The sequence below is a fragment of the Tympanuchus pallidicinctus genome, unplaced genomic scaffold, assembly GCF_026119805.1.
Source record: "Tympanuchus pallidicinctus isolate F22 unplaced genomic scaffold, pur_lepc_1.0 scaffold8, whole genome shotgun sequence".
NCBI classification, from domain to species: Eukaryota; Metazoa; Chordata; class Aves; order Galliformes; family Phasianidae; genus Tympanuchus; species Tympanuchus pallidicinctus.
In genome coordinates, this window is record NW_026294802.1 from 13,551,947 (window position 1) to 13,613,442 (window position 61,496).

Genomic DNA, 61,496 nt, shown 5'->3' on the forward strand with positions numbered 1-61,496 from the left:
AAGGCAGGCCGGGAGGAGGTAGGGTGACACAGGGAGACAGCAAGAGATCTGCAGATTCTGCAAGAGAAGAGCATAGCAGGCAAACATTTACTACAAGGTCTCCCTCCATGTCCTCCGTATACAGCCCTCATGTTCCTTTCCCTGCTACAAGAGACCACACTTGGAAAATGGGTGAAGGTTGAGAGCATGGCAAACCTGTGGCAGTGGTTATTTGCGTGCCAGAGAGATTAGGGCTCCATACCTATCCGGAGGGGCCACAACAAAGTCAAAGGGGGGAGAAGGAGGGAATTAGAGGATATGTCTTGTGAGTTGCTCTCAGGACTCCTAAGCTGCACAGGAATTTTGCTCCAGTTGGCTGCTGTAAGAATGTATTTCCCATTTCTCCCCTAGGTACTGAGTTTCTGCCATACCCCTTCCAACACCAAGCACTACCTCAGTTTCTTCAGCATCAAAGCTTATTTTCACACCTGCATGCACAGTTATCGCTGATCTTTGATTTGCTACTCCCCAGTAGTATCAGAAGGTGTCAGCACACAAAATGACACCAAATGGTCTTGGCTGATGGCTTTAATCAGGCATCTGACCAAGGCTAACCTGCAGAAGTTAAGGTGGATTAAGAGTCATCAGCCACCCCAGTGGTCTCCCTCCTTCCTCCTCCTGGGGTTTATTTATGCCAGCACCCAGTGTCTGCTACAGCCACAGTACACTGCAGCACAGCAGTCCCAACCTTCAGGACCCCATCAGCCACAAAAAAGGGGAGGACTGAGGCAGCTCTTACGGGTGGCAATACCCTAATAACTCTCAGGGACTGTGTCAATGGGCAGAGGCATGAATTGAGACCAGCCTGCAAAAAAAGGAAAAGACTCATTGCTAGCATGAAAAGGTTAATTATGCACTCTACAAACACACATACCTTCTCCTCACCCCTTTCTGGTGGTATTCTGACCACTGGAACCAGCACAATCAGACTTAACACAGCCTCATAGAATCATCAAATCCTCATGGTTGGAAAAGACCTCCAAGATTATCTAGTTCAACTATCCACCCACCATCAGTATTGCCCAGTAAACTCAGCTTCAGCCCTTACCTGTCCTTGCCCCTCTCCCAACCCAACCTGGTTACAACCAAGCAAAAGTTGACCCATTGCAAAAGTGCACTAATGGCTCATCAGTGCTGCCCTCAACCACCACTACATCCACTGCACCTCAAATAAGAGCAGCTGCCACCAAGCATATCCCAACCCTTTTTGCCTGAGCCCCTCTTGCAGCCTCACTCTTCTTGCTCCTGTCCTCTGCCGCAAATCAAGTCAATCAATTAGACCCTTTGCATTTCATCTTCCCAGCAAGAAAACATTTGTCCATCTGTGGGATCATTTCAGAGATTTCCACAGCATCACCTGTTAGTGATGAATCAACAGCATCTGAGCACGTTAGACAAATACCCACGGGTACTGCTCGAGTCTGGGCTGGATGGGTCCTGCAGCAGCCCCTTCCATGGCACAACACACCTATACAACAAGGTATGAAAGAGCATTTACCTGGCTGCAGCTCTATGCTGACCGACAAAGATGAGGTGCAGCTGAGCAGCTCACACGTGGAGCTCCCTCCAAGCCAACGTGCTGCAGCACAGCTCTGCTGGAGCTTTATCCCAGCTCTGAGCAGGCGGTTCAGAGCTGCCTCAATCATAACGCCCCGGTGCGCACGCAGGCTCCTCTGCTCACCGCTGCACATGGTGCTCACACCATGTACCCTGTACCTGCCTCTGCATACGCTACAGCTTGCTATTATTTTCTCCACACTTAAGGAGCTTTATTCATGGGTAAAAATACCCTATGCTAAAGCTCATCAGCACAGGCAGCAGCACTTGCCCTGGGCATCGCATGCAAGTAGGCCCATAGTGAGCACTGCTATGGGTCTAGCTGCAGCTGGAGAGGTCTAGCTCCAGGTCAGGAGACTTGCACCAGCACCAGAAGTTACCAGCCCCGACCAGGTGAAGGCCACTGCAGAAAAACCCCATTGTACCAGGAAAGTTGCACCACTACCAGCATCCAGGAGCGTGCACACAAATACGAGGATGTCTCTTGGATAGGCTGGGAAGGGTTTAATAAATGCAAAAGGCCACAATTTTTGCCAGTAGCCTACAAAAACCACCATGGGAAAGCTTTCACTAAAGAGTGAAATGAGTACAGGCCTTCAGAAGCTGTAATGTGTGCTCAGATGCGAGCACCCCTCTGTATCACTGACCTGTGCAATGAAGCGAGGAGTGCCAAAGACCCCAGAGACCGAGCAGGTCAGTCCAGCTGGTACTCCCTGGCTCTGGACGAGTGTGCCCAGTCAGATGGCCCCGCAGGTTCTTTGTTCCATGGTGGGCACGCCGTCAGCAGGGCACAGGGTGACAGCTGCAGGAGTCTCTTGTGCCCTGCTACTTTCTTCAGGGGCAGCCACGTCCTCACTGCAGAGCTAATCCCCCTTTCAGCGTGCTTTCCTCCAGCTCCAATGCCACCCTCTGCAGAAGGGATGCCCCACGCAAGGGACCCCCTTGCCTCCTCTGGGTGGATGCAGGCAGTGTGGATGTGGGTCAGTGGCTGATTATGGCTTCAGGTTGATGAAGACCAGCAGGTGCTGAGCGTGCAGAACGCACTTCTCCACTTTTAAGAGGCTTTTCCAGCCAATGGGGAGGAGGCTGCCTGTCGCAGCCCGAATCCCACAGTAATCCCATAGCCTGCCAAGGGGCTCCTCACTGATCTCCCAGCAGAACTGGGCAGGTTGGGAGGGGACAAAGGAGGAAGAGGAGTGCTGTGATGGGCTGAGCAGGAGACTGGGTGCAGGGGGAGAACATAGCAGAGATCCACGTTTCAGTGAGGAGCAAAACAGGAGATGGGTGCCTCCAGGTGCCCACTACCTCTTCCATGCTCTGGACTGGGGCAAAGCCAAGGGGCACATGCCCAGCAGAGAGTGAAGATCAGGTGGAGCAGCTGAGTGATTGCCATCGTCCATGGCTGGAAGAGCTGCTGGGACATCCATCCCACCCTCAGCATCCTCCCCAAAACAAAACCCCTACATGGCTACCATTCGATTGCCACCATGATTCCCAGCCACACACGGGGGAGCCCATTCCCCTGCAGGCTCGAGGGCAGGGTTTCGGGGCCCACATGTTAATCCTCCCAAGCCTCTTAGTCCCTGTGCCCCATCAGTAGGGAAGGAGGCACATGCGGGGCCCCCGCAGGTCTTGGCAGCACTCGCAGCCAGGGTTTAATTTCTATTAATAAGGCTAATCGGCTCAGGCCTGGGCTGCTGCTTGCGCTCCCTTCCTGGGAGGGAGGGCAGCCCAGTTACAGGGCCGGGATGGCAGGGACTGAGAAGATGGCCGCTAGGCCTTATCCTCCAGCCTGAGGCCTACCAGGCGCTGAGGGGACCAGGAAGCAGGGTTGTGCTGCCCTCCAGTGACAGCAGAGCCAGGGCTGGCTGGTGAGGCCTGGCAGAGGGTCAAGCAGCCCCCATCCCCTGGCTGTTAGGGGAGCCACGTCCTCCTCTCCATGCCCTCTGAGCACAGCAAAGGCCTGGCTGCTGGAACAGCTATGGAAGCAGCATGGTCTGTTTTATTTCAAAATGCTTTCTCCACAGGACAACTGGTGGAAGGGTAGGACCGTGACACTGGGCTCCATCACCTCCTTCCCTGTGCCCAGGAGCTGACTGGCCAGGGAAGGGGTCTGCTAGTGGTGAAGAGGGGCTGAAGCCAACATGGCTGACAAAGGGGCCAAGAGCCCTTCAGCCAAGTCACATCACTGGCAGCTTTGTGGCAGCCACCTCCCTCTGGGATTCATTTTTCCAGCAGCAAAATCTGCCAAGTGTCCTTTTCCCAGACCATCAGAATTTCCCCACCACCACCCCTCAGGCCACCATCACCAGGCTTCTCCCACTTAAGCACAACAACATCACACAGGGGTGGAGGGCAATCCAAAGAGGGCCTGCTGTTGGCTACAGCATGCCAGACAGCCATGAGACAGGTCCTCATGTCCCAGAGGGAAGGGAGGGATAGAGAGAGGTCATTCTGTGAGCGGTAGCATGAGGTCACTGCCCAATAGGGGTTGCAGCCCGTCACTCCTATGCCTTCCTCTTCCCTGCACGACCACTTCATCGGATAATGGGTGCAGAGCGATCGTTGGTGATCGTGGGACGTAGCTTGACTGTGGCAAAGGGGTTGGTACCTCTGAAAGGGAAAAGGAGACAGATCACATCAAGCAAAATGGTCTGGAAAGACCGTGCTGGAGAGCTGATGACCAAGCAAGAGCTGTTAAGTCTTCTATAGTAATAGCACTGTAATAATGCCATTCTTTCTGGTGGTTCCAGAGTGCAGCCCTATGTTTCACTCTTACCTTGGGAAGAGTTCAGGTGGCTGGTCAAATACTCCTGGTTTCTGCAGTGAAAAGAAAGGCAACTGTGAGTTATCTGGACTGGGGGAGGGAATGGAGAGACAAAAGTGGATCAGGGGACACTGCACACTTGAAAGAAGATTTTGCAAAAAGCTTGAGTGAATTAAGAGCCCAAGCCCTACTAACAGGGCTCTGACTCCTTATTCATTCAAATTTTGCATATTACCTGTGGTGGTTGGCGGTCTCTACACCACAGGTTCCCTGTTCCCCTAGGACACGTCCCTTTGTTTTGAGGAAGAAGGGAGATGCCTCAGATCCCCTAAGTGTCATGTCTGAAGAGCACAGCAAACAGGGCCAGTCTGGTCTACATTCCACCCTGCCAGCACAGCCAGAGATGCCCCCTCATGTTGCCCACCCACTCTAGCAAAGAGCTCGTTGTCAGAGTCCTCACATGCTCCCTGCACCTGCAGGGGAATGCAAGAGTGCTGGTACCCTGCCCTACATATGTATTGTTTAAATGTGAACCAACCTGAAGGAGAAAGAGAGCTGGGTCCTGTGACCCTTATCCTTGGCCAGTAGATGATGAAGGATCAGTGACAACTGTGATGGCCTGCTAATGCACAGCACTTTCTGTAGCTGGTGGCAGACAAGAAAGCTCTGTATTCCAACTGGGAATAGCAACAAACATTTATTTGCTGCTGGAGGATATTTGGGGCAGAAGTTTAGAGCAAGGCTGAGTCTTTCCAAACTTCTAATGAGATTCAGTTGTTTTGCCACCAAAATTTAAATGCTCCACATACATCATTGTTCAATCTCAGGTCTACCCCTATATTCTAGCCTTGGAGATGGATGGAAATCAGTAACCCAGAGGCCATAGAATTTAGAGCCCATTCCCCTCTGTGCTGTGCAGCCTGAGGCTTCCTGAAACCATGGAACAGATCATGAAAGGGAAGATGAAAGCCTGATTAAATGTGTTCCAGTCTTTCGAGCCATCCAGTTTCCTACAACTTCACACTGCCTAGAACCAGTGACTAGAAATGAGGTTTCCTAGCCTTCCTAGCAGGCAGCACCATTCTTCCCTCTCCAACCAGAGGTCCTCATTTTCAACTGTCCTCCACTTTAACTTTGACTGTTTTCACCAGTCAATTCCTCACAACTGGAAGCAATGTTACATGGAGAGTTTAATTCCCAACTTGCCATCTGTGAGCTATGAGTTGAAAATTCCTTGTTCTAAGACTCTCCAAAATAGCTGTGCTCTCAGCCTTTACCCTCAGTTCTCTGCCTATTCCAGCTGTGATTTTAATCCAAGCCTTGCTCAAATTTGGAAGAGGACCAATGAAACTATTCTCCATTCACTGAAGGGAGAAGAAGGATGGCATCTCTGTCAGCTGGTAAGCCACCCCCAGCCCAGCCTGATCACTCCATGGTCCTACTATTAGCAGAAAGAGGTGCTGCCTCGGAGCCACCAGAAATCAGGCTGGGAAGTCATGGAGAAAAGGACTGAACTGAAGGGGCCCTGGTGAGCAAAAAACAGAGAAAAATGAGAAGGGCAGGAGCACAAAGACAGTCCCTGGAAGAGGAAATCCAAGCACTGAGGATCTGCACAGACAAAATTGACTGTAGGGACACCAGGACATGGTTGCATGAGAGCAGACTGGATGAGAAAGGCCAATGCTAACAAGCCATCTAATCTCGACAAGGGAAGAGGGCACATGTCAACATCTCATAAGCATTTTTCCTTCTCACTGCAGAAAAGGATGGAAGCCAGTACCATTGGAAGGATGTACCTCCCTCCACTGATATCAGTCAGCCCTCCTGCACTCACCTTCATACCACCTGATGTCACCAGCCCACTCTGGTGACTGCCGGCACCCACCGGTGCAGGAGGTGGGTTTGGCACAGCAGCTTGGGCAGCAGCAGACCAGCTAGAGGAAGAAACGCTGGGATGGTCCAAGATGTCATCCATACTGTGACTGCTCCGGAGTGGGAAAGACCTGAGCAAGAAGGGAAAACAGTGAGAGGAGAGCCAAAGAGCAAGGAATGGGGAGCAGCACAGGTGCCAGCCACAGAGACATCTTTGGAGAAATTATGCAGCCTGCACCTGAAACAGGCATCCTGCTAGTATGAAAGACTTACTAGGTGGCAGGCACTTTGTTTTCTTGCTGGCCAACTGCCCTCCTCTTACCTGACAGGTGGCTCCTCCATGTCCCTCGCATCCTCCAGAGGCTTGACGTAAGCTTCAGGGAACCAGCCACATCTGAGACACAGAAAGAGAGATGAATGACTTCCAGGCAAACCAGTTTGTGGGTCTGTCTACACCCATCCCACACATCAGCTGAGCCTCCACTGCTGCAGCTATCATGTGTGATAGCATTCAGCACAACTTTCACCCCTAGGTGGGGCAAGACAGTCCTTGGGAAGCCACGGAGCAACGGTATTTTCACCTTTTGCTTTGCACAGGACTCGCCTGTCTCAGAAGCTATGCTCTATTCCCCAGGGCAAAGCAGCTGCACCTCAGAACTCTATCAGAAGAAAGGCACTACTCTTGCTCATCTTGCATCTGAGTGACCCAGAGCATGGGGCGTTGGCTTCACCAACAAGTGTCAGCTGGTAATGCCATAGGGAGTAATTCAGTAAGCGCTGGGTGCAGCAGTTTCCATGCCCTGTCTGTCCTGGAGCTGAGAAATGCCAGGCCTCTCAGGTAACTCCAGCAGTTCACAGCTGGCTCCCATGGCAGGAGCCACTCAGCCATGCGAGTCGGGAGGTATCACCAGGGCCCTGGCTTTTGTCACCCATCCTCACCCTGCCTCACTGCTTCTCCTGCTCAAGCAGGCTGGGGGCACGGCACAGGAGAGACAAAAAGACAAAGCCCATTTACTGCACCGAGGTCTCACGTACACAGATGAGCCCTCCAGCTTGCCGTACAGCCAGCCGTTCTGCGCCTCTGGCATCAGCACTGTGATGACATCCCCAGGATCGAAGCGCAGCAGGGTCCGGTTGGCCCCCGTCGTGTGGGGCGCGATAGCCTGCACTCTCACTGTGCCGCTCCTCCGCCTGCCTTCACTGCTGCTGCTGGCCTCACCAAAGGAACCAGAGCGGGAGACACGGCCAGCAGGGATCAAACCTGCAGAGAGGCATTAGAGGGGTCTGGATAGAACTCAGCATCCTCCTGCAAGAACCCATGCTGCCTCAAGAACACCAGCGCTACGTGGTCGTTGGCCAGATATTTAGGCCACAGGCACTGCCTGCTGCAAAAGGCTGCTGACCCTCTTCCTGACCCTGCTGTAGAATATGGGACATTTTTGTTTCTCTCGCTCTTATTTATTTATTACTGAAATTTGTGATGAACGAGAGGCAGTTGAGTCCTGGATGGACTCCACTCTGAAGGCCGAGCTCCTCCCCGTCTCATGCATCACTGTCCTCCCCAGCTCCCCATGTACTGACCTCTCACTATGCCCGGGGATGTGGCTGAGGACCCACTGTTTAATAGACGTGGTCCCTCCCTGAACCCAACCCTGTTCCCAGAGAGGCCCAAGCACCGTCTCCCAGCTCTTGGACATGAGACATACTGGCTGATGGTGTCCTCTGCAGCGGTCGCCTGGGGACCTCTGGTTGAGGAGACAGTCTCATTTCTGGTGGTTCCTGAGAGAAGATGCTGGACCTACTCCCAGCCATAGAAGAAGCAAAGTCTCCAAGGGGTCTCTGCTGGAAGGAAAAGAATCTGAGTGCACAGCCACTGAGGAAGTGTCAAAGAAGAGACACCCCAAAAATCAACATATTCCTCCATCACAACCCATACGTATGCTTTCCTTCATCTTGTCCAGAGGATGGAGAGGCAGGGAGGCTGCCACAGCCTGGCCTTGCCCTGCAAGCTCAGAAAGGCAGAGCAGCCTTGCCACCACCATGGTGAAGGCTGTCCATGTGCTCCTCACCGTCTCCAGGTGGGTAGGCGTGAGCCGGCCCGACGGATAGCCCTGGCCATGAGTGCTGGTGAGCAGGCCCTGCACATGGCTGTTGGTGGGGTTGCGGCTGGCCTCCAGCTGCTCCTTCCACTGTGGTGCCTTAGTCTGGATCATGCCTCGGGCCTGGAAAAAGAGAGGAAATAGGCAGCAATGGACATGGCATTCAGCTCCTCACCAGCCATACTCCTCCAGCTGAGGACAGTCAGCCTGAACCCCAAATCCCCACCTGATCCACGCACAAAACACTGCTCTGACCCAAGGGGTCACCAAGCCCTGGGTCTCTCCTGCCTGCATGTTCCCCTCCAGCCACCCAGCTCTGCTCCCCAGGGCCGTACCCTGCTGTAGAACTGGAGGAGAGTGTTGTAGAGCAACTGGTGCTTGTCAGCCAGGAAGCGGTAGCGGCGTTTCTCCTCCAGCTCAGCCTCCCGCTGGCTGTTGGAGAGGAACGCCTGCATCTCTGAGCGCAGCCGCATCACGTTCTCCTGGGTCATGGGGGAAAGGAGGAAGAGGCCAGTGGAAATACAGCATTCAGAAGGAGAAACAATGAAAGGGGTGGTCATGGCTACCAGCTTCCCAGCAGAGAGGAGCCAGAGCACAGGGACCATGTGCTTGCACACTGAGGCTTGCTAAAGGAGGCAAAAGCTTGGCAGGTTCTGCACGATTGAGTTCCACAGGTTAGCAGGACCTTGTAGAAGAGGAGTTTCCTCTTTCCCAGATAAACCTGCTGGCTTTTGGTTGTCAGGGATAATCTCTTGGTTTCGCAGGAAGGGCAGAGCTGCTCTTACCCAGCTCTGCTTCCTGCAACCCCTGCTCACCTTCATCTCCCGGACATTTTTATCGCGGGCCCTCTCCATCCTCCAGAGCTCTGCCGTGCACTTCTCCAGGTTGTTGGCTTTGCGCCGGTACTCCAGCTCGTACTGCTTCTGGCTCTCCTGTCAGGTAGAAAGCAAGTTCAATGAGGAACCAGGGACATCACAGTCCATGAGAGGAGAAGGCAAGCCTCTCCCCCACCTCCTGCATGATGTCTTAGGTGGCAGAGAAACAAGCAGGGCCAAGGAGAGGAAGGGAACTCAGCACTCACACTGATGAACTGCACATCCATTTTGGAGTTCTTCTCCATGTGCTGCAGTAGGTCCACATGGAATGTCTGAGCCTGGAAGAGAGAAAGGTTGGATATTGGGAAAATTTCATTCTCTGAAAGAGCTGCATTGGCACAGGCTGCCCAGGGAGGTGGTGCAGTCACTGTCCCTGGGGGTGTTCCAGAACCGTGTGGATGTGGCACTGAAGACATGGTCAGTGGGCATGGTGGGGATGGCAGTTAGACCAGGTGATCTTAGAGGACTTATCCAATCCTAATGATTCTGTGATTGTATGATGCTACGAAGGAGACATCACCCCCAAACCCATGCTGTGTGAATTATGGGAAGGCTGGCTCGCAGAATTGTGAGAGCCATGGAAAGGTTGGCTCACAGAACTCACAGAACCAGAGGCCCTCTTGCCAGGTGGCCCCGAAAGAAAAGCCAAAAATGGGCACTCTGGGGTTGCTGTGGAGCAGCCCTGCAGCCTGGGTGTGTACATTTGGTACCCGCCTCTGGTCTTCAGCACAAGGCTGGAAAGATTGGCATTCCCTGAGGGTGGTGACAGTCCCCAAACAGCACCAAAAATGGAACGGCAGCAGGCTCTGGGCATGGCAGCTCTGCAATACGCCTCTGTCACGTGAAGCAGGGAAGGCAGGGAGGCAGCACCTGCCTGCAGAGACTGAGAAGGAAATGCCAGCAAGCTGCAGGATGTGAAGTCCCTATTCATCCCCACTTGCACACCGGCCCCAAGGAAAACCACTCACCACAACTTCTAAATCAGAGCTCAGGAGCCTCTGTGTGTCAGACATCTGCATCAGGATTTCACCTTCAGAGAAAAGAGAAGGGAGAGGATGGAAAAACACCATGGCTGTTTCCTGGTGAGACCAGGGAGGTTGAGCAGCAACGTGCCACCGCAGCTGATATGCGAGTGTGAAAGTCCAACAGTGTACGGCTCTCTGTATCTCCAGAGGCTGAGAGCCCTCATTTGGAGAATCTATCTTCCCTCAATAGCTGGAAAGGGACCAACTACTGGGGAAAACTCTTTCCTGGACAGCAGTGGCGTGTGCGAGAGCCTTACCCAGCACATGAGAGGTGGAGCTCTGCAGTGCTCGCTCCCCAATCTTTTCAATTGCCTTAAAGTAGACTTCAGCTGCTTTGGATAATGCTGTGTGGAGAGGAGAGGAGAAGTAAGAATCTGACCTGCCTTCCCACCAGCCCCAGGGTGCAGGAGATTCACTCTATTCCTCTTATATAGGTCTCTCCCCATCTGTACCTGCTAACACCAGCGGGTCACAGAGCAGGAGGAAAGCTCAGGACGTGCCATGAGGTGAGACCAGCAGCGTCCCAGCACACAGAAGACAATGAGGAGAGAACCCACTCACCATGGAAGGCACGCAAGTAGTTGTTCCCCAGGTACACCAGGTTCTCCAGTGCAGGGTTAAACTGCTCCAGGATGCTCTGTGGACAGGCAGAAGCATGTTAATGCTGGTCTTCTCCATGTACCAGGTCAATGCCAGAGAGCAAGGTGGCTTCTGGAGAACCACACTGTCATCTAAAGATGGCTTTCTCCCTGGGGCCCCATGCTCCTTAGCTGCTGCAGATGTGGGGGGATCTCCCTGAGCCTGCAGAGGTGAAGGCCACCATTTATCACTCAGGCACAAACATTATATTTCCTGTCCGGGATCTGATGCACCGTCAACCTCAGCAGCTTGATAAGAGAAGGGATGGACTGCTTCAAATCAACACATCGCTTTTACCTGCTGATAAACCTATCAGAGAGTTTTATTGCTTACAGTATAGCAGCAGAGCAGAGGCTGAAATAAGGAATTTCACTTTTCCCAGCCCTCGCTACTTTGCTGCAGCACCAACATGCACAGGGAAGCATTAGTGAGATCAGACTGCTCTTTGCAGCAAGACAGAAACAGCCAACTGAACTGATTACTACCAGCAGCCGAGGAGCGTGACCGTTCCATAAAGGATCTCCAGATCCAACTGACTGCCCAATTTCTTCCAAGGTCTGCCATAAGACCCATGCCACTCTCCCCTCCTGGCAGTCACCACTTCCAAACCCAGCCCAGAGCCCATAGGAGCTGCTGCAGCTCAGCCTGAGGACAGATCCAACCCTCAGCTGTCCCCCCAGAAGAGTTTCCAGCAGGAATCAGCTCCTCTCCTCCCAGCTGCACATCTCCCCCAGGCAGACAGGAGCAGCATTCAGTGCCAGTACTCACCTTATAGATGGAGATGGTGGATCTGTAGGACAGGTCCATCTCCCCAGGCTTTTCTCTCTCCTGCTGATGAGCAAGGGGCGAAGGAGAGCGTGAGATGCTGCTGGTCCAGAGGAGCCCTTCCACAGAGCTAGCTGGGTGGAGAGCCTATCACTGGCAAGAAATGACAGCAGGAAAACACAGCCGTGGTACAAAGGGAACAGAGCACTGCTGGAGTTTAATAATTCACCAGCCAAGAGGTTGGAACTTGATCCCTGGATGTAACCAGACTCTGGTGAGAGAAGAATCCTGCAACAGCCAGCAAGGGCACGTGACTGCCTCTTTGAATTATTGATTGCCAGCTCGGTGCCCAGCTCCCCCTGCCCTGGCACCTGCAGAGCCAGCCACCTGCCACAGTCACACCTCTCTTGCTGCCTCTGTCCCTCCCACCGCCCGCAGGTGGCTCGCTCAGCCTTCCCACGCTGCTGGAACATCCTCAGGTCCCACTGATCAGGAGATCCCTATAGGCTTGTGATCACAGGCAGCAAATAGGAGGGAGAAAAAAAGTGGGGAAAAAAAAAAAAAAACCCACCTCCAAATAGGTTTCAGCTCTTCCCTTCCCTCTAATTCCCCCAGTCCTGAGCCTTCCTCCCACTCCCAGTCTCACCGAGGCTCTCCAGTGCCAGCACAAACTTGTGCTGAATGTCCCTGTTCTCCCTGCCTGCATGGACCCCAAGCACAGCATCACTACTGGGAGCCCTTGCAGATGGAGTTGGCTTATAAAAAAGGGTAAGAGAGATTATGATCTCTCCATCCTAAGTTGTGAGAGCTGCTCCAAAGCCTCTGCACTGGCTGGAAACGATAAGCCCAACAAGTAATGCTATGTTCTGTAATGTGTTCTGTAGGACAGCCAGCACACTCTCATCATATGCATGCTCCCAGAGATGGCTCTGGACACAGATCATTCACCTACCCAGCCCATACAAAGGGTACAGCTCTGTGTCTCAAGGAGCTCAATTTGTGATTTTCTACTTGTAAGAAATTCAGACTGCAAGATCAGAACACTTTTGGTGTTCTGCAGGATGCAAACAAGACAACCACAGACTGCGTTACAACGGAACCAAATTCAAGGCTCTCTTTATTTCAAGTCCAGTTAGGTTTTGTTCACAGTAGTAGTCCATTCACTCAAAAGCAAATGACTTAAGTTTTCAGTTTTTCAGGTTACTCCAAAAAATTCCTTCCAGTGGATACACATCATTTATAAATATGCAAAATTTGCTGCAGAAACATTTAGTATAGAAGTCACACCGGGATTTCCAGCAGTAAAAAAGGTAAAATAAATCCAAATTGTCAGCATCTTTGGTGCAACCTGATGTCAGGTTCAATTGCACACTAACAAAAAAAGAGAATCTCTCTACCACGACAAGGCATTAGCTCTCATCTTGAGCTTGCCACGGACAAGACACAAGGCTTTCACATTTCAGCCCTTGAGCAGAGTATCACAGCACGACAGGGGGGCATAAAACAGTTCTGGGGGGCTGCTCCCACCCCAGGTGCAGTCAGAACCCGAGCTGCCAGCTGTCACTGAGGGCAAAAGGGAAGGGCGTTACAAAAGCCAACTGGCTCTTCCAATGTCAGTCATCTGTTGCATCAATCTACTGCAGAAGGCTGCAGAATTTCTGCCCCCTTCTCAACCAACTATATTGATCAAAGACAAATGCCTTTCACCATCTTACACGTTTTGAACCACCTTGTCCCAAGCAGGGCAAAATAATCCTTGAAACTCTGTCAGGTATTGGGCGATTGTGTGAGGTGGGAAGGAGTAAGGTGCTTTGTCAGTACTGCACAGACTGCAGCTGGCTCATGACAGCCGGGGATCTGGCTTCTGGGAAGGGCTGTACGCTCAGATAGCAGGGCAGCAAAACAAAGCACAGTGCAGTGGAGATTAGCCTATAGTGGGACAGTAACTGTCAGTTTTTCACAGCTGTCCTGGAATACACGTGTACGTGCACTGTTGTCTATTAAATATCAGTAATTTCTAATTATTATTAGCAGTGGCAGTCCCTTCCCCCACCTCAACATCATGATTCAAGGCAAATCCAAGCTGCAGCATCTGCTGCTCCTTGCCTCTGGGATGAAGAAGGGACACTTCCAGGTCAGTCATCGGCAGAGATACTGCACCAGCCGCTCCAACTGCTCCCGCTGCTGGTAGATGTAGAGCTGGGTGTCCCAGAGGGCATTCACCAACACGCTGTCATTCACCTCGTCCAGCATCACATCTGTGTGTAGCTGAGGGCTGAGCCTGTGCACACCGAGACAATATCACTCTGAGTAGAACAGGGCAGCATGCACATCCACAAAGGATCCTCTTAGCATGCTCCAAATCCCAGTAATGGATCCCGGGTAAGGCATGCTCAGTGTGTCAGCTCTGACAGCACTGTATTACAGCATCCTCCATTGTATCACAGGAGCAGGAGGCCAGGTCTGGGCTGGCACACCTTTGGAAGGGCTGTGATTTGGGATGACACATGCCACAGCCCGGTTCTGGAGAATAAAAACAGGTTTGTGCAGAGAGCAGAAAGGAAGCTCTTACCGGAAATATGGGATGTCCGTCATCTCACACCAGGCCCTGGCACGACTCACAGCTGGGCCATCTGCGTCAGTGCACTGCGGGAGAAGCAGGCCCATAGTTAGAGCCTGATGGCAGTGCTGCCCTCTCCCTGCCTCCAAGAGGCTCCCTGGCACCAGGCCGAACTACACGAGCCAGAGGGAAAGGGAAAAGCAGGAACAAGTGCATCCTGGATGGTGAAGATTAATAAAGTGGCTTTGTTACAGCATTCCTGATCCTTAGGACACGAGGAATTTTACCCTACAGATCCTCCTTCCATTACAGCACAAGTTCACAGAAGAAATCCCTAGGGTGCACCTCCTTGGGACTTCAGCTTTACCCATTTCTTTTCCACAACCCAGAACCAGCCTGTGATATTGCAGGCCCTCTGTGCTATCATGGCACAAAGAACGACTGGGGGAGACACAGGGATCCCCCCCCAGCTATTTTCAGGCTTTAGAAAGTTAAAAAGAGATGAAGCAACAGAGTGAAGATCACACTCAGAACCTCAATTCTGCTCCTTCTAACTTTCATTCATGCACAATACCTAATGAGCTTCCTTCTGAAGTATGCAAAATTATACGCCTATTACGCACTCCTAACCACAGCTATAGCTGCTATTTCTTATTAGTAACACTCCCACTCCTCTAGCACTTGCTAATTGTCCCAGTGGGAATCACAAAGCTGTTCTTAAGAAAAATTACTTGTTGTTATGCTGAAGCATGACTTTTTTTCTTTTTTTTCTATTTTTCTTTTTTTTTTTGGTCCACATTGCTCAGACGATAATTCACGCTCCCTGGAAAGACTCCAGATCTCATGAACTGACACCTGCAAGTGTTCCTATGGCTCACTGACCACCATCCTGCCTTTACCTGCCCAAACAGGCAGAGAGGAATTCAGACCCGCTGTGCTCCCACAGTTTTTAAAGCAATTCTTGAACTCTGGAGCTATTCCAAGGAAATACAGTTTTCTTTCAAACGGAAGAAACTGAAGACTGGAAACCTTTGCTCCCTCTCTGAGAGCAATCCCAGGGCTCTCCCTCTTTCCCTCCTCCCAGTACTCACACAGTCCACCACCATCTTGCCGAGCTCCCTAGCCCCAAAGACTGTCTTTGCCAGTTCCCAGGGGTTGGAAGGACGGAAGACATCCACAGAGGACACCGGGACCTGGGGAGGTTTCCCTGTCCCCAGGGAGACCACCAACCCCAATTTTCTTACTTTCTGCCTCTGACCCTGTGGACAAAAAAAAACCACACATATTTACTTCCAAGAACGGACAATTATGGCAGAACATGCATTTCACAGAAGTCTAGTGGATGATCTGAAAACCAAGGCAAAAGGCTCAGTAGCCTTTTCTCACCTCTGTTCTCCCACTTTATTAATGGCTGATGAGACAGCTTTAATCTACACGCCTTCAAAGGTAATACTTACATCCTTTTGTGCCTTACAGGTCTAGATGTATTCAAGCCCATGGGATTCCCACAGAGACGACCAGATGGCTGTGAAACAGTCCAACTAATTCAGTCATTTTGAGAATAAACCTCTCCTCTTTGCTACAGGGAGTGGTGGCTGCCACTACGGACTGAACTTCCTGAGCAACTGGGCACACCACAGAAAGCATTCACTGAGCAGAGTGCCCTACCATTGTCTTCTCCATTTTGAAAGGGCAGGAAAAGGCCTTGCAGAGCTGTGTCATGGGCCACACTTCCACCATCTGAATCGTCTGTGCTAAAAGCAGCAAGTATATGCAAGGTCTGCCCCTATGATACCTGCCTCCCCACCTCAAACCTTTGTCAGAAAAGGCATTTCACCTATCAGCCAGCATTCTCTACACATATCCCCCTTCCCATACAGTATTTTCCAGGATGCTGCAATACTAATTTGCTTTTCCACTGGAGAGGAGTTCATTCCCAATCCGTCTTCCCCTTTGAGGTGGCCCAGTGCAGTCAATGAAGCCCCAGCTACTTTTCAGTGCCAGGATTTCTCTCACCTTGTTGATCAGAGTCTTGTTGTACTCATGAATCTCCGCCATGGCATCAAGGGTTGGGTTGTTTGCTAGCAGGCCGCCATCCAAAAAGCGCCCTATTGGCCGGAAATAAGTGGGAGCTGCACCACTGCAGCGAGCAGCACGCCATACCAACTGGTCTGAAAGGAGGAGGAGGAGCACACAGACCTCTTTCAGCAGCTTTTCTGTGTGAAACGAGCACCCCCCCCCCCTTCACCTGCACAAGGCAAATCAGTAAGCCCAGAGTACAGAGATTGTTGTGTCTTTGTCCCAAGAGCAGGGTTGGGTTTGTTATTTATTGGGTTTGTTGTTTTACTGTTGTTGTTGTTTTTAACTTAAAAAGATCGTACATAGAAAAACAGAACCATGAAGGTTGGAAAAGATCTCTAAGATCACCTGGTCCAATATCCAGCCCATCCCCACCATGCCCACTGCCCACGTCCCTCAGTGCCACATCCACACGGCTCTGGAACACCTCCAGGGGTGGTGACTGCACCACCTCCCTGGGCAGCCTGTGCCACTGCAGCACCGCTTTGAGACAAAATTGTTTTGAGTGTGGTTCTGCCCCAAACACTCCCTGCTCCTCCTTTGAAACTCCCCTGCCACAATTTGAGGCAACTCGCTTTTGTCCTGTTCTTATGAATGGGAGAAGAGGCCAATCCCCAACTCACTGCAACCTCCTTTCAGATCCTTGTAAAGAGGGATGAAATCTCCCCTAAGCTTCCTCCTCTTCAGACAGAACAACCACAGTTCTCTCAGTTTTTCCTCGTAAGACTTGGGTACCAAGATGTCCTCATCACTTTCCTTGCATTTTGAGATAGGAAAAATTCACTTCCCACTCACCACTACCCCAATTGTGAACCTGTCCCATTTGCTAAACAACGAAAGCAGCAAGCTGGAGCGGGTTTCATGGCTCAGTTACAAGGCTCCTCCATGTTACTTTGCTCCTGAGAGCCCACGGGAAGGTACACTGATTGCATGCAGGGGTCCTCTAACAGACCATTTCTTCAAAATCCTCACTAGCCAGTCTGTGTTCATGGTACAAGAGAAGCCAATGGAAGAGGGGTGCGTAGAAAAGGGCACTATCACTAGGAGCAAACCACCAACTCAGGATGAGCCATTGCTGAGAGACCTCAATTTCCAGAGCAACAGGAATCATAGGATGCCTTGTGTTGGAAGGGACAATTCAAAGACCATCTAGTTCCAATCCCATTGCCATGGGCAAGGTTGACAACCACTAATTTATCTCCTGTGTCTGAAGGATTCCCCCTTGACTACCAACCATCTAGACTGCTGCATGCCAGTATTTACCTTTGGGCTGAGTGAGTGGTTTGAAAGTCGCAGCTGTCTTGTATTCAGTGGAGATTTTTGTCTCAGGTACGGGGTAATTCCGGAAGAGGTGGAGCTCAGCTGGCTGTCGGTCACAGAGAGTCCCTGTCACAATAACTCTGGGGGAAAGGAAACAACACACCAAAGATAAAATGTAAAAAAAACCCATGCTTGTGGCTTCAATAGTCTGCACATCACGAGTCCTGCAGATCTGCTCAATGGAGATGCTAAGCATCTCTGCTGAGAGTCTCCCAGAAGAGCAACCAGCACAGCCCCAAGCAGGACTTACTTGGGTTTTTGGACATCTGTCATTTTGGTGTTTTCCCCAAATTCCTTCTTCAAGAACTCATCCAGGGGCTCTGACTCGTAGGGCCGAGACCCCCGGAACACCATGTCCTTCATGCGGAAGTACAGGCAGCGCATGTAGTCCATGGACTTCCCTGAGGCAGGCAAGAGCATCAGCAGGAGTATGGGGAGGGAGGAAGGGCAGGCAAACAAACAGCACATCAGAGCTTGGACTTCCCAGGACCAGAAGGTGAAGGGAAGTAACACTCCCAACCCCATCCCTTTCCCAGGCTTTCTGCCACATGCTTGGCCATCAGCAGCACGACTGGGAAGGGCCAAAGAGGAAAGGTGAAGTTACAGCTTACTTTCCTAGCGCTAAGTGCCAATCACCTAGTCATAAAATCAGGTTGGAGAGGAAGAACAGAACATTGTGTTCCATCCCCTCCCCAAAATCCAGAAAGCTGCTCGATACAAACTGACTCAAGAAGCAACTGCAAACCCAGGTCTAGGTTTTCTTTCACTGATGAACATCCCTCTTTTAGGTAGGGATAACAAATCCCCATTAGGACTCTTAGAGAGGCAGCTCCCACCCCACACCCAGTCCCTCCCAGAAGAGTGCTAAAGGAGTGAGAAAGGGCCCATTATTTGCACTGTCCTCACCATGTACAATAGCCAAGGCCAAGATGCCCCCAGTGCTGGTCCCCGCGATCCAGTCAAAAATCTCACGGATGGGACGGCCTGCAGCTTTTTCGATGGCCAGTAGAAGCTGGATGAGCACCAGGCCCCGGATGCCCCCTCCATCCAGACTCAGGAGGCGGTCGCAGCTGGAGAGACAGACACAGCTGATGGCTCATAGATCTCAGCACAGGGCCTGGGCACGGCAAACTGGGTCAGTAACAAGAAAACTGCTCTGGACAATCATAGAATGGCTTTAGTAGTAGTACACAGTAACGGATATTGCCTCAAACAAAATGTGGACAGTCCTAAGTTCCTGCTAGCAGCGCCTCAGTGCCAACCCTCCCTCTGCTGTGTACAAGGCAAGGTACACACAGACACCATCAGGGCAGTGCACTAATCAGCAAAGGAGGTGGGTGAGCATCAGGGCAGCAGCATGTGGAGATGGAGACATCACTAAGCCAGAACAGCATTTGGTGTCCAGCAGCAGAAGGGAAAGACAGTGCAGGGGCTTCACCTGCTACTTCAGGCTCTGCTGCAGCTGCAGGGCTGCAGGAAGAAACAGGAGATGGTCCTTTATGAGAATGGAGACTCAAGGCAACGGAGTGGAAGGGGGGGCTTCTGGCATAAACTGCACCAAAGGACAGGGGATGCCACACCGACGAGCGTGAGTGGGAAGGAATTTATGTACACAGCATTAACTTTCAAGTGCACAGGAGCTGGAACAGAAACTCTCTCACTTACTTTCTCTCACCCTCTCTGGGTGAGTCCACGACATCCGGTGCCTTCAAGAACTGCCCAAGTGTTGCAGAAACATACAGAAGGTCCTTGTACCCTAGGGAGTCATGAACATTCAAGGGCAAAAAAAAAATTAGAAACCACTTTGCTACCTGAACCCTCTGATGAGTGCCTCAGGGCTATCAGTCAACTAAATCATACCTAATGAATTAGAAAGCTTTTAATTATTCTTCCCACTTTCTCTCCGTACCCAGAAAGCTGATCATGGTACACAAAACTTCCCACCCAAAGGTAAATGATTTCCAGAGAAAACACCCAACACCTTTCCCAGCTGAATAAAGCTTTCTGCAGAAGCCATCTTACCCATAACCAGAAGGTATCCCCTAAAATAAACTCCACACCAAAGAGGAGAAACCCCATGCTTCAAAGCAGGCATCTGGAGGGGTGCTAGCAGTGATAAAGGATTTGGAGAAGCAGAACAGGTGAGAGAGAAGGTAGAGCCTAGCAGCTTGCCCACTATGCCGCTTGCTGCAAGCCATAAGATCAAACCTAAATCTACTCCTTTGAGGTAACCTAAGCAGGAAGGCTCTGGGGACAGGGTGGCTTGTCATTACCCCTCAGGTGATGTAAACCCAGGTCACCCTGGGTGCGGGGCACCAATCCAGCCTAGGTGAGAAGGCAGCCTGTGAAACCAAGAGAAGAAAGAACATGTGGAAGAGGTTAAATATCGCTGCCAGTGCCCAAGTTGGGAGGTAGCTGGATGACAGAGAACACGGTGAGGAGTTTCTTTGTAGGCCAGAGTCCCATGCTGGAAAAGGGTTTTTTTCTGGCAGTTTATGAGAGCTGAAACTCTCTGGTCACTTTCACAAGGCCGTGGTGAGAAGAAAGTCCTGGTGCCATCAGCCAGCGGTGACATGCTCCAGAGCCTGTGGGGGATTGACCCCTTGCCCCACTGGAAGGCCTCTGCAATGGAAACCACCAAGCTTGGGAGGGAAAGAAGACCATAAGCAGCTGTTATCTCCCTGAAAGCCCCTGAAATGTTGTCAGAGCCTCCCTCCGAGCCAAGCCAACTCATCCCACCCACTGCCTGCCCCTGCTGCTTCTGCCCAAGTTCTGTAGCTCCCTGGAAGAGGAAAGTTTGATCCATGGGCTTACCCACAAAGCCTGGGTAGTGCAGAGTACTGGCTATGGCACTAACACGTCTGTATTTGGATCTTCCTATGGATGATATAAACCTTGTGCCTACGGCCACTTATCCTCAGACTTCATCCCTTCCCTCTCCCAACAACTAGCTCCTGGGATATGAACAAGCAACACTTTGATATCCTGACGCACAACGTAACAGTGGGATGTCCTCAAGGCAAGTGCCTCCACTTCTGACATGACCCAGGGGATAAAACGCACGCAAGCAAACAAGTCCTATGCCTCTTCTAGGGGGGTGAGGGAAACAGCCTTCCCTTTCCTCTACGTAGAGCTGCATTACTTCAGGTCTATAAAACAAAAGTTTAGAGTAGTAGACTTTACAGTACGCAAACAGGAAAGACAGAGAAAACAAGAACCTGAATCCTGCAACAGCTGGATGAGGACAGACAGCTGAAAGTGAGAGCAAGGAGACAGTCCTCAGAGCAAAGGCTATCCAAAGAACCAGAATGCTGTGAAGCCAGAAAAAAAGGAGAGTGAGGGAGGGTCAGGGAAGGCTTTACCTAAGCTGTTGAAGCTGCTCCGCGGGGAAGGTTGGCCTTCCAGGAAGGAGGCGGCAGATGGTGCCAGACTTTGGGAGTCAGGAATGGTTGGGAGGCAGCGTTCGGTCCCTACAGTTTGCAGCAGGTCTAAGAGCACTTTCCGGTTCGCACCTTAGGTGATGGTGGGGGAGTCACAGATCAGAAAGAGAATCAGTGCACGCACACACCGGGGGCTCTGCCACATTCACAGCAGCCTTGACCTTCATAAAACCTCTGGGATGACCCAGGAACAGCATGTCTTGGATCCCTCTGCCTTATCACAGGCAGCAGGATCTGTGGTCAGAAGGTGTGCCGCTTCAAGGGGATGCTGCACACTTCTTGGTGTGGAAGAACAGCCCATGCCTGCTTATGCCAAGGCTGTTCAGTCACACCGTTATCCTGCTGTGAGCCTGCAGTGCCCAACACCACAGCTTGAAGAGCGGGTGTGTGTGCCAGCTTTTTCTCTTGCTTCTCTGCCTCAGAGGAGAAATTAACCAAGGACTATTAATATGAAGCCTATGGCACTAGCTCAGCAACTGCCAGCAACTAGAAGCTGGGAGAGCATCTTGGAGAAGCGTTGCCTATGCTTGGCCTGTTTTCACCTCTCCAAGGCACTCTTTTAGCCAAGAAGGGGAGACAGAATGGTAGGTTCATCCTGTAGAGCTGCTCAGGTAGTCCCTCACCTTTGCTGTTCCTGGCTGCCAGCAGCCCTGGCGTCTCCCCGAAATCATTAGGGATCTCAACATCTCCTCCAAACACAACAATTGCTTTGATCATATCCAGGTGGTCATGCTAGAAGACAAGAGAAAGCTCAGTCAAAAGCCACGATTCCCTCAGCTACATCCCTCATTCCCTCCTTCCTCTTTTCATTAGCCAAAGCACACGCAAGGAAACTCCCCCTGAAGGACAACAGCCAACATTTCAAAGGGATCTGCCTCTGCCTCAGCCCTTCAGGGAAATGCCTTCTTCTCCCCAGCAGCCTCTGCAAAAAATCTCACCTTCATGGCCAGATGCAGTGGTGTGTTGCCATCCTGGCCTTTGGCATTGGTGTTGGCCCCGTGTGTCAGCAGTACCATGGCACAGTCAAAACGACCTCTTTTGACTGCGATGTGCAGGGCCATGTCAGCTGTCCGGCTGGTCAGGTTCACCTCAGAGCCATACTTCAGCAGCAGCTGTGTCATCTGTGCCCAAGCATGTGCATGCCAGGTGAAGAAAAGAAAAACAGTCATGAAGACAACTCACACAGGCCAAGTCTCACGGACAAGCAGGGCAAGAGCAGCAAGCTTTAAACCTGGACTTGGAACTAGCTGGTAGGTTCACCATCTGCTGCAACTTCTGGATGTTTTGAGTCTTATTTGTGAGTGTAACAACTGGCTGAGATCAGTGGAGAAAAACAACTCAAGCCAGAATCTATGGAGACTGAAGAGAAGTTTGCTTTTTGATCTCTGCAAGCCAAACATACTCATTTTGCAGAAAACCTCTGCAGGACACTTCTGAGAGGGATGTGATACTGCAGGAGGGAACACAATCCTTCCATTGGAGCACTCTCTGCTTGAAACAAGCTCTTAAACCTGCACCAGCATAATACATCACATCACTGATCTGGTTATCTCTGGCAGAAGATGACTGCAACCTATATACCACCACCAGGCGCCCACCTCACACTCCCCTCGCAGTTTTTAAAGCATCCAGCTGCTTCCTTTCTTGCAATTGGCAGGGAATGAGACAAGAGCTCCCCCCAGGGGTAACCGTGCTTCAGTGACAGCGGTGCAATCTCTCCCCAGTCAAAAGGGAAAAGGAACAAGCTGGCAGCTGACAGCCAAGGATGAATTACTAGAACAAGCACACACCAGTCTTTTTTGTATTGCAAGGCTCCACTGCTCCCTGCAGCAAACAGCACCGATCAGCAGAGGGCAAACAGAATCACACAGCCTCAATCAACTCAGCAGCAGGGCTGTCTCGTGGACAGCCGGCTTGGCTCTGACACAAGCACTCAGTGAAGGGCCAGGTCAGCAGCGAAAGGAATTAACCAGGCGCTGGGTGGCAGCACAGGATCTCGCCATGGACTCTATTTACCTCCGCCTTCTTCGCCCAGTGCAGCGGGACGGCCTCATGGCGCGGGTCCCTGGAGTGGACCTGGCTGGCATCCACCTCGAGGATAGCCTGGGCACACCTAGAAAACATAAGATGAAGGGATGGGTGTCTGCTGTCTTAGTTCAAGACCTCACTCCTGTCAGTACCTGCCTTCTGCACAGAGCCCTTCAGGAAGCCCTTCAGCAGCAGCTGGCTGGCTGCAGCACCTGCAAGCCCCTCAGCTGCAAAGCAGTTTTATTTTTGCTGTTTGCAGAAAGGAAGGGAGAAGCAGGAAGCATACAAGCAGCACAGTGTTCAGAGACTGCATAATCCCTTCCCAATTCCAAGTTGGGAGCAACACCTGGGTGCTTCCCCAATATAGGAATATGACATTTCTGGAAAATCTGAAAAGCTGGAGGGAAACATGCCCTCTCTCATCCTTCTCCCCATGGAAACTTGGGGATAAAAGTAAAATAGTTCAATACTTGCTGAAATTACCAATCTGCTTGCCTAGGAGAGAAAAAAAAAAATCACATCTACTGTTATTAGTGTCCAGTGCCTGCAAATGTCCACTCCAAAACAATGCCAAGTTGTAAAAGTGATGAAGCCCAATTGCAAAATAAGGAGCCCAAGCATGTTTTTGGCTTGTGAAGGTCTCTCTAACATGGAAAGTAGTTTTCAAAATGCTGAAAAAATCAGTTGGCAGCAGCTCAACTACGAGTCCTTCTTGTAGGACTGGGACACCATGAAAATAAGCATTACAAAGCACATACAAAGGGAATTAAATTTGTCCGTGAAAAAGAAAACAGGAAATAAGCATCATGTCTTTTGATTCAGGTTCAAAGTGTATTAATTAAGGGCCAAGAGTACCATTGGCCCACAGGAGACAGGAAGAAATAGGCTTTGGAATGAAAGCTTATTAGGATCAAAGCACTCAAAGGCAGGGTTACAGCAAATTAATGATTTTTAAGCACTGGTAAGTCATCTTCTCACAGCTTACTGTGAGAAAAAAAGTAGTTCATAAACTCTTCTTTTTTTGTGTGTACGTGTCTTTCTCTTGATATCTGATACATGTAGGAGAATGATTGTAAATATGCTCAAGTGAACCTGCAGATGGGAACGCATAGTCCAGAGAATGGAAAAGTGCAGGAAAAAAAATGAAGGCACAGATATGGGAAAATTGAGGTTTCAGCTTCAGAAGTTACTACTCTTACTCTGAAACTTCTGTGGGATGCCAAGGAATGGGATGGCAATATCTGGAGGGACTTGGATTCCAAAATTGAGTTTAAGCTGGAAGGGCAGGGAGGTGGTGGCAGCACAACCCTGATGAGGCAGAAGTGAATGGACAGAGAGGTACAGATCACACGTACTTATATCCTGAAAGAGTTAAAGGAATTACAGAGATTGGCAGCAGAGAGGGGAAGGCATGGAGTTTGGTGACTCAGTGTAGTGGCACTGCATCTAATCTACTTATTGATGGGTGAAAAAAGACCCACAGCTCACAACGATCGGATCTGAGAACACGCTCAACTCCAAGAGATCAGGGATTCCGACAGGCAGCCGTTTTACAACATCTCTGCTATATCACACATTGTGTGCAGCAGTTCTAAAAGCATTTGCAAATCTTGCCAAATCATTGTCATCCCTCAGAAATTGGTGTGTACTAGAAGAAGGCATTAGTCTAGCGCAGCAGATGGGGATGGCTTATGCACTAATTACAGGAGCCAATGTGGACAGGGCAGTCACAAGAGCTACTGGTAACAGAGGCACCTTACCAATACCTTGAAAGGAGCTGAGGTCGTAATTTCAGGGCCATCTTTATGGGTGGTGAATAAATGAAAACCAGCAAAACCAAAAGGAGTTTCCTCACGGGTGATGAGGAAACAAAGGTGAAATGATCTTGTGCAAGCTGGTGTCCCACAAGAAACAGACGGGATCACAACACCTGAAATGCTGTGCCAATGGCAAGTCATCCCCCTCCACCACACCTGCCACCTCAAGGCAAAGCACTGGCAAATGTCAGCACAGCAGGAAGGAAGGCTTGGCAGGTCTCCCACTGAATAGTAGAGGACGCTTGGTGAATGACTGTGGATCAGAAAGAACTGAATTGTCACCCCCAGCTCACAGTTACAGGTCTGCGAGTAGTCATGCAGACATGGCTACACTCACAGAAAACAAACAAACAAAAAGCAACAGCACGAAATTCACAATTCTGGTATTGACTAGGAAGAAAGTTGTTTGGCAGCAGACCAAGGAACAAGAAGCCTTTGATGCCTGCAAAAATCAAGCATGCACCACTAGGCACCCATAGACAAGGATATACGTTTGAACTAGAACTACTCTAGATGGCACACTCTGGTGGGAACTGTGGCAAATGGCTGGGACAAAAAGTCAGCAAGGAGACACCCTGTATCTCCTGTGGAAGAAGCTCTCCCTTACGACCAATTAACAGAAGAGCATAAAATGATGCCTGGTTTTACCAACGAATGGCTACTGGCTAAAGTCAATGGAAAGCAGTTGCATATGCTCCATTCCCAGAAATTCTACTGGGGCAAACAGGTGTACAGCATCCAATTCCTGGCCATCCCAGGAGGGAAGGCACACTGCTTCTACACCGACAGCTGGGTTGTATACAGAAACCTCACAATGCAGCTACTGAGCTGGGCCCAACAAGTTGGCATATTCACTACCTGGCATGGGGGGCAAGCACAGGGCAACAAGATTGGAAATGCATACAAGCATATATCCAAAAAATAAGGCACATCTCATTCAATCAAAAGATGCAAAATAAGAGGGAAGCAGATGACACAACCTCTTCTAAAGTACATGCTCAATATAAATGTTCATATTGCTTGTGGATGTTGATGAGCTCATTTGTGCTTGCATGGGACACTGCTCACAATCGAACCCCTTTGTTATTCCACATGTATGTGTACATAACTGCACTATTTGTATGCAGATACACTTAAGGGCCATGTGTAAACCCCAAGGAAAAAGAAAACAGGGTCAGTGGGCTTTGGATACCTGGCAGGTTGATTAAATTGTCTCACTGTCCCCACTGATAGGGTGCTGATATATATTCACTGTTGTGGATAGACATCAGTACAGTTCCTTGTTAAACCCAACAAATCCATTGATCAGTGGAGCACAACTGAAGCATTAGAATAACTCAGTCATCAGTATGGACCTCCTCACCAAATACACTGTGAGCAAGGAACACACTTCATTGGATGTAATGTCCAAGACTGGCCTAAAGAGCCAGGAACAAATTGAATATTCCACATCTCCCACCATCCTCAAGCTAAAGGCTTAACAGAAAGAATGCATGGGATGCTGTAAGAATAATTTAAAGTGTTAAACAGTACTTAAACTTTACAACATTGAGTTTATTTATATCTTACTAAAGATCTTTTTTTTTTTTTTGGTGAAATTGCAATATTCATAATCAAACACCCTATGATCAGATCACAACGCCTCCAATACAAAATATGATGAAGACTGAAATTCTTCTGGATGCTATCTCTCTTCAAGTATTAACCACAGGGGAAAGAGAGTTGTTTACAATGATGAACTGTGTGGTGAGATCATAATAGGCCATGATCTACCAATCTAGATGTGATAATTCATATAATAACTTGAGAGTGCAGTGCAGCTCTGTACTCCAACTTCTCCCCTTATTCTACATCCTCTGTTCACATCCAACTCTTAAAGTTTCTGTATTCCAAGCATTTTCCATAGACACCGTGCCTCACCTGAGGAAGACAGCACTGGAATTGTACTATTGCCATCACAAAAACTGAAGTGCAATTGAAAAAGCACGAGCCTGTGTGAGTGATTGTCCCATGTCAGGTTACCAAACCCAGAGTAACATTACCTGAAGGAACTGGAGCAATGGCCTATGTATTACTGCAAGGAGATGACACTCGTATTTTCCTTCCTTATCACGGGTTGCTTTGGAGTCTTGCTCTACAAGCACAGACAATCTCTGCGAGACCAGTGTGTAAACACTTGGGTTTGGTTGGCCTCTGCTGGAAACAACTCCTCACTGTTATTCTTTCTCAGTAGCAAACACAGAGCGCTTGACGCCTGTCCTTGCACAAGGTTTACACTGAACAAAGGTAACTGTTGCCTTCAATTTGGTAGTAACTGCTGTATGCTAAGGATCCTCCTTCAACACCAGAAACACTGTTCTGAGTTTGAAAGTACACGGTGCCTCAACACAACCAATGAATTAACTACTGTGAAGCACGTTCAGTGTCCTCAGGACTTAATGCATTGAATGAAACAATCTACTGGCTGATTGCTGTGTGGCTTAACTCCATGACAGGAGGAGCAGGACCCCTAACTCAGAACACTGTATGTTTTTATGTTTATTTTCCTGTATGTTTTGTTACCTGCCTCTGTATATCACACTGTCCCACACTGCTAGCCTCAGCAGCAGGCACTTATGAGAGAGGAATAAGTTAAGAACAGAAGTCTGAATGAGGACAGATTGCCAAGGAGGATTGTAAATATGCTCAAGTGACCCTGCAGATAGAAAAATGCAAAGCATGAAGAGTAGCAGGGTAGGGAAACACATCTAGCATACCCAGCATGCCCACTGCTGCTTGTCCTCTGAGTGTCTGACACCTGTAGGTAGACAGCATGGATATTAGGTGGAATTGGAAGCACCCTACTGAGTACTGGGGCTCCCGCCTTGTGCAGAGTAGATGAGGGCACAGTGAGAATCAAAGTACAGTAGTAAATTATGTCAGTGCAAACCCCTGATAAACAAATCTGTGACCCTCCAGCGTAGAGCAAGCCTAGCGGGGCCTGTAGTGGTGCTTGTGTGTGTCTGCTTGCTTGCTGCCCAAAGGATCCCACAGTCAGCGAGGTAATGGCCCGTGGTTGCTCCTGCCGCATGCCTGCACTGACTCACACAGTTTTACTTACCCCTTCTGGGAGTACTTCAGAGCTGCATGGATGGGGTAGCCCACTGTGCCCATGACATTGCAGCTGGCACGGCACTTCAGCAGGGACCGAACCATGTCCTCTTTGCCCAGCTGACAAGCCAGATACAGAGGGGTCAGCCCTTCGTGGCTCAGGTGGTTCACGCCAACAGTCGGGGCACTGCTCAGGAGCTGAGAAGAGCAAGAAATAAATGAATAGAAGACAGCACTCACTGGAACCAGCAGCTTCTTCGTATCAGCTACCACATCCAGCCAGCAGGCAGGAGCTCACCCTTCCCTGCAGTTCCACCATTGCTTCAGCTACAAATGTGACTGTTTAAGATACATGTGGGGAGATGTTCGAATGAATTCTTCTCTTCTACCTGTAAATTTCAGATCTGCTGCATGCTAACTGGTTGCCCTGGTTTTCATACTTAATTTTTTTTTTCCACAGCAGCTTACGCAGTGCTATGTTTCAGATTTGTGATGAAAATAATGCTGATAAAGTAATGTAAAGTAATACAACAATGTTTTAGTTGTTGCCAAGCAGCGCTCACACAGAAACAAGATTTTTTTCTGTTTCTCAAGCTGCCTGTAAGCAAGGCTGGGGTTGCACAAGGTACTGGGAGGGGACACAGTCAGTACAGCTGACCCCAACTAACCATTCCATGCCATACAAAGCTGTGCCCAGCAAAGGAACTCAGGGAGCAGGCTTGGAAAGCTTCTGTTGCTCAGAGAGTGGCTGGCTGTAAGCAATTGTGTTTTGCATTGCTTGTCTCCTCCCTTGCTCCCCCATTTTATTTGTCCTTTCTCATTAAACTGCATTTTTCTCAACCCACAAGTTTTCTAACGTTCACCCTTCTGACTCCCCATCCATCCAGTTGGGGAGGAGTGGGGTGCGAGTGAGTGGCTATGTGATGCTTTGCTGCTTATACAGGTTAGGCCACAACACCAGTTTGTTACAAGAAACTAACCCACTGCCATACAGTGGGAACACTGAAAGTCCCAGTGTACACAAGAAAAACAGGAGTTTATTTTTCTTGGTTTAGCCAGGAATTGAAAGAGAAACAAGCTCAAGATAGTTCAAAACTGAAAGTATATCTTTAACGAGCTGAGCTGCCACCATTAGAGACATACAGGAGGAAAACATCTTTATAATACAAAGGCCCTAACTGTCCTGCCCCACAGTGTGGCAAACCCTGATTGTTCATCATCCCTCTGCCACCACACATTAGGAAATCTCTCCGTTGTCTGGCAGGCAACAGGAGAGCTGTCACAAGAGGCATTGGGCAAACACAGCTGGTGCAGCTGCAGGCGAGGGCCTGTCTGGCACCGGGTCCAGACCTGAGGAGCAAAGCGGAAAGGAACCCACAGCCTTGCAAACCCAGTCACTCTGCCTCGAGGCTCTGATTGTGTCACCAGAACTGCTCAGTTCCAACAGGTTCTGCAGGCTCGGGAAAGCCCAGGGCAGCTCCAAACTAGAGCCTGAGTTTGCAGGGAACATACACACCCTTGGTAGCCTGAAGGCCCTTTTTGGAAGCGCTCTACCCAGATCTAAAAGCCCTGTTGAGAGGAGATGTTGAAGGGACAGCCAAAGGTCTGAGGAAAGTTAGGATTAAGGCTTGAAGCAAATGCCAAAGGATACTTTCTGAGGAAACCACTGCTTTACAACCCTGTTCCACTGCAGGGTGGAACATGGAACCTGCTTATGGAAACTGCACCAGTAAGTAGGGAGGAAGAAAGGGGCTGAAACCAGGTTCAGGCATTCCCATGGATGCTGCAGCAGAGCTAGCTGCCATTCACTACCCCAGACTGCGGCCCCTGTCTATCATCCTCTTTCTCTCACAAGATAGAAAGGAAAAGTTCCAACCCCCTTCTCCCAGCTTTGAGACAGCTCCCACCTCAATAATATAGGGGTTGCTTCCTCGCACAGCATAGTGGAAAACTGTCTCTCCTTTCCTGTCTGTAATATCCACTCGTGCACGGCAGTCCAGCAGCTCCTGCAGGCAGGCCATGTCTCCCTTGCGGCACGCCAGGTGCAGTGGAGTGCAGCCATCCTCACTGTCTGTGCTGTTCACACAGCTGTAAGAGAAGAAGAAATGTTACAGCATAGAGAGGCTGCAAAGACAAGGACCTACCTCTGCAAAGACCCAGCCCTACCATGGACCCTCCTCCTGACACACAGCCCCTTCCTCTGTGCATGCCCAAAAGGCAGCTCTGTCTGCCCACAAGAACAGAGAATACAGACAGCGGTCAGCAACCAGGCAGAGATGTTGTGATCGATCTCTTGATGCACCAGCTCCTTGCTGGTTTCCTCTACCCTATGGGAATGTTCCTACAGAAAGAGAATGAGAGTTTGTGATCAAAACCCTTTTCCTCTCTTGCACTTTACAGTGAGCAACACCCTCTCTCTGAAAAACAGGTCCACAAGGGTTGCCAGTCTTCAGCAAAATAGTTCAGTCTCTCTCAGGCTTGTTTAGACTGGAGAATAGATGGCACTGGGGAGACCTCATTACGGCCTTCCAGAACTTTAAGGGAGTTTACAAACGGGAGGAGAACTGACATTTTACATGGTCTGATAGCAATAGGACAAAGGGGAATGACTTTAAACTAAAAGAGAGGAAATCTAGATTGGATGATAGGAAGAAATTCTCTACTCAGAGAATGGCGAGGCTCTGGCACAGGCTGCCCAGAGAAGTTGCGGGTGCTCCATCCTGGTGGTACTCAAGGCCAGGTCAGGTGAAACTCTGGGCAGCCTGAGCTGGTGGGCAGCAGCCCTACCCAAGGTAGGGGTGTTGAAACTAGATGATCTTAAAGGTCATTTTCAATCCAGGCCATTCTGTGAGTCTATGATCCAGAGCAGCAGGATCAAAGACACCTCAGCACAGCCCAAACAACACCAGGCCCACAGGAGACTGCTCCGCATTCTCACCTGAGTACACGGTTGTGTCGGAAGGTCTCATGCATGCCAACCTCCACTGCTACATGTGCCGAGGACCAGCTGGGGTGGTTGCGGATGCAGTCACTGAGCTGCTGCAGAACTTCCAGCGACAGGGGCTGGGCTGAGCTCTCATAGAACGGCCGCAGGTGGCCAGCATAGCGCTCAAAGCACACCAGGGCTTCTGCTTCATCATCGAGGTGGAAGAGCCTGGAGGAGAGGCGAAAGGGAGAAGTAAGCACAGAATCATTAAGGGTACAAAGACCTCTAAGATGATCCAGCCCAACCTCCAGCCCATCCCCACCGTGCCCACTGACCACATCCCTCAGTGCCACATCCACACGGCTCTGGAACACCTCCAGGGATGGTGACCACATCACCTCCCTGGGCAGCCTGTACCACCGTGCTCTATCAAGCCTCCCTCCAGGCTCTAAGCAGACACCTGAGGGCCCAGCACCTACCGAAAGGCCACCCCCGGGCTCTGGGGGTTGACCAGCACTCCGTCCCAGCAGCGGCCGTTGCTGTAGAGCCGCACCCGGCCGTCCTCCCGCAGGCTGCTCTGCCCCGAATAGTCGGCGGCGGGCACCTCCTTCACGCGGTACGGATTGCTGAACGCCTGGCTGAAGAGCCGCCCGAGGAACTGCATGGCACGCAGCTCCCCAGCTCGACCTTGCGAGAGATAACCGAGGACTGAGAGCCCGGAGCCGGCAACTCTCGGTTCCTGTACCGCCTTCCCCTTTACGGGAAAAACGGCCGTTTCCCCGCAGCGCCCGCGGGGCCTAAGGTGAGCCAAGGCCCGCAGGCCCCGCCGCCCTTACTGCCCCAGAGCGGACCAATCAGCTGCGCCGCTCTCGGGGAAGGGCCAATGGGGAGGGACCAACGGGCCTCCATCCCAGAGAAGGGCGGTGGAGAGCTGAAGGGAGGAGCCGCGCGCCGCCATCTTTGAAAAGGGCGGAGAGGGCGGGGCGGGGCCGGGCCCCCGGGGGCGGGGCGAAGGAAAGGTGACGTCACCGCATGACTGTGTTTTTATGAATGAAAGGAATCCGCGGGTGAGTAATCGCGCGGAGCTCGGGTCGGAGCGCAGCGAGCCCGCCCGCCCGCCCCGCCGCACCCCTCCTGCGTAGCGCAGCACAGCGCCGCGACACAACGCGGCCTCCGGTAAGCCTCCAGCGGGGTCGGGGAGGGGGATCGGGAGTTTCCGGAGTAGGGCGGGCGGTGGGAGCTCGGGGATCGCGTCTCACCCCCGGCCCTGATTGCATCAGCTCAGCTCCTCCCGTGCTTCGCCCCCAACGGCACTTTGGCGAGAGGGGGGGGTGGAGAAGGGTGGTCTGGAATTGGGGCCGCTTCGGGCACCGGGCCCTCTCCTCCCGTAATGGCGGAGGGGAGAAAAATCATCCCCCCCCCCCCTCCCCCCGCCGTCATCTCTGCCCCGAGAAAGAAGAAAAGTGGCGGTCGAGGGGTGCAGAAGGAGTGACTCTTACCCCACCCCCCCCCCATCCCCCCCAGCGCTGCTGAATCACGGTGAGACGGCGCCCGATCGCCCGTCCCCGCGACGTGGCCGCGGCCCTCACCCTTCGACCCCACCGCGGGCCTCGGCCAGGCTTCCCCCGCGCTGCCCTCCTCCGAGGGAGCTCCCCTGCGCCCTCGGGGAGGGCCTTCCCTCGTTGTTGTGGTTGTGTGCCATTATTATGAGCTTCGTATAAAAGAGTGAGGTGGAGCTAGGCGGGGATCGGCATCACTCTCCGTGTCCCCGTATCACTCTCCGTATCCCCGTGCTGGCACTCATTCGCTCTTCCCTTGGGTGTTTTATAGGGCCGGTACGGGGCGACCATGGCTGCAGATGGGCTGTCCACCAAGGCACTAAAGGTGAGCACTGGGGAAAATGAGGAATGTGGGGGGCTAGCAACAGGTTCTTGCATCAGGAGGTCCAGGGTCACAGAATCACAGAATGGCCAGGGTTGGAAGGGACCTCAAGGATCATGAATCTCCAACCCCCTGCCACATGCAGAGCCACCAACCTCCCCATTTCATACTAGACCAGGCTGCCCAGGGCCCCATCCAACCTGGCCTTGAACAACTCCAGGGACAGGGCATCTGCAACTTCTCTGGGCAGCCTTTTCCAGCACCTCACCACTCTCATAGTAAAGAACTTCCCCTGACATCCAGCCTAAATCTTGCCCCCTCAACTTAAAACCATTTCCCCTTGTCCTGCTGTTATCTACCCTTTCAAAGAGTTGATAAATCAGGATCAGGAAGTCTGGTGCTAGGCATTGGCACTGGGAGAAGTCCAGCATGAGGGATAAGCATTGAGGAGGTCCAGCATGGGGAGCTGGCAGTAGGAACTGCAGCATGGGGAAATCACACTGGGGAGGTCCAGCCTCAGGGAGCCCCAGCATGAGGAATTGGCACTGGGGCTGCAGCATGAGGGATTGGCCTTGGGGTCCAGGAATGGCATTGGGGTTGGGGGGGGTCCATCACTGGAGAGATCCATCACTGGGGATTGGTGCTGGGGAGTGGAAAAAGGGGTTGGCATTTGGGAAGGGTCTAACACTGGTGTTTGGCGCTTGGTGGTCTTGTGCTGAGGATTGGCATTGGGATCTCACCTGCTCCTCCACCCGACAGGTGAAGCGAGAGCTCGGAGAGAACACACCGCTGCTGTCTGATGAAGAGTTGATGGGGCTGTCGGTGCGGGAGCTCAACCACCACCTGCGAGGCCTTTCCAAGGAGGAGGTGGCCAGGCTGAAGCAGCGACGACGGACGCTGAAGAACAGGGGCTACGCTGCCAGCTGCAGGGTGAAGCGTGTCTGCCAGAAGGAAGAGCTGCAGAAGCAGAAGATGGAGCTGGAATGGGAGGTGGACAAGCTTGCCCGGGAGAATGCTGCCATGCGCCTGGAGCTTGACACTCTCCGTGGCAAGTATGAGGCCCTGCAGGGCTTTGCCCGCACTGTGGCTGCCCATGGGCCACCTGCCAAAGTGGCCACTGCCAGCGTCATCACCATCGTCAAGTCCGGTGCCAACCAGGCTGCCTACTCCTAGTGCTGGCCCCGTCCCTCGGCTGGGCACTGTCCCCCCCAGGGCGTCTTCCCCTACATACTTGAGGCTCTCCTTTGCTGGGAGCTGCACCCCAAATCCTTCCCTCTGGTCCCCAGACCTCCGCTTGTAGGCAGGACTGCCACCATGTGTGTGCCGGGTGGGACAGCACCTTATTGGAGATCCCTTGGGGGAAGCCCAAAGCCCGGCACTGCCCTGTGGTCCCATCCCTTGCTGCATCAGTGGGTGCGTGCAGGAGGGGATGAGTCCATGTGAATGGATGGAGGCAGGGAAACACCCCCACAGCTCCAAGCTGGCAGGAAAACACAGTGCACCCCATTTTTTGGGAGAGCTGAGTGCAGGGCAGGCGCTCTCAGGAGCATGTGCCAGAGAGGGAAAGGGGGAGAGGGTTTTGCAGAAAGATGAGGATGAATGGGGTCAGCATTGGGCCCAGGGAGAAAAGGTGGAGATGGCAAGAGAACGTGCAGGTTGGAGGGGAACAGAAAGTGGCTGCAGGTCGGGGTGAGTGGGATGGCATAGCACTGTGACAGCAATGGAGGGTAGGAGCCATCTGGGGCAGGAGACATCTGGGCAGGAGACATCTGGGGGCTGCGAGACAAAACGGAGACGTGGAGGGGCTGTTTTCTCCCCATCACGCACATCCTTCACGCCTCTTCGTGACCTGAGTGAGACACTCAGCCTAACTGGGCGCCTGGAACACAGAGGCAGTGGCAGGAAGGAAGTGGAGGCAGCTGGAGTGCAGATAACTGCTGTTTTGCTGCACACAGCCCCGCTTGGATGGCCCCGCCAAGGCCCCGCGCTCCACTTGCTCCAGGGCTTAGGCTGCACAAAGTGAGGAAACAGAGGGGTTTGGAGGGCAGAGCATCCAACTCCTGGGAGATGCCTGGCAGGCAGCTTCTCCCTTGGGTTTTCCTCCAGCTTGGACATCAGCACAGAGGTCTGGGCATCGCCACGCCAGCCGCCCTCGGCTGCAGCCTCCGTCCCAACCCAGAGAGGTGCCCGCCCCGAGGGCACTGTTAGCATCCCCTCTATCCCACTCCCCCTGGGTTTATTTATTGCACGAACCTAAGTTATTTTCACGTCCTCTTTGCCATTCCGCCTCTCGGCACAGCCAGGATGTTGGTACAGAGCCGTACTTTATATTTTATATATGCAAATCACATTTTATCTTATATAGAGCAAAAAAAAAAAAAAAAATACTATTTATTTTCTGACTTACAGTACGTGTCCTACCTGAGTCCTCTGTATTTTGTAGACTTTACAAATAAAGGGAGTTCTTTTGGTTTTTTTTCCACAGAGAGTGCGTTTGGTCTTTCTTGAACTTCTAGAGCTGTCTTGGGAGACCGTAATGCTGTCTACAATGACCTGAAAGGAGGTAGTAGTTAGGTGGGGTTGGCCTCTTCTCCCAGGCAACAGCAAAAGGAGAAGAGGTGATGGCCTTAAGTTGTGCCAGGAGAGATTCAGGTTGAGTACTGGGGAAAATTTCTCTCTGAAAGCATGGTGCTGCATTGGAAGCATCACAAACCCAAAATTGGTTCAGAGAAGTGACACGGAGGCAGCTGAAGTACAATCTATATTATCTCTATATTTTTATTTGTCGTCATATTTGCTCATTTCTGCAGAGTATAACTTCACAAAGACCAAAATAGAGAGAGCGGCTTGTCGCTGAGCTCACATCAGTTAAACACAATAGGTACAAAACTAGGTGGCTCTGTCTTATTTATCATACTTTTTTTTTTTTCTTTTCAGTTGTTTATATACAAAGAACTACTCTACATGGAAAAAATAATAAACAAATCCCATGGGTATGTTACATGGTAGACAAAAAGGAAGGGCGAGGAGGGAAAGGGAGTGAGCAGCTCTGAGGACCTACTCCTGGCCTCAGGCTACCACCAGCAGAACTGCTTGAGAGAGCAAGAGATGCAATCGGTCTCAAGCTCTGGGTCTTCAGGTTAGGGATTTGCTCCTCCAAACCAGAGTGGCTTCAGAGCCGATCCTTGTCCTGGTGCTGGCCTATTGCAGGGGAGTGCAGGAAGCTCAGAGATAGTTTTGCTTAGTGTTATAAAAATATATATATAAAATTATAATGCATGGCAGCTGGCTGTTAGCTGGGCGCTAGCTCTTCTCCAGGCTTCTCCAAAGGCAGCTAGTGCAACAGAGTTATACTTTAAACCTCTACATACAGGAAGCTTTGAGAATATCCAGATCCTATGCACAGCATATAGATGCAGCATACGTTTTAAAATCATGTTTAGAAAATGCTTCCCCAAGCCTGGAGTATCTTCAGGCTCAACAGGGCAATTTCTGAGATTTCAGATCTTGGCCATCCAATGCAACAAACGCTGGGGATGAGCATTGGTTAAGTGACACTGGGACATCATTGAGGCCTGCAAATGCAATGGAAGGGAGGAAGGGATTTTGTCCTCTAAAAGAGAGGGGAAATTTAAAATAAATATCCCACGCTAAAAAACCTATTAATCAAAGCCACAGAAGATGGAGAGAAAGCTCAAACTTCAGTCCTGCTTTCCAAGTGGCTTACAGGATGAGGAGTTTTATACCAAGCCCACAAAAAGCCTGGTAGATAGTATCTATGTGCCTACTGAAGCAGTTAGGAAAAGCAGGAGCCAACTTCCTGGTGTTGCAGGGCGTGCTGCTCCTGACCTGGTAGCAGTGCTGAGGAAACAAGGAGCTCTTTGCTCACCGTCACTTGTGTGAGGAAGAGAATGAACAAGTGCAGCAATCAGGATACAGGAAGAAAGGTGAACTCTGGGCAGTAAATCAGGCCCTGCTTCTTCTAGCAGAGCAACAAGGGGCAACCTGGAAAGGTTCTTCCCAGATACTCCAGTCAAAGGGCAAAACTTTTGCAGCTTGCAGGGGAGGCCACCTGCAAGACACCTGGGCTGGGACCTGCTCTGACAGCTGCTGGTACAATCCACAACTCTGAGAGAGGCAGCACTGTTGGTAGGGGGCAGGGAACAAGAGGAAAGAACATCTTAGTGTTCACAAATGCTCCTTTCCCCAAGAGTGATGAAAGAGCCAGAGCTGTACAGACTTCTACCACCTGTCACGGCCAGTCAATGCTGGTTAGCAGGAGACAGATGTTCCAGGCAGCATCTTGCCCCAGGAATGCAGGGGAGATCACCTGGTGATAGAAAACTCTGCCCTTGTGAGATAATAATTCCAGCCCTGCTGAGCTCCAGCAGGCAGCTTTGACAGGAACAGAGAGGGCAGAACAAGACGACAGTCCTGCTCTCTTCCCCTACACTCACTCAAATATAGGCCCTCACAAGCAGCGCTTAAGAGGTGTGAGAGAAGACGTTCCATACTAAATATTCACTGCAATGGCTACAGAGGGTCCAATCTCCAGTCTGGCCCTCAGGAATGCTTATCACTGCATCCTAATCCCATTTCCCAAGGATCACAGAGACGTTAGTACCGGGGAGCTGGGGGTACAAGCTGTGCCTACATCAATCATTCAGGAAGAGGAATTCAAAGCAGTCAGGTCGTCCAGTTGAAAACAAAACATTTCTGGCCACGATTCCAGGCTCTGGCCAGTCACACGCCACATCAAGCTGAGCAGGTGTGGGAGGCAGAGCCCCAGACAGTGGAGCTTTGCTTCAGTTAATTCCAGTCAATTGCTGCTGTGAGGAACGGGCTTGAGAAGCAAGTCTTGGCCATTCCCTTAATTCCATTCCACTCGTTGCGTCTGTACCCACAAAAGCTAATGGGAAATGCCCATTTCTGCAATCTGCACTAAGAGGTGATATGACTTGCTTGTTTCTGCTTCAATAAATTAAAAAAAAGAAATTAAAAGCAACAAAGGAGGGAAAACGATAGCTTGTGCTGGCAGTTTTCCCTCCTAGAACTCATCATCAGAGCTCAGCAAGAGGGTCTTCTCGTTGTCACGGGCCCCCGAGCAGCTGTGGGAGCGTGAGATGACGTGACTGCCATTGCGCCAGGGGGGGCCGTGCTCCAGCGTTGACTGCTGGGTGTACTGCTGGTAGGCTGGGGAGAAGTTGTGGATCGCATCTTGGACGATGTCATGGGGGTTCATGGTCTCCTTGAGGCTGCTGGAGATGCTCTTCATGGGAGCACAACGACCTGTTGGGGTGTGACGGGGAGGAAGAGGTGAAGAGTACCACTGCTTTCCCCCATATGCCTTAACATGAAGGGAAGAACAGGGAACATGCGCTCCTAGGTCCTGCAGAAATTACTTTACAGAATTCCTTAAGCAGCAGCTGAAGAAATGCCACACAAATAAATGGTGCCAAGTTTAATCAGGAGTGCTCCCAAAGTCTGAGCGAATCCATCTCAGCAGCAAATAGGGGCCATGAGAATGGGACGTACAGCAACAACCTCCCCGTGTGTGACCTAGGCTGGCTCAGGGGTGTGACAGAGACAGCCAGGTAAGGAGGTGCTTCTGTAAAGGCTTTTGGAAGTAAAAAAAAGCTCAAGAAACTTCTAAAAATGTCAAAGAAATGGTATTTGCCATTCCCACTCACTGGAAATGGGTGGCATAAAAGCACCCACAGGAAAGAAATCATAAAAGGGGAGAGGAGAACACAGGAGATAAAGGAAGGGAACGGGCAGTACGAGGCAGAACCACAGCTGGAGGGTGTCACAGCAAAGGATGCAGCAGTTGAAGCCAGTCCCAACCAAGTGCTAGGCATTTTTCTAGGAGCTGCCATTTCCCCCAGCCTCTAAGTTCCGCTTCCAGCATGGGCCTCTGGCTCTGCTCAGCTCTGAGGATGAGCTCTCTCAGCGACCAAGGCATGCTGATTAGCTGTAGCATTCATGAGAGAAGGGAGACTGGGCTGAGAGGGAGCAAACCAGCTCCTTTGAGAGCCTGCTCAGTTTTTCAGGGAGAAATGTTTCATACAGGCCCAACACGAATGCTCTAACCATGTGTTACGCTACTGTCAAGGGCTCTTTTACAGTGCATCCAGACAACCCTAAAGCAGCTGTGTGAGGCAGTCAGATTACAGATCTACAGGAAGGGGAGCAAGGGACAGGGCAGGTAGCAGGCAGGCTGGGAACCAGGACAGAACAGCATATCCCAGTTAAAACCAACTGAGACAAACACACAGAGCATGCTGCACCTACCGTATGGCCCATATGATGGAACGGCTGCATCAGGGACCAGTGGCCAAAGCAAGGGAGAGAAAAAAGGGGGAGGGGAGAGATAGAGAGACAGAGAGAAAAAGAGAGAGGAAATAACAAGAACTGAACAAGACCCACCACCGCATCATCCCCAGTGTCCTGGACAGCAATCTACCCCTTCATCACACACAGGTCTCACCTCTCCTAGCTCTAGCCACTGCTCTTTCTAAACCTCTGGGGGCAGCTGAGATGGAGGGATTATCTACATGAACACTTCCCCAGGGCTGCTGTCTTCCTGCAGCTCAGTGCAGACTCCCATCCACCCCCACCAGGAAGGAATACCTTTATTTGGGGAACCAAAAGCCCCATTTCCCCGAAAACTTCCACCTCTATCTTCCCCAGAATAAGATTTCTAACAGCTCCACCTTCAAAATCATTACAAGAAGATCCTCCTCCTCCAGGCAAAACATATTGCTAAAGCAATCCTCATCCTCCTGCGCTGGAGTCAAAACAGAGTCTGTTTCAGGCCTTGTCCCTCCTGCCTCCAGACTATTGCACAATCCGGAGCAATGGAGTTCCCCTTTGGGGAGAGAGGAAGAAGGACAAACCCATTCTATTGAAAGGATGCAACTTCGTGCTACCCTGAGGTCTGCAACAAGCTATCATGGGTGGCATACTAGGGAACTGAAAAGGGAACAGTGCAATTCAGGAAAGGTTTCTGGCCTGCAGAACTGTTGCACAACGCATCGGCTCAGACACCACGGAGGAGGGGATGTGACGTTTTTCAAGCATGTAGGTTGAGAGTCATATCAATGTGTTGGATCCCAGAGGGATCAATCTCCACCCAGTCTTGCTACCAAGCAGACAGGCCACGTGCATTGGCATTTTTCTTACCTTGTGCATCAAGTCTCTTGTCTGCATACACCTTGTATGTGAAGGCATGGCGCAAGGCAATGGCTGCAAAGAACATCTCCACACAAATGATGAAGTCCTGATATCCAGCAGCTACCGTGCCTTCACCCACAGACACGTTGGCAGAGTGGATTTTGGGGATGGCACCACACTTTTCCAAGATGGCCAGAAGCATCCCTAAACAAAGGAATAACCTCACGTAAACGTGCAAGAGAAGCGTGACACTCAGTTGTAAGAAAGATATTTTCCCCTGTCTATATACCAGGTGGCTGAAGAATTCCAGAGAAGACAGAAAGCTTGTGACCAGATGGCTCAACATGATAAACTAGACAGCTTATTAGTCTGTCTATGCACAGGGAGGATGGGCCAAACTCCAACAGCCTAAATTCCATCTAAGTTCATACTCAATTAGCCTTTGAAGTGCAACTCGGTAAACCAAAGTAGGGCACTGAATAGGGAAATGCTTACAACCTGTTAGTAAGAAGCATTAAGCTGAGGTGGAATTTAGCCTCTCTGATGTGGCGTCTGCATCATGATGTGTACGTATTCTGAATGTCCTTCACAAACATCAATATGTAGTAGTGTTTCTGCAGCAGCACACGTTGCATTCAGCTAGCACAAGAATCACAGATAAGCCACTACAGTTTTGTATACAGAGCACTAAAAAGATTTTTAGATGTGCCACTTTAATCAATAAAATGCAGCACGCAGATAAAACCTCGGCACCTCACGCTTTATGATTGAAATGCAAATCAGCTCTCCCTAGAAAAAGCAAGAAAAGATTACAAAACAAATACAACAATAAAAAAAACAAAAAAGCAGACAGACATTTGGACTATTAATCATCCGCTCTATCAATTCGAGCATCTGAGTCCCTGCACAGAGCTCTTTGTGGCTATAAAGCGAAGGGAAAAGCAGCTCACCTTGCCAGAAGGAGAGGAAGATGACAGACTTCACCATGAAGAACTTGAGGACTGGGCTGTAGGGACTCAGCAGCTCACGTGTGGCAAAGTAGAAAAGGAAGAGGGCATACAGTGCCAGGCTGACAGAGATGTTGTAGATGATCGTCACGTAGAGGTAGCCGCTGGTTACACTGAACAGAGCAAACATACAAACACCTGAAAGCCCTGAAAGCCCTTTCCCTTTGCCACCATCACTGGGGAGCACCAGGACTCTAATTTCCTTCCTGCCTCACTGTCCCATTCTCTCCCCCAAACTAGAGCAGAAGAAAACTTGAAACCAGCAGGCTTACCTCTGCCCTCTCCTCTCACGTACAAATTCAGTTTATGTACATCCCCCCCCATCTTTTCCCAAGGCCCAGCAGAGAAAGGGAAACTGAAACCCCCATCCTAGCCTAACATACTTACTCAAAGTCACCATCCTGGTATTTGTCAAAGGCCTGAAGGATGACCGTGCTGATCGCCATGAGGGGCTTCACCACACAGAATTGCAGGGTAGCCTACAGGAATAAGAGAAGGGGAATGAGAAGGCAGGAGGTGAAAGAGGCCACCATTCAAACAAGCATCCAGTGGACAGTGACAGTGACCTGCCATGCAAGGCAATGCAACCCAGCCCCAACAAGGAGTCTGACACTTGCTAATCAATTGCGCTTGAGGACTGAAGCACCCAAGAGGAGACAGGAGATTCAGAGGAAGTATGTGTGCTATTTGCTTGTACAGGATGGAAAGACTCTAAGGCACTTGGGATCTGCTCTATCCATAGACACTACAGGTATAAAGCACAGCTTCCAAGAGGAACTCTCTCTCAAAGCCAGCACAACCTCCATCCTTCTGGAAAGAGGGAAGTCGAACACTGAGGTCTTAAAAGAGCACAAGGTCACGAACCTAAAAGATCACTTGTATCTCCCCAAAGAAGGCTGGAACAGCCTGGGCAGGTGCTGACCTGCATGCATGCAGGGAGGACTGTGCACAGAAAGAACGCAAAACCAAAGAGGAATGATTGCTCTGGATACAATGCAATTTGTTAGTGGTCATAAGACTTCAAGGAGATTAAAAACCCCAGCACATGCCAGTTAGTGAGTCACTGTAAAGATGTGAACTGGAAAAGGTCAGGCTAATTGGTAAACAGCTCTGTCCTCTGAGCTTCCCCTCCTTCCAATCTGCAGATGGCTTAACCATTTCTCTGCAATCCAAACCATCGTGTTTTATTTTTAGATGCTTCCCCAGAAGATGCTATGGCATACGGGAAGCATGTGGATTGTGTGTGACCCAGCTGTGAGGGTCACCAGACACAGACCCGAGCTAACAACCTCGATGGGGACAATTTTTAAGGGGAAATGATCTGTCCAGATTTTACATCACAGCCACCAACAAACCAGCAGACTGCTGCAGGATCTCAGGCAATGTGTGCAGACCGACTGACCCCCATCAGGCACCTGTCTGAGAACAGCTTGGGGTGGAGAGAGGGGATGGAAAGGAGTGGTTGCAGTACACAGACACCCTCACGATTAAAGGGACTGGGAAAAGCAGAAAATACAGGTGGAGGAGGTGGGAGGCAGCACTAGAGATGCTGAGGGCCAGAGTAAGATGGGCAAGGTGCTTGTTCCAGCACACTTCTCTTCCTGATTACCACACTGGTGGGATCCTGCATAGATTAGCATTGAGATCTGCTGTGTGTCCCTCTCCTCTCCAGGAATTTGCCTTGGAAGATCTCACTCACCAATCCTGGAAGTCTAGAAGTAACAGAAAGTGAGTCTTGGTGTCAAAAATCTCTCACCAAGACAACATGTAAGCTTGAGCCAAGAAGCACAGAAGTACTTAGCACATCACTTTGCAAGACACTTCACTCACAGCCCCCACAGCAGAGTTGGCTGTATGCAAAGGGCTGGCCTGACTAGAAGAACTGCTGCCAGATAACAGCAAAGCAAGAGCAAAATGTCCACCTAAGCCAGAGTTAACAAATAAGCTAAAGATTTGCAAAAGCCAGTAAAATGCCTAAGAAAAAGTGCTTCCAATTTTCATTGTAGTGGGGAAAAAAAAAACCCAAACTTTCCAAACACACTCATGTGCAACCCACATAGATACTTGCCAGAGGCTGCAGGACATGAGAAACAAGAAGTTTAAGGGAAATTCTCACTTCAGCACTCCTTCATCTTGATGGGTGTAATGCCTTCTTTATGACATGTTTAAAAGGCAAATGTTAACATTATTAGAAGCAAAAAGATTAGCTAATGTGTGGGATCAAAAATGAGGCGTACAAATGAAGAGCAACAAGAGAAGCAGCATACAGGGAACAGTTCAGGGAAGAAAACAAGGAAGGCATGAGAGCAGAATACAAAACAGACAAACAGTACACAGAAAAGAAAGATGTGTTCTTTTCATAAAGGCCAATCTGGATGTTACTATGAGTCTGCAGTGTACCTTTGATGTTTCTCCACGCTGCTAAGACACAGATGATGGGGGCACAATGTGGGAAGAAGGAAGGGCAGAGATCTAGCCCCAGAGACTGAAATGACAGTGAACTGAGCCCTTTCAAAGCATCAGACGTGCTTCATGTTGTCTCCAGAGAAACCTCGTGTGATAATTTTGGTCAGTGAACAAGGCCTTAAAACTCACCTGCTGTTTCAAGGCAGCCAGAGGTGACTGACCTGATGAGCAGACAAGGGCTATATCATGGTTTAGATCTCTCTTGTTCCCTCCCCCTCAACATACCCAATTCAGCAGACAGACATGGTGAGCAATACTTGGTTCCTCCTAAAAATCATTGTATTGTGCTTAACCTCCACCCCCTCCTCTACTCCTAGCCATGATAGGAGCACTGTGGATTTGGGAGGCTGTTACACAACTACTGGGTGTCTGCAACACAACACAGCCATCAATTTCTCAAAGCTGGGACCTGTGTAATCCCAAAAGGGAAGAGGAAATCCCTGTGCTAACATCAGATCCAGGAGATAAACCCTGTCTTTTGCTAGGCCTTCTTAATTTGGGGTTAAGTAGAAAATGTTAGCGCATCTCAAAAAAAAAAAACAACACTGTCTCAGCAGCCTGTCTCAAAATCATGTTATAAATCCTCTAAAAGGAACACACACCTCAAAGTTCAGCAGCAAAAAGGCAACACTGCCACCTTGCCACACAATTCATTCAATTCTGGAGGACAGCACTGCTCTTTCAGCCCATACCTGTTTGCAGAACCTCAGGAATCCAATTGAATAGGTCTTTCCCCACAGGCAGCAAGTCCCATATACACAGCTGGACCTGAAAGAACCAACAACAGATTGCAAGGATTAGAAGCCAGATCTGGGCCTGAGTGCAAGATTTTTACTCTCTCTGCCTGCCTCCTCTGTAGCAGTCACAGGACTATGATTTCTCCAGTCATGACTACAGTTACAATCACAGCCTCTTTCAGAGACATATTTAGAACAGCATTCTGACTTCATACTCCAAACTTTTTTACAATTTATTTTAGGCTGAGTAGCAGGGAAAAAAGCAGACCCCAAAGGAAGCGCGCACAACCAATGGAAGAGAGGGAAGATAGAGAGGAGGAGAAAGGAAGAAAAGGAACAAAGGAGCAGGCAGGTGTTCAGAAAAGCTGTGAATCAATCCAACGAGCCTAAGAGGACACGATCAGCTTGACCTGTCTTGCAGCAAGATAATGATAAATCATCACTAGCCATCCTGCCCAGACCCAGCAGGCATTTGCCACCTAACATAGTTTTTAGGGACAGGGATAGACACACAGTAGACTGGCACAGAAGGATTAGCACACTGTGCTGCAAGCAGAATAAATACTCACTCGATTGGTTTCCCTCTGATCTCAGACATAATGGAGCTCTCCCCTCCCAAGTACTCATAGCAGAGGCTGAGAAAGTTGTATATTACAAAGGCTGCAAAGACATCAATGAGAGTAAAATGACAACCAACATCAAAACAGGTGCAAGGACTGAAAGCAGGCAACAGACCAAACATCAGCAGGGACTGCTTATGCAGCATCTTTCCTCTTAAAGCACTCCAGTTTGTTTTCACTGCATTTAACTCCCTACCTCAGCATTCACAAGACTGTCTGAACTGGAGTCTGGCCAAGGTCCCAGGCCAGATCTACTCCTCATGCCAAAAGGGTCACAGGACCATTTAAAACTGTGGTCAGCCTGTTTTACTTGGCAGCTGTAAGATGTCACTCTTTGCAGAGTTCCTGTGCATTATTCCAGGACATTACACTAATATTAAATCATATGGAAAAGTTATTTCTGATTCATCAACCATATCTCCTACTTTTGCCCTTTGAAGTGATGAGCACTATCTCTGAAGTGATGCATTGTAGACCTAAAAGTTGGAGAAAGTGTTTCCACCAATGAGTGAAACTTTGTTTTCATGTCTGGTGGATATTTTCTACAAACAGGCTTTGTGCCTCATTTCCTCAGAAAGCTGAAACTTCTTGTGTACTCAACAGCACTCTTCTTGGGTTACTTCTGTCCTGCCTCCCTCAGCAAGTTGGTACAGATGAGGAAGAGCCTTCTCAGACTGATCACTAATACTCTGCTCCACTTCAACTCTTTTCAATGCTCAGCTGAGCTGATACACATAAAATGAGACGAAGACACAGTGGAGAGGACTCATCATAATTGCTGACCCGTTTCCTTTTCAAGGGATCCAAAACCATTTAACTGTGCATGAAGTTAGCTTCCACAAGTCTTGGCTGCCACTCTCTTCACTTCTCATAATCACTATTGGATCAGACAACACTTCTCTCAACTTCATTTTCTATGATACTCCATTCCAAGACATTCCCCGGAATGCCATTACTGAAATCCTGGTTTGGGCCTCTGGCACTGACATAATACAAAACCAAAACAATTTGGGATGGAAACGGAAGTCTCAAGGGACCTTGGAATAAGAACAGAAGCCTAATATACTGTGCTGACAACCTGACCTCACCAAGTAACCAGTTATTAGACCTCAGGTCTATTTTACCACCTGGAAGAACTTCCACAGTTCACTGCCAGCACGGACTCTAATTTGTTCTACAAGCATCCAAGCTATGTCCTAGAAAAGAGGTAACTCAACACTGCCCAAAATGCTCAGCCTCCAAACATTATATTAATGGCTTCTAGATGTGCCTAGCTGGCAAGAATGCCGCAGCACATAAAAGCTTGTGGTATACCTGCTTCCACTTATGTAACTGGGAAATTGCTATTCCATCTGTAATCTTAGCTACTGACCAGAGTTAGGTATGTTCACAGTGCAATGACTCTAAAAAGCCATAATTAGGAAAGAAAACACCAAACATGGAAAAGTTATTTAAATAACTGCGGTAAGCTCTTTAGCCTGCAATTTTCCTGCAGCTTGGGTGACAGCTCCAACCACTCAGAGGAAGAAAAGCAGAGCTTTTCCTATTACCCTCCAGTGACCCCTGCCCTCTGATGTGGTCATTACAATACCAGCTGCCCATTCCACAGAAGAGGAAATAAACAAAAAGTTGAGGTGGGAGAAGAATCTGCCCCTCCACCCCCCAAAGAAACAAATGCTAATTATCAAAGCTAACTGCAGTAGCAAAACAACTGTTCTCCCATTCCTGATCTGCATTCACCAGATGTATTCACATCACTGGTGTAACAAAAAAAAATCTACTCATGTTAGTGATACTGCTTTCTGTACAAACCTGGCTGCTGGAGTCGCATGGAAAGAACACCAAACCACGCTCCTCCTAACACACACTAAGAAATGAAGCCCATAAATGGCCCAAGATAGATGTCAGAATGTATCAGCAGGGTCTTCTGCGATTCCCTAACAGAGAGTTTTCTAACCCAACAGTTCCCAACATAGAGTCTTTGTAGAAAAAAAAAAATAATAATAAATAAGTGAGGAGGAGAATGGCAAAGGGAGGAGAGAACAAAGAGACAGCTTCAAAGCAGTCCCCACAGAAAGCAACGGAGAACTTGGTGGCTGAATGTGCTTTCACCTCTACCTGCAGTCCCTTCACACAGCACAACATGCCGAGGAAATCGGTGAGCTCTGGAGCGTGGGCTGCCTCCTGAGCAGAGGCTCTGATGTTTGCAAACTCTCTGTGCAAGGCAGAGGGATAATGGCTGTTGCTAGGAGAGGAGTTTTGCAGCACAGCAGGCTTCCTGCTAGACCTACACACGCACACAGGGTGGGGAAGTAGGGAGGAACAAAAAAAAAAAGAAAACAACAGGCCCAAACAAAGCTGCCTTCTGAACTGTGTGCACACGTTTGCCATCTGCTGCTGCTGCTGTGTCTCAGGGCACTGTCATGGATGTGAAGGAGGGCCGCTGGTCCTTTGAGCTGATTAACTTGTTCGCGGTCAGGGGCACCTCTCTGCAATGCAGATCTCACTAAAACGATTTAACGCAGGTATGGTAATAAACTGCCCTCAAAAGCATGCTGCCAGAATGCATTCTCTCCTGTGGGTGGGCAGAAGGTTCTTTTTTGGATGAGATAGATGTTTAGATAGCGTTTATTGCAGAGTAAGTGTTTTTCTCACATAAAACGTTAGTGGTATCATCTGCAGCTGACGACCAAAAATGAAAGCATCACTAACTCATCTTCTCCTGCAGGACTACGAAGCATTTCACCCCTCAATAACACCAGCACACGGAAGCTGTGCCATCACACAAGGGGCCATAAGGTGAAACAACAGGAATACTTCACTAGCAAACAGTTCAAAGCAAGCATCTGGTTACTAAGGGCTGTTCTAAGAGCTAGGAACTAATCAATCCCTTGCTTTAAGCACCCGCATTTTTTGCTTTATACCTTCCTGAAGCAAAGAACCAGGAAAAATCATAAACTTTGTGTCTGCAGAACACAAGAGGGAAAGCTCAATGTATCTTGTTGTGCTCCAAGTCCAGGAATTGACGAGGTGTCATTTTTCAATCACTGAGCAAGCCCTGGTCAACCAGTCAGACAGCCATAAGACTGCATCTCTGCAGAAGATGTAGATGCATCTCCTTGTTCCCAACCAGCAGTAACAGTTCTCTCATGGTAGAGACTTCCCACCTCCCCCACTGTGTCTGAGCCCTCCTTACCTTCATAGCAGTCCCGCACTGTGCCAAAGTAAACATAGTACTGGTCATTGGTGAAGAACAGGAGACTGAGCCATGAGTCAAAAGCATAAATGGGCACAATGAAGAGGATCCGAACGATGTAGCGTTGTTCATTTGGGCAGCTATAGCAGCGAAGGTGCATGTAGATCTGGGAAGATGGAGAGGGAAACCAGGGTCAGCAGCATGTGCAGTAGAGAGGAGGAAGTGGAACTGGCGAGCCAAGTGGGAAAACAAATTCAGTAAAACAACCCTTGGTTGTCTCAAGAAACCTCAAGGTGATAAGCATTAACAAAAATGCTGTTATCTTATGGCATTCATACAGCATCCCTTAGTTCGTGGAGAAAGGACAAGAGGAGGAAAACGAAGCGGAAGCATTTCTAACTTAGCTTCTCGTCGGGAGCGATCACGCCATTATTATCACCACCTTTCCCTTCTTCTTTTGTTCATCATTTTTTTTCCTGTTGCCAATCTCACGTTCCTCTTATCCTCTTTTAAGTACCTAAGATTGACAACACTGCAGGTTCCTTTTCTCTGAACAGAGAAGCACACACTCACAGTGAACACGCTCACTCTCCAGGCAGTTCTGGATGTTTTTAAGACTTTCACCTGAAACAACCTGCGAGTGCCCTTCGCAACAGCGCAGAGGCAACGAGCCGCAGCCCATCTGCTCGAAAACTGCCACGCAGCACATCTGTGACAGCATGGCCATGAAGCCTCAGCCACCAAGGGAGCACCGTGCCAGGCACTGGGCTGCGCTCCAAGGAAGCACACAGCCACACCACTCACTTTGCCTGGCTGTCTGTGCACATGCCAATCCCCCCAAAGTCATAGGCTGAGGGCAGTTCAATGTCCTTACCCTCCTCATTCTCACTGCCCACAGTTTTTTGGCCATTACTAAATCCCACAACGAAGCTGCATTTTTCACAAGACACTCACCTGGTGGAAAAGTTATTCAGAATCACAGAATCATTAAGGTTGGAATAGACCACTAAGGTCGGAATAGGCCACTAAGGTCATCTGGTCTGAACACCAACCCATCACCACCACACCCAACAAACCATGTCTCTGTGCTGCATCTACATGTTTCCTGGCAACCTCCAGGGTCGGTGACTCCACCACAGGCATACTCTGAAGATGAGCACCACTCCTAGAATGGCCGAATAGCACAGCAGGAGCTTCAGCTGGTGTTGCAGGTACACTCTACAGGCCATGGAGGCAGCAGAGGGCACGTTCTCCAGAGGCCAGGCCTTTGCACAGCAACCCTAATCAAGCTGCTGGAATTAATAGCACATTGTTTGTTATGTATCTGCCTCATGACTGGCTGATTTGGCTGCCTGCAGTAACACAAGCATTTGTTTGCAGCTTCGCCCTCCATATGGGTGTGCACATGATATGGATGTGCTGTGCAGATTCTACGGGGTCTAATAAAGCACACGTTGATGACCTCATTTTCCTCTTGCGAGGGAGAGGAAGTTAACTCCTTTCATATCTCTCTGCCTCTTGGCCAGGTTCAGTCAAAGTTGACTGAAAGGTTCAAAATACATTTCTTCCCTCTCCCCAGCCCGCAAGGATTTCCCAAAAACCTCATTTCCTGTCAAGAACAGGTTGAAAATAAACTAATGCTAACTTAGTGATATTTTTTCCTTGTGACAATCCCAGTGACACACCTCACCCAGCACAGAGACAGCTGATACCCGGGTTCACATGACTCCAAGCTTTGCCCTTGGGATGTCACAAGAGCCCTGCAATCCATGTGCCTACAAGAGCACTTTAGACAGGAACTGCTTTCCTGCAACAGGACAACAGCGTGCTTCAGTCAACAGAGTCTCTCCAGCACTGACCTGGAGCCATTTTTTCTTTAGAGAAAGGCATCAATGCCTAACTACGCAATGCTACACCGCACAGTAAAGATTTTCTTCCTACCCTTGGTAGGTGATCAATTTCTGCCCCGAAACAGGAAGACCCACAGCACTTGCAGTTGTTACCCAAGCTGGTGAAACTGCAGGTGTTACTCTTTCTTATTCATCAGTGACTAATCCACTTTTGAGCTTCACTACCCCCTGTACACCATCAACAGGCTGTAGTTTCCTAGGCCTCAGTCATCACTCTGGAATCTATTGACCAACAGGTACAAAGCACAGGTTGATAAATAACAGGGCTTGCGTTTCCCCACTGTTTTTCAGTTCACATGACAACCGCATAAGAGAGAGGTACAGAACAGGATGAAGCATTCGAGTTGTTCTGGCTCCCAGGGCACCTACCCTGAAATGAGGGGAGGGGAGAAAAATTAAAACAAAATGTTTCCTGCTACTCCTTTCCGCAGCAGAGTTCAGCCTGGGGAATCCGTTGGCACAGTAGATCAAAGGGAGGTATGTCAAACAACAGATGACCAGGATCATTTAGCTAACAGCTGACACAACAACAAAAAGGCTAGCTACAGCTACAGGACCTGGGAAAGGAAAGCTTGAGAGAATGCATCTTTCTGCAAACTCTCAAGAGAAGGCCAAACGTTCTGTACCTGCTGGCTGTAAAGAGTTTGTTTCCTCACCAGTCAGACTACAGAACCTGGGCAGAAAAAGGCCTTCATACAAAAGCTTGACCAGCATAAGTAATGCATTAGAACCCCAAAGAAGAGGTCCTCGTACCGCCTCAGAGTCCACAGCCCTCCATAACATAGCTGTATCTGGCAGAGATTTGCAAAGTATCACGTATTCCACCATGCGGGGAAAGGGAGAGAGTCAGAAATAGCAGTGACAGGGTTTTACCTGATGGCAGGTGATGAGCAAAGCTGTCCATACAAAGAAACCTGAGATGGCCTGAGCAGCGGTGGTCATGAGGAATATCGGTTGCTCCACAGCTGTGGGGCTGCCATCCTCTGGCAACCAGGAGAAGTTGGGAGCCACAGCCGGCGTGGTGGCAGCTGACCCCAGTCTGGGGGCTGCGGTGACATCACTCATCACCATCATGGTGCCTTTCAGTGTGAGGATCCACCTGGGATTGCCGAAGAACTGCCCGAGAGTCAGGACCTGCCATGAAAGAGAACCAACAGCAACTGAACTCAGCTGGAAGGACTCGGGAGCACAACAGTAACAGTGCTTTGCCTGCTCATGCTTTATGAACAGCACCTGGTAAGCCTGCCTCTAACACCCCTTATATACGATACAACAGACCCCACGGTACTCAGGAACCTCTTTTCCACTCACAACACAGCTGTCATCCCCCACCTGCAACAAAAACATGTAAGAACAAGATGAACACCACATTCACCTACTACAAGGCAAGGGGGGCAGGAAAGCATCCCCATCCCTTCCACAAGCAATCCCTACCTCTCCTAATGCCATTCTGAAAGCAGCATGCAGCCCAAAGTGCTTGCGTTGGAAGGATACACGCTGAAAGCTCTCCTGGCTAGGAAGAAGAGCATGAAAGCAATGCTTTTATCAAACACCATATGGCATGGTATACTTAGTCAGCCTATCACTAACTCTGATAACTTAGCATCATTTTCTCTGTGATGTGAATTTAGCCTGATTGGTGTTTAAAAGCCAGCTGACCCATGAAAACGCACCCAGAACAACGCACATATGCAAGATTACAAAGCAGCATTACCTATGGGTGAAAAGCTGTTCTCATTCAATGGAACAAATTCTTACAGGTCCAAGTTCTAAAGCAGCTATTATTTTCAATTTGGTCATAAGGAGGCTCTAATGTGACCTCTGGGTTGGAGGAAGATAATCCACTTAAACCAAGATCACAAGCAGACTGCCATTGGCTCTGTGAACCGTAAGAGCTGCTTTTGCTGTCGTCGTAGCAAAGACACTATTACCAAGGGAAACAGCATCACATTGCCTCCTGACAACCTCCTAATAAAAAAAAAGGGCATGCCTAAAATTAAGAGTGCACAACTGCTGTGGTTTAATTCGTAAGATAATTGTCAAACTTGGCTTTTCTTAGCTCTTCCCAGTCACTCCAAAATATTCCTGTTCTAAGTTCCAGCTTTCCATAGCTGCACATAAAGTTGCAGGAGGGGCAGGACGTGGAGCTCCACTCTTATTCAAGCCACACCAACAGCGCAGCCCCAAATCCAACACTGGGCACATCGTCAGAACAGAGGAACTGAAAGGGAATAGCTCTGCTTCTCTGCACTTCCCTCTTTTACAAGAAGCTGAAACAGCAACAAGGGTTAAGCATTCAGAAGCAAGGGCGTTTGCAAGTTCAGATTGTATACATAACCTTAATACTGCCCTCTTGTGATTGTACACCAACTGTCTTTAATTGAATTATTATGCACTGTTCCTTGCTTAATCCCCTTTAATTCACAGTCATTGCAACCAGTCACTCTTTCCAGCACTGTGCTTGAAACAAAACATGCACGGTTTCTTCAGTGGGACTCTACTTCTGTTCCCCTGCCCCAACCCACTGATCTGAGAGCACCCCTTATCCTCAGGGCATCCTCAGGACATGTTTGCATGGGTCAGCACTACTTCTTGATTATAACCTTCAGCTCATTCCCCTTCCTAGTGAAACATGAAGGAACACTGCATTCCTGAACATTCAAAATTAACACACATGTCCAAATTATCCCTTCTAATCAGGGTAGTGAGGTACTGGCACAGGCTGCCCAAAGTAATGGCGGATGCCCCGTCCCTGGACACATCCAGGGTCAGGCTGGAGGGGCTCTCAGCACCTGATCTACCTCTAAGTGTCCCTCTTCACTGCAGGGGAATTGCACTAGATGACTTTAAAGGCCCATTCCAACTCAAATGATTCTGTGATTCTGTAAGTGGACACCCACCTCCATCACAGCATCACCCCTACCACACCACCTGCTTCCCGTAGTGCCTGGGGAAAAGGTCCAACATCTACAAAGCTATCTCCAGTTCTCCTGCATTTTCCCCTTTCTTCCAGTCCGCCACTACAGTTAGGCAGCAGCCCTGCTCTGGTCAGCCTACTGGATGTAATTTCTTTCTGTGTGCTCCTCCCAGCTGGCTCTATCTTTGCTGTTGTTTCTCATGCATTTTAAGCTACACGGGACAACCACCTTTTTGTTCTCTGCCCGCAGAGCTCCCAGTACTGGGAGGTACCGATCCAGTGACATTACCAGATGGCAAATTAGGGGCATTTAGAAACCTACACCAATTCATTTTGTATTGCACTGGGAATCCGACGCATTATAAATTTCATAGGAGGGAATAATAAAATCTGGAAAATACCTTTAGGATCGTCTAGCTCAACCAGCCATCGATCAGCCCATCACCACCATGCCCACTAACCATGTCCCTCAGTGCCACATAACCTTCACAGAATCACGGAATGGCCAGGGTTGGAAGGGACCTCAAGGATCATGAATCTCCAACCCCCTGCCACATGCAGGGCCACCAACCTCCCCATTTCATACTAGACCAGGCTGCCCAGAGCCCCATCCGGTTTTGCCCACGGTACCCACATGAGCAAGCCCAAGTGGCCATAAAGCCTTGCTCACTGCCCCAGGTGGGAGAGGGCAACTCAACTCCCTGCTCCCAGACTTAAGCCTTCAGTTCCTTGAGAAGTCTCTGGAAGAACTCCTCGTTCTACCATCACATCCTGGTTTCTCCTCCAGGTCGTTGCTTCCATTTATAAGGGACAGTAAAGTTACTTGCACACTTACTCCCCCCTCTCTGGATTTCCCTCTGAAGCTTTTCCACCTCCAACTTACTACCTTGCTCCCCCCGGAGGTAACCCACAATACAACACATTGTAAAGGAGCAGGAGAATGCGTAAGCAGGAAAAGCACTGTGTGCTGGAAACTGGACCGTACCCAGAAAGTCTGTCTGGGTGGAATTATAAAGGTTAGAAAATATTTCTAAGATCATCCAGTCTGCCAACCCATCCCCACCATGCCCACTAACCACGTCCCTCAGCGCCACATCCACATGGTTCTGGAACACCTCCAGTAAACACCTCTGGACCTCCAGTAAAGAGTTCCCCACTTTAGGAGTACCAGACTCTGCTCTCAGAGTGGGAAAAAGAAATAAAAAAAAAAAAAAGAAAACCATGGGCTCATTATACAAGATAGCTATCCTGGGATGCCAAACAGCATTACCAAGACCCTTACAGGGAAGGGGCTCCATGCTGCACAAGAGCGGTTCTGCCGCTCACCGGCTGCGCCCATAAGGCCCACGGCCACAGGAGAACAGCAGCGCAGTCGTTCTCCATCAGAAACAGATTGCCATCCCTGTGTCTTTTGGAAACAGAGACCTTCTGTCCCTAACACTAACACGGCAGCTTCTTCCACCAAAAATAAACTCGGAACAGTAAACAGAAGGAATCTGGCGCAAGTGGAAACAAAAAAACTTCATTTTTGGCTTGCGTCAACGCATGGAAAATGTTAGCAGTGAGGAGGAGCTGTTTCTACATCAAGATAAACAGCCATAAATACACCAAGCCCACTCCTGACACTGCGCAAGAGGAGGGAAGTGGTGCTTGCAGCACTGGGTCCCCAAATTCCTGCAGGCTCTGAAGTGCAGTACAGCTGACAGTGGGACACCAGGAGTGAACGGCAGCGTTCCGAAGCTGCTCCCTGCCATCTGCAAACACAATCTGCGCTTTTAAAATAGATCATCTCCTCTGAGGCTGAAAGTATTTCATTTCTGAACTGCTGAGAGAGCAAAGAACGATACACAAAGCTATCCTGGGAAAGAGCCTTAACCGCTCAGCCTCCGTCTGTTACACTGGACAAGCTAAGAAGCAAACCCAACCTGGCTGCAAGGCCCTCCTGGATGGCTGTGAGGTGAGGAGCTGCTCCTCCTTACACCTGACCCCACACTTACCATTGTGCAGATTGATTTCAAGTCAGAACTTTCTGCTTTTATTAGACCACGGGGAAAAAGCCTGGCATCAGTGAAGCAGGAGCTTTGCGGCTTTCAGAGTGTCCCCTACATTTGGAAGGAGTACAAGAATGCATGACAAAATGGTTCGAGGTTTATTTTAGACTATTTTAATTATAAGAATGCCCAGAATTGCCAACTGGGATTGGCTCCTTCCATTGTGCCAGGTGTATGCTGCAAATTTGTAATTGATTTAACTTCTTTTCAACCCCCAAAGGCACAGCATAGCCAGCTGATCTAACAAAGGGTAGAGAAAGCAAGAAGGAAGGCAGGACTAAATAATGCCACAGAGTGCCAGAGCCTCTGGTGCAGATCAAACCAGTGATAGCAATAAAAGAAAATCAAATGCTTTTAAATTTATTACATCTTAAATTGCTTTTGCTCTCTGGGGTGGCATCTACTATAGTTAGCTACAAGACATAAAAAGGCCTCAATGGTGTGTTTTTAAGCTCTCCAATCAAGCTCCTGAAACAATCTGTGAGCTAAGTATGCAACCAGCCATGCAATTTCAACTAGTGTGACTTATTTACATGTTACTACACACACTGGACAAAACCTTCATAACCTCAAGCTCCTGAAAGTTGCTCCGCATCACATATCTCATACCCATGCATGTAACATCATCCTGACATGAGCTGTGCTGCGCTCAGCTAGGAGAGGGATGTGCTGTTCATATTGAGAGAAGAGCAGTAGTGAGGTCAAATCAGCATGTGGGGAGCAGCAGAAGGCAGGTGCTGGAGCTGGGCATCCATGAGGGCTCTGGCTGTCCAGGTAAAGGTGCACCCACCTTGTGCCATATCTAAGAGATAATCCCACACCTGAGTACAAGCAAGAGTGTACAGCACATACACACACACACAACTTTCAGCAAGCCTGTGCAACTTCTCTCGTTTTAAGAGAATCACAGAATATCCTGAATTGGAAAGGCCCTAGGAAGGATAACTGAGTCCAGATTCAGGCTGCTCCTAGCTCCTACCACCCCTCCATTTAGCTAACCCACCCTAACGCAGTGCTGCTTCCCCTCCACAGCACCCATTTAAAACTCAGAATCAACAACAAAACTCTTTTACCCCGAGCCGCCACTCTTCTTTCCAGAGTTTTTTTCTGCTCTATTAATTTCTGTTGTCTCGCTGTACTCATGCAGCCCTCCCCCCCCCTCCACCCTCCTCCTCTTTTTTTCTTTTTTAGCTGATTGACCCACATTGTAATAGGTCAGCATCCAACATCCAGTCCCTTTTTCGGAAGGAGACAGGCAGAAGAGAGAAAAGAGGAGAGAGAAGAGGAGAAGGGATGCTCTCATCCTTCTGATTGTCCTTTGAGACTAGGGCCATGCACTGCATCCCTTTGCCATGTTTCTCACAGCTCTGCTTCACATGAACCAGCCCAGCCCTCTGCTCCTGGGAGAGAAACATACGAAGACTACAGATACGTTCTGCAATTGGCAAAGGGGAAAGAGGCAGCAAGAGAAAGGATGTGTTGCAAACACTTGTGTCCGGTGCCACAGAGGAAGTTTGCCTTTCATCTCCCAAAATCTCAAGAACAAAGTCAAATCAGAACTTATGCCACCACTGCTTGCCTTCATCCTTCCCCATTTCAAAGTGCTGAGGTACAAAAGACGAGTCTTGACATTGCTGCAGGATATATAGTTATTCTGTGAAGCATCACTACTCTGGTTTTGTCCCAGGTACATTTTTCTTGTCCCCTGTTACTCCACCAAGAAAAACAAAGATTCAAGAGATCAGACTTCTAAAAGCAGAAATAGGGGCTCTGTATTCCTGGACTCCTGGGTGAGGAGGAGAGCTCCTTCCCACAGAAAGAGGCAAAGCCTCTTTGGAGAGGACCCAGACACAACATTTCCTTTACACAGAAGTTACCTCTGGAAGCTCAGAAGCAGAAAGTGATCTCTAGGGAAGGAAACCAACCTCAACCTGATGCCAAAAGCACAGTGAGTAGAGACAGTGGGAACACCCTTGCCTGGCCTCTTCTGAAGGCTGCTACAAAACAGTATTTTTCAACAGTCACCACCATTAGCCACGTGTCCTCAGCAGTGATGACCAAGAGCCTGCATGATGCACTCATAAAAACCTGCACCAACTGAGGTGACCCACTGTTTCACAGCTGCCATGATGGCAATGCTGCTAGGAAAATGTTGCCCACGCAGCCCATCTTTCATCAGCACAAACAGATGGAAGTCTGAACTACAGGGCAGGCACTGCGCATCAGACCAGCCAAGACATGGCAATGTGCTCCACAGGCTTTAAACAGGCATGGAGCCTGGCATTATGGTGTTGCAAGAGAAAGGTTGTCTTCTTCTCTGGTTAACTCTGCAAGTTTGAGCTTTCTGCTCAGTCAGTGTCGTGATGTAATGGTCAGAGCTGGTGGTTTGTCTGGGTTCCAGAAAATTCAGCAGGATCTCCCCTCTCCTATCCCAAAAGACAGTGCACAGTGCACATGACCACCGAGAGCCACATCTTCAGCTCTGTACACAGCTCCCTGGTTGTAATCTGATGATTTGCACAAACGAGCTGATTGAGACACTTGATGTGATATGCATGGCTGTCACCACTGCTGCAACGTACCACTTACCACCACACTGTGCTCACATCCACTGTTTGGTCACACCAGTGTTCAGCAAGCATCAATGAGTGTCGAGAGGTGCCATTTTTTCCACATGGAGGAATTTAGTGACACACCTCTGCTTCATAGGTACTTCCACATCAGACACCGTTTGGTCAGATTGCCCCTCTGCTGCCCTCTGTCACATAGCAACAACACGTAACAAAATACTGATGGGAAGGTTCAAACTTCACATTCACCTCTGATGTCATGGGCCAACATCATAAAACAGGAGGCATTACTTCCAGAGCAGCCCTTGTCTATGAATAACGCCTTAAAGCTCTGCCATAAAATCAGTGCCATCACAGAGATATTGGAACAGGGGAGAGTCTGAAAGTCAGCCTGAGAGGGGCCACTCCCAGCTGTCTTAGAGCACTTAGCTGCCAGCATCTTCACCCAACTCTAACTGCTCTTCCCTAACAAAACAGCCACAAAGGGATGAGATACGGTGTGCCATTAAGAGAAGAACTCACTCTTTTCCATCTCATTTTAAGTGACCTGGAGAGAGAAAGGTACTTTCATCACTACTGCTTAGGCTGTATGTGTGCTGGAGATGAGCAGACAACTGCAGGCTCCCGAGCTATCAGCTCTGCAGTGTCTGATATCATCACGGCATGTTTTACAGCCTTGGGAAGGAACAGTGGCATGGCAAGGTCAACTTTCAAGGCATTACTTCATCTCATCTCCTTCTCAAGGCTTCATTGCCACTCTAGGTAACGTGTGGCATTTTCTTTGCTGAACCACAGAGGGTTTTGTTTTTGTTTTGCCACATACTGTACAAGGTGCCAGATGCACGACACAGCCAAGGAGGGAAGAATGCTTTCAGTTTAGAAAAGGCAAGCTGAAACTGTGATGCCATCTCTCTCTGCTCCTGGTCACTCTCCATTATCCAGTGTCCTCAAACAGCTGATCCTTTCAGTGTAACCAGAATCCCACACACTGTGGCTGTAAGATGATAACAGCAGCATCTCCATCCTTTCAATCCAGAGACAGACTTGAGGATGGGGAGACAAATATGCACTTACCCAATGGGTTAAGTGACATTCAGTGCTGCAGGTAGAACACGTAAGGTATTTCCTTCTAGAATTTCCTGTAAATTATGCCCCTTGGGGGCTTTAAGGATCTGGTGACACCCAGGTGCAGCAAGGCTCCTGGGCAGCTTGCCCACATGCTGCATTTTCCCTGAAAATGGTTTGTTCTGTTGCATTCCCAGATATTTCACTTACACTATCACAAAAAACCCCTCAGAGGCTGAGCTGATTGTCAAAGACCAGAGGCAACCTTGCTGGGAGCAAGTACTTATCCTCAGGAGGAGGATGGCTACCAAGAGAGGCTCCTGGAAGGTGGTTAGAGCTCACAGCCTTCACTGGCAATATTTCACCTCCAAAAACATCCTGAGGGTTGCCGTGCTGAAAACATGAACAGTTGCTCCCCCCTAAATTAGTTCACAATAAAAAAAAAAAAAAAGCACTTCCAAAAGATGCTTCCAGTCTAAGCAGTATCATATTTTACACTTACTTTAACTGAGTGTTTTAATCCTCCTTATCACTTTCAAACAGCTTTCAGAGCCCTGCATGTTTTGGGAGGATGTAACATCTTGGCAAGAAACTGTTCTCCCTCCACAAGAAAGCAAACCCCAGAGAGTTTGGGAAGAAGTAAGAACAGCACATACACCACTTCTGGACCATACTGGTAAGTACTTAGAAGCTCCTCCACTAGACCAGAGTGGACACACAAGCATCCCGTACTCCTGAGGACACCTGAAGCAGACAGCTTCATCATCATCATCATCATCATCGCATCACTCCTTTAAGCCCTAGTGTTTAGTGTCAGTAGCATCCTGAAAATGTGAATTTCCCCAAACTACTGCACAAATACAAATCTTCAATATAATGGATCTGAATAGCAGGAATGTATCTAAAGAGATTTCTGGTCCCTTTTAGGAAGAATGCTTAGCTCTTGGACTCCAGGAGAAATTCCAGCAACACAAGTTCAGCGGAATAGGTAACTACTGTGTCAAACAAAAGTCAAGTCTTTGTTAGCAGGATGTATGCTCAGTTAAAGTTTCATTGATTGTTGCCTACTCAGTACAAAATAGGAAACAGACATTCCATAGAGTTATTAAATGGTTTGAACTGAAAGGGACCTCAAACCCCACCCAGCCACACACCACCAGCTTAGGCTGCCCAAGGCCCCATCCAACCTGGCCTTGAACCTCCAGGGATGGGGCACCACAGCTTCTCAGGACAAAACATTTCTACTTCCTCTGCAGATGCTGTTCTGTCACTGATCACCCCTTATCTTTTTCTCTTCAGCTCTTCTCCAGGAGGAAGCCTGTCTTCTTCAGCGATTAGTTCCAACCGAGCTCCACACGTGGCAAGAACGTTTCCAAACTTTCTTCACAATGCTCCCTCCTTTGCTATCTCCTCTCCATCTCCCACATCTCTTCCTCCCCCTCTGACAGCTTCACCACCTTTCAAGGAGTTTTCACAAAGCCATCCGAAACCCACTCCATCCCTTTTCCCGGATTACCACTCACCAGAACCCAGCGACACGCACAAGCGTCCCCATCCCTTCAGCCTGCCAAGCCTGAATCACTCCTCACAGGACGACCACAACCTCCAGCAGGCTCCCAACCCACACGCGATACAGGAACGCGCTGACAGCCTCCCCGTACACCTACACAGCACCCACGGAGCAGGGCAGATCCCCGCACAGCCCCACGCGAAGCGACACAGGAAGGTGACACCCAGCAGAAGCGCGGGGGCTGCGCGTCCGTGTGGGCAGCACCGCCCTGAGGGGAGAGAGCGGCGTGGGGCGCACAGGCCCCACAAGGCCCCGCAGTTGGCAGAGGCCGCCTCAGCGAGGGGGCTGCTGGTTCCCTCGAGCACCCCACGGTACCGCCACCCTCCTCCCCCGGCCCGGCTTACCTGCGGGCGGGGCTAGGCTCGGCCCGGCCCGGTGCTGGGCTCGGGCCCTGCCCCGCTGCCCCGCGGGCGGGCGCCGGCAGCGGCGCTGGGGCAGGCGGGCGCGCGCGGCTCTCACCAGCCCATGGCGACGCCGGGCCCTCTCCGCTCGGCCCTCCCCACCTGCGCATGCGCCGTCCCTAGAGAAGGAGTCGGAGGAGGAGTCGGAGGCGGTGGCGGGGCGCGGGGAAATGACGTCACCGCCCCGCTCTTAAAAGGGCAGCGCGGCCCAACGGCGCTGCTCCTTCGCGGCTTGTTTTCGGGTTGAAACGCGAAAAGCGCAAATCCCAAATTCCTGTGCTTTGTATCAAGGGAAGGGTCCCGGCCTGCTGCCCTTCAGCGATCAACTCGGATCCCCTAGAAGCGAGGTCCCGCACTGCATTTCAGTGCCTATCCTGAGGCCCGGCGATTTATTTTTAGTTCCATTGCACACTCACAGCCGTGCCTCGAAGTCAGAACAGGGTGGGCTGTACGGCAGCGCTTCCCTGGGCCCAGGCCCTGATATGAGAAGGAGGCAGCACAGATGCTGGTGTCACTTTATCATTTTCTACTTTATTACTTCAAATTAACAACCACGATAAAGCTCAAAAAAGTCCAATATTTACACAGGAAAAAAGTACAAAATCCCCCCCAAAGTTCTTCAGGTTTTTTTTTTTTGTTTGTTTTTTTTAAATTACAAAGTAATAAAAAGTTTCGCTCTTTAATTAAAAAAAAAAAAAAAAAAAAAAAAAAAAAGACAGAGGGGTAAATAAATTAGGAAAAAAAAAAAAAACAAACAGGGAGGAAAAACGAAGCGTTAAATAGAAAGGATAAAAACGAACGAACGAAAAGACTACCCCACCCCCCCGCCCTGCCCACAACCCACGGGCCCCACACTCCAGTGACAGTGTGTCTGCTACAGGCCACAGGTCGCAGTGGTCAGCGCTGTGTTTCAGAGCCCCCAAGCGCCACGGGGCAGCTCGAGTATTCCTAAATTATAGTTAAAAACAACTAAAGTGGGGGGGGGAGGGGAAGGGGTTGTGCATGGAGGGTGGATCTCACCGGGGCTGCCGGAG

At 49.7% G+C, this 61,496-nt stretch overlaps 5 protein-coding genes across 10 annotated transcripts in view; 1 reads left to right on the forward strand and 4 right to left on the reverse strand.

The window, feature by feature from the left end:
* SLC16A8 (solute carrier family 16 member 8) overlaps positions 1-3,495 on the reverse strand; it is an 8,309-nt gene extending 4,814 nt beyond the window's left edge. Inside the window, exons 1-2 of one of the 2 annotated variants that reach the window (XM_052668302.1) lie at positions 2,244-3,495; positions 1-57 (exon numbers count right to left, since the gene is read on the reverse strand). The exon at positions 1-57 is cut by the window's left edge and continues 248 nt beyond it. Coding sequence is in view for 1 of the 2 variants with exons in the window: in XM_052668301.1 (XP_052524261.1) it covers positions 1-188 (188 nt within the window). In the remaining variant the exon portion in view is untranslated. The other variant, XM_052668301.1, reaches the window with a different exon arrangement.
* An 81-nt stretch (positions 3,496-3,576) lies between these two features.
* BAIAP2L2 (BAR/IMD domain containing adaptor protein 2 like 2) lies at positions 3,577-11,803 on the reverse strand. 3 transcript variants are annotated; one of them, XM_052668304.1, is made up of 14 exons: positions 11,642-11,803; positions 10,796-10,871; positions 10,492-10,578; positions 10,178-10,239; positions 9,416-9,487; positions 9,150-9,266; positions 8,670-8,816; positions 8,305-8,457; positions 7,942-8,074; positions 7,271-7,496; positions 6,558-6,629; positions 6,198-6,366; positions 4,376-4,416; positions 3,577-4,209 (listed from the first exon to the last, which is right to left on the reverse strand). In XM_052668304.1, the coding sequence occupies exons 1-14, from the start codon at positions 11,678-11,680 to the stop codon at positions 4,134-4,136; spliced, it is 1,470 nt and encodes a 489-aa protein (XP_052524264.1). In that variant the 5' UTR covers positions 11,681-11,803; the 3' UTR covers positions 3,577-4,133. The 3 variants fall into 3 exon arrangements, with proteins under 3 accessions (XP_052524264.1, XP_052524263.1, XP_052524265.1); XM_052668303.1 differs by having other exon boundaries at positions 7,942-8,077; XM_052668305.1 differs by lacking the exons at positions 10,796-10,871; positions 11,642-11,803 and adding an exon at positions 10,687-10,787 and having other exon boundaries at positions 7,942-8,077.
* Positions 11,804-12,726: 923 nt separating this feature from the next.
* On the reverse strand, positions 12,727-31,759 carry PLA2G6 (phospholipase A2 group VI). Of its 2 annotated transcripts, XM_052668299.1 has the most exons (16): positions 31,378-31,758; positions 30,911-31,126; positions 29,880-30,060; positions 27,983-28,170; positions 23,054-23,150; positions 21,976-22,158; positions 21,661-21,769; positions 20,960-21,109; positions 19,263-19,353; positions 18,504-18,667; positions 17,848-17,998; positions 17,541-17,677; positions 16,215-16,369; positions 15,290-15,457; positions 14,211-14,284; positions 12,727-13,919 (listed from the first exon to the last, which is right to left on the reverse strand). In XM_052668299.1, the coding sequence occupies exons 1-16, from the start codon at positions 31,560-31,562 to the stop codon at positions 13,778-13,780; spliced, it is 2,391 nt and encodes a 796-aa protein (XP_052524259.1). In that variant the 5' UTR covers positions 31,563-31,758; the 3' UTR covers positions 12,727-13,777. The 2 variants fall into 2 exon arrangements, with proteins under 2 accessions (XP_052524259.1, XP_052524260.1); XM_052668300.1 differs by lacking the exon at positions 20,960-21,109 and having other exon boundaries at positions 31,378-31,759.
* A 222-nt stretch (positions 31,760-31,981) lies between these two features.
* MAFF (MAF bZIP transcription factor F) lies at positions 31,982-34,526 on the forward strand. Its single transcript, XM_052668292.1, has 3 exons — positions 31,982-32,074; positions 32,729-32,782; positions 33,539-34,526. The coding sequence occupies exons 2-3, from the start codon at positions 32,747-32,749 to the stop codon at positions 33,950-33,952; spliced, it is 450 nt and encodes a 149-aa protein (XP_052524252.1). The 5' UTR covers positions 31,982-32,074; positions 32,729-32,746; the 3' UTR covers positions 33,953-34,526.
* A 1,006-nt stretch (positions 34,527-35,532) lies between these two features.
* Positions 35,533-60,495, reverse strand: TMEM184B (transmembrane protein 184B). 2 transcript variants are annotated; one of them, XM_052668291.1, is made up of 10 exons: positions 60,406-60,495; positions 50,762-51,022; positions 47,979-48,144; positions 44,732-44,822; positions 44,118-44,193; positions 41,347-41,438; positions 40,903-41,072; positions 39,962-40,156; positions 39,071-39,094; positions 35,533-38,068 (listed from the first exon to the last, which is right to left on the reverse strand). In XM_052668291.1, the coding sequence occupies exons 2-10, from the start codon at positions 50,960-50,962 to the stop codon at positions 37,827-37,829; spliced, it is 1,257 nt and encodes a 418-aa protein (XP_052524251.1). In that variant the 5' UTR covers positions 50,963-51,022; positions 60,406-60,495; the 3' UTR covers positions 35,533-37,826. The 2 variants fall into 2 exon arrangements, with proteins under 2 accessions (XP_052524251.1, XP_052524250.1); XM_052668290.1 differs by lacking the exons at positions 39,071-39,094; positions 60,406-60,495.
* Positions 60,496-61,496: the final 1,001 nt, after the last annotated feature.

What these genes read in the sequence shown, in the direction of transcription:
- BAIAP2L2 (XM_052668303.1), bottom strand. Translation starts at nt 11,680, where the DNA reads ATGGACCTGTCCTACAGATCCACCATCTCCATCTATAAG. An exon ending in TGGATGTGCAGTTCATCAGT is followed by an intron (nt 9,267 to 9,415) that starts GTGAGTGCTGAG and finishes TCTACCTGACAG; the next exon opens with GAGAGCCAGAAGCAGTACGA. An exon ending in TGACATCAGGTGGTATGAAG is followed by an intron (nt 4,417 to 6,197) that starts GTGAGTGCAGGA and finishes TTTTCACTGCAG; the next exon opens with AAACCAGGAGTATTTGACCA.
- PLA2G6 (XM_052668299.1), bottom strand. Translation starts at nt 31,562, where the DNA reads ATGCAGTTCCTCGGGCGGCTCTTCAGCCAGGCGTTCAGCAATCCGTAC. An exon ending in GCAACCCCTATATTATTGAG is followed by an intron (nt 28,171 to 29,879) that starts GTGGGAGCTGTC and finishes TGCTCTTCTCAG; the next exon opens with CTCCTGAGCAGTGCCCCGAC. An exon ending in GGCAGCCAGGAACAGCAAAG is followed by an intron (nt 21,110 to 21,660) that starts GTGAGGGACTAC and finishes CCATCACCTAAG; the next exon opens with GTGCGAACCGGAAAGTGCTC.
- MAFF (XM_052668292.1), top strand. Translation starts at nt 32,747, where the DNA reads ATGGCTGCAGATGGGCTGTCCACCAAGGCACTAAAG. An exon ending in TGTCCACCAAGGCACTAAAG is followed by an intron (nt 32,783 to 33,538) that starts GTGAGCACTGGG and finishes TCCACCCGACAG; the next exon opens with GTGAAGCGAGAGCTCGGAGA.
- TMEM184B (XM_052668291.1), bottom strand. Translation starts at nt 50,962, where the DNA reads ATGATGGTGATGAGTGATGTCACCGCAGCCCCCAGACTGGGGTCAGCT. An exon ending in TGCTCATCACCTGCCATCAG is followed by an intron (nt 48,145 to 50,761) that starts GTAAAACCCTGT and finishes CCATCTTCCCAG; the next exon opens with ATCTACATGCACCTTCGCTG. An exon ending in AGTGCGGGACTGCTATGAAG is followed by an intron (nt 44,823 to 47,978) that starts GTAAGGAGGGCT and finishes ATGTCTTTGCAG; the next exon opens with CCTTTGTAATATACAACTTT.